Genomic DNA, 60,809 nt, shown 5'->3' with positions numbered 1-60,809 from the left:
TAAACAACTAAACGAATGCAAAAGTTTATTTAACTGATTGTATTTGAATGACATTACAACATCGATGCTGTCAAAGGAACCGTATGAAATGGAAAAAACTCACAATAACAGCTCACCGGATGTTTATCAGTATGGGAAGAACACTAGCTTGTCATATACTCTATTGAAAGGCATTTTTATTCTTGCATTGTTTTGATGCATGCTTTGTTGTTCTGTGAGTTGATAAACTTTATCTACAAAGTGCATTATTATTAGAAATCAAATCAATTGAAATCATCAAATCTAATTATTTGCATATATTGCAGATTTTATTTCTCTCATTTAAATCTATACACTGGTAAAATATACTGTAAAATGCACAGTGACTTACTGACTGTTCTAGATATATACAGTAGGGTCTATAAATATTTGGACATAGACACAATTCTAACATCTGTGGCTCTATACAGCAACACAATGAACCAAAAATTGTATAATTATGTCCCTAACTGTATACACTCACTGGCCACTTTATTAGGTACACCTTACTAGTACTGGGTCGAACCCCTTTTGCCTTCAGAACTGCCTTAATCCTTGATGGCAGAGATTCAACAAGCTACTGGAAATATTCCTCAGAGATTTTGCTCCATATTGTCATGATGGCATCACACAGTTGCTGCAAACTCTTGATATTTAGCTCATATATTTAATTTTGCTTGCGAATTTCCACTTTTACCATTTGAAGTTTACTTCACAATGACAGTGCAATGATTAAACATCCTTCTCTGCTACAATATTCTACTCCATTATATTCTATTCTGTTGTATTTTATTCTGTTCTATTCTACTTCATTTACACTCCAGCTGTTCTCAGATCTGAGCATCTTCTTTACTGAGAGTCCATTAGCAGAACACGGTTCCTCACACGACTCTCCAACATGTTATTTATAGAAAGGTTTTAGAGAACAAATGATTCTTTCCCTCGCCTGCGACGCAGTAATTCCTGTTCATCTCCATGCGTTTGTGTCTAATGGAAGGGGGAACTGACCCCCGCTGTGAGCGCAAACATTTAATTGTTTGATAGCCGTGGTTTCAGATTGGAATAAAAAGCAAGCTGGAGTAAATTAAGATCTGCTTTACTTCATCAGTTTTTAATTAGATGCATCATGTTCGCTCGCGTTCCCTGCATAATTATCATTGCTGCTTTTCCTACCAGTCAAAACAAGTGCATTAATGTTTATTACAGAGCTGAGGACAACACAAAGAAAGCATCTATGCATATACTACATTCTGTTCCATTTCTATTCCATTCCATTCTATTCGCTCTACACCATTTCTATTCTGTTCTGTTTTACTCCTTTCCGTTCTACATCATTCCATTCTATTCCAATCTATTATATTCCATCCTATTCTGTTCTATTCTAATCTACTCTGTTCTGTTCTATTCCACTGTATTCTACTTTACTCCAATTTATTCTTTTCCATTTTACCCTATTCTATTCTGTTCTATTCTATTCTATTCTATTTTATTCTATTCTATTCTATTCTATTCTATTCTATTCTACTTCCATTCTGTTGTACTGCATTCTATTGTATCCTATTACAATATATTCTATTCTATTCAACTCCATTCTATTATACTCTATTCTGTTCTGTTATACTAAATTCCATTGTATTGTACTCAATTCTATTATTTTCTGTTATATTCTGCTCTATAATCTATATTCCCATTATATTCCATTACATTTTGTCCTTTTCTATTCTGTTCTACTCTATTCATTTCTATTATATTAAATTCTACTTCATTTCATTCTACTCCGTTCAATTGCATTCTACTCTATTCTTTCTGTTCTGTTCTAATATGTTACTCTACTAATTCTATTCTAATTCATTCTATTCTACTCCATTCTATTCTGGTCTGCTCTAATCTATTCTACTACATTCCGTTCTACATTTACATTACATTTTACATTTAGTCATTTAGCAGACGCTTTTATCCAAAGCGACTTACAAATGATGACAAGGAAGCAATTTACACAACTAAGAGCAACAATGAATAAGTGCTGTAGGCAAGTTTCAGGTCTGTAAAGTCTAAGAAGGAAAGTATTAGTAGTATTAGTATTTACTTTATTTATTTTATTTTATTTTATTTTATTGGGTACAGTTAGTGTGATATTCAGAGAGGCCATTGCAGATTAGGAAGTGAAGTAGAGACTAAATAGTTAGGTTTTTAGTTTCTGTCCTATTCTATTCTGTTCTACTCTATTCAATTCTATTATATTACGTTCTTTTCCATTTTATTTTACTCCATTCCATTCTACTACATTATATTATGTTGCATTTTTATTCTTTTCTGTTTTATTCTATTCTACCTCATTCTATTCTATTGTACTGCATTCTATTGTATCCAACTACAATCTATTCAACTCCATTATATTCTATTTTATTCCATTCATTCTTCTCCATTTCATTTTATGCTAGTGCATTCTATTAGACTACAATCTATTCAATTCCATTCTATTCTGTTCTGTTTTACTCCATTCTATTCTACACCAATCCATTCTATTCTATATCAATTCATGATATTCTACTGCAATATATTCTGTTGTACTCCAATCTATGCTACTCTGTTCTATTATGTTCTATCCTACACCATCATTTCTATTGCATTTATTCTATTTTCTTTTTCCCCATTCCATTCTATTCTGTTGAATTCTATTCTATTCTACTACAATTTATTCTACCCCATTCTATTATACTCCATTCCATTCTATAGCTTTCTGTTGTGTTCTAATACTTTTTTCACCTAAATTATATTATATTCTACTTCATTCCATTCTATTCTATTCTGCTCAAGTCTATTCTATTCTGCTCTGTTCTACTCCATTTAATTCTATTTTATTATATTCTACACCATTCTACTAACCATTCTATTCTACTCCATTACATTCTCGTGTACTATTGCATCCTACTACAATTTATTTTACTCCATTCTATTGTATTTTATTCAACTCCATTCTAATATATTCTGCTCTAATCTATTGTATTATATTACATTCTGTCCAATTATATTCTGTTATACTCCATTCAATTCTATTACATTATATTCTATTATATTCCATTCTGTTATCCTCCATTTAATTCTATTATATTATATTCCATTCTGTTATACTCCATTCAATTCTTTTATATTATGTTCTACTATATTCCATTTCGTTATACTCCGATAAATTCTATTATATTATATTATACTCCTTTCAATTCTATTACATTATATTCTATTATATGCCATTCTGTTATACTCCATTCAATTCTTTTATATTATGTTCTACTATTCCATTTTGTTATACTCCTTTCAATTCTATTATATTATATTCTATTATATTCCATTCCGTTATACTCCATTCAATTCTATTATATTCTACTCCATTCTATTTTATTTTATTCCATTCTATTCTACATTTTATTAATGTTGCTTTCTGTTGTATTCTATTCTATTCTATTAAATTCTATTCTATTCTATTCTATTCTGTTATACTCCATTCAATTCTATTCAACTCCATTTAGTTCTAATCCATTCTATTTTACTCTAATCCATTCTATTCTGGTCCATTCTATTCCATTACATTTTACTTTATTATTTTCTACTCTATTCTATTCTACTCTATAAAACAGAATGCAGACATGTTCTTGCAAACTATTGGAGAAGAGTAGTCGACGTCTCCAGCTGCTTCAGCGTGTCCACACTTTACAGCTAACAAGCTTTCATTTCCTTCTTCTGCTGGTTCATTTTAACAAGCACAGCGTCACAGACAGCTTGTTAAATCTGACGCTCAAATCTCACATAATTACTACAAACCACGCAGAGTCAGAAATTACATCTAATAAATTCAATTCAGCTCAATAAATAATGAGGAGAAATGCATTAGTGTTTCAGTCACATGCAGATAACTGTAAATTAGAGAAATGAGGGAGAGCTCACGGCTGGATGCACTAAAGTTTATTTCTAAAAAAAGTCACGGGGAATGTGTTAAAATAGGCACTCAACAAAATGCTGGGTTGTTTTACACCAACGTTGGGTCAAATATGGATAAACCCATTTTTTTATTAAATCTAAAGAACACTTTTTAACCCAATACATTGGTTTTGTCCATATTCGACCCAAGTTGATTAAAACAACTCAACATTCTTGTATTGTGAAAAGCAAAATATGAAAAATTTGCAATAAAGATTATTAAATGCACTCAAAAACGGTATTTTAAGCTAATGTGTGGAATTCAAAATTCAATTGAATTTAAACTACACTTTTTAACCCAACACCAATTTTTCTTTTTTCATTTAAATCAATTAAACACAATGTTTTTCTCCATATCTGACTCAATGTTGGATTAAAACAACCCAGCATGTTTTTAGAGTAAAATGTAAATAAACCCTTTTTTTTAGTTAAATCTAAACTACACTTTAAGATGCAACACATTGCTTTTCTCCGTATTTGACCCAACGTTGAATTAAAACAACTGAACATTTTTAGAGTAAAAACCAAAATATAGAAAATATGTATTAAAATTTGTAAAAAAATAAAATAAAATAAAAAAAAATAATAATAAATAAATACATGTATTAATTGCACTCATAAAGTGCTGAGTTATTGTAAACCATCATTGGGTCAAATATGGACAAACTCAATTTTTTGTTGGGTTTTTTTTTTTTCCAATTAAACCTTTACTACTCTTTTAAACCCAACACATTGTTTTTCTCCATATTTGACTCAATGTTGAATTAAAACAACCCATTATGTTTTTAGAGTAAAAGTAAAATATAAAAAATTAGGAAATAAAAGGTTGCTTAAAAAAATAATTGTGCTAAAAAATGCTGGGTAATTTTAAACCAACACTGGGCCAAAATGTGAATAAACCCATTTATTTCAATTAAATCTAAACTACACTTTAAGATGCAACACATTGCTTTTCTCCGTATTTGACCCAACGTTGAATTAAAACAGCTGAACATTTTTAGAGTAAAAAGCAAAATATAGAAAATTTGTATTAAAATTTGTATTAAAAAAACAAATAAATAAAATCAATATAAAAATATTAATATTAATAATAAATAAATACATGTATTAATTGCAATCAAAAAGTGCTGAGTTATTTTAAACCATCATTGGGTCAAATATGGACGAACTGAATTTTATTTTTTATTTTTTTTTCCAATTAAACCTTAACTACACTTTTAAACCCAACACAATGTTTTTCTCCATCTTTGGAGCGGGGTCTGGATGCAGACCTGATGCAGTGCAATCTGAGCTGCTTTTTAATGCGCTCACCTAACCCCACCCCTAACCCTACCCGTCACAGTGACGTCACTCACTCCATTGTGTGCATTGTGTCTGACATTGCATCGCTGAGTGATGCAATCTCAGCTTGTATCATAAAGGCTGCATCCAGATACTTGTGCATCTTTGACCCAACGTTGGATTAAAACAACCCAACATGTTTTAGAGAGAAAAGCAAAATACAGAAAATATGTATCATTCATTCATTTTCTTCGCCACAGTGCAATGAACCGACAACTTATCCAGCACATTTTTACGCAGCGGATGCCCTTTCAGCCGCAACCCATCTCTGAGAAACACCCACACATACATATACACCCACACACACACACACACACACATACACTACAGGCAATTTAGCCTACCCAATTCACCTGTACTGCATGTTTACTGAGCCAAGGTTCGAACCAGCGACCCAGTGACCTTCTTGCTGTGAAGCGACAGCACTAAAATATGTATCAACATTTGTAAAAAAAATTATAATTATTATTAATTGCACTCAAACATTACTAGCTTATTTTAAACCAACGTTGGGTCAAATGTGGATAAACCCTTTTTATAATAAAACCTAAATTAAACTTTTCAACCCAACACACTGGTATATATTAAAATTAATAAATACAGTTTCACAGGAGGACTGCAAATTATATTTTCTTTAACTTAAATGAAAATGGACTTGATGGTTAGACTAAATAATCATAAGCAGATATTTACATTAATAATACATTATATTAACATCAATGAGAGTGGCACGGTGGCTCAGTGGTTAGCACTGTGGCCTCACAGCAAGAAGGTCACTAGTTCGAGTCCCAGCTGGGTCAGTTGGTGTTTCTGTGTGGAGTTTGCATGTTCTCCCCATGTTGGCGTGGGTTTCCTCCGGGTGCTCCGGTTTCCCCCACAGTCCAAACACATGCGCTATAGGGGAACTGATCAACTAAACTGGCCGTAGTGTATGAGTGTGTGTGAATGAGTGTGCATGGGTGTTTCCAAGTACTGGGTTGCAGCTGGAAGGGTATCCACTGTGTAAAACATATGCTAAAATAGTTGGCGGTTCATTCCACTGTGGCAACTATTTTTGAATAAGGCACTAAGCTGAAGGAAAGTAAATGAATGAATGAATTAACATTAATAATGTAATGTACATTAAATATTCAGAGCTGCCAGTTTCCATGACTTGTTTAAGCAGTAACGGAGTCAGAATGGCATTTCAGAAAGCACACACAAGCTTTTAGGTGATTTTTTAATATGGGATTGTAAAAGAAAGTAGACTATTATATGCATTTCATTTTGTAAAGAACTAAAGTGCCAGGATCATCTTTGATATCTGAATGACAGTGTCCCGTAAAAGCGCGGTCACTGCTGTTGTTTTTAGAGTCACTGCGCTAAAAAAGAGCATTACATAACAGGAAGTCCTGCGTCCTCACTGTGACCGAACTTATGTAAAGGTCCGACTATACTGTGACTGACAGAAAACAGCATCTGAACCCACCAGGAAAAATGCCAGGGGAAACACAGTGATCCCGTATTTGAAGGTGTCCTTTCTTACAACTATTTATTTAACTACGAGTAATATTACTTACGACATAAGTTACCTATTAATTAATCATTCATTCAATTATTTTCCTTCCCTTTATTAATCAGGGGTCAACGACACATGCTATTTCAGCATATGTTTTACGCAGCGATGCCCTTTCAGCTGCAACCCAATACTGGGAAACACTCATACACTACGGCCAGTTTAGTTGATCAGTTCCCCTATAGCGCATGTGTTTGGACTGTGGGGGAAACCGGAGCACCCGGAGGAAACCAACACCAACATGGGGAGAACATGCAAACTCCACACAGAAACACCAACTGACCCAGCCTGTTAAATCACATATTGATATTAAGACTCTGGTTTTAACTTGCAAAGCAGTGCATGGGCTAGCACCTGACTACATTCGTGTATGGGTGGTCGTACAGTGCGCCTAAGCTATCAAATGGCCTACACACCAGCATCAGTAATGCTGTTTCTCTGGATTGTTTTGAGAAACTTCTTAAGACTCACCTTTTTACCGTTGCTTTTAACTTAGATTGGTTACTTTCGTCATTTTATCATCCTATTGTATTGAATCATTCATATTTTATTGCGGTCTTTTTATTATATTTTATTTTCTGACTGTTTTTATTGTTCTGCTTTGTTTGCCTGTTAGCGCTTTGGGACTGAGAAAAGCGCATTATAAATAAAATGTGTTATTATTATTATTATTATTATTAGTCAAATCTCACGGCACAGACAATAGAAATTAACTATTTTAAAATGTATTTCTAAGAAAAGACATTAACTTGTTACATGACAAAAATAATGTCTAACACATGAACACAATATTTTAAATTGCAATTCTTCACTTAAGCCACCTTTCCACTGCGTACGACATTTGGACACGACTGTCGGAATACGCCCCCTTGTGGCAGTCGCACAGAATTTTCAGTTTTGTCGTTCACTTTGGGAGAGAAGCTGATCTCGTGGTGTTAGAAATAAAGGAGTGCAAAAGCAAGAGCCATTATTCTCTGTGCGTTCACTACGGTTGAATGAATGAATACTAGAAACTCATAGACGGCTAAAAATATCAGGGAATATTAATGAATATTAGGGAATGTGGAAAACTAACTGGACTCAAAAACTAACCAAAAAACTACTGTTTTTCATCTCGCGCGCACTCACTTGGACAACACAGAAATACATCACATCCGGTCGCATACGGTCTGGTCGCAGAAGTTCAAATATTTCAACGGATTCGCAGCTCAATTCGGATCCGAATTTTCCACATACGGAGATGATCAGAACTCCACGCAGCCCCCGGACTACTCTCCATTGGAAATGAACGACTTCCAGTCTGTGGCTTGTCGTTTGTCGTGTTGTGCAGTGGAAAGGAGGCTTTAGCCTACGTTTTAAAGACTTATTTGAATGTGGCGATGTATTTATTTCTAATCTTTTATTTGAATATTGGAGCATAATATTGCACTCTAACATTTCCATCGATGTTGATTTTTTTTAATGTCAATTTTAACTATTAAGCACAATCGAAGTCAATACAAATAACAAAAAAGCCATAGATATTAAAGCTAAAACAGACAATTCTCAGTGATGAAAACGTCAAATCACAAAAGTTAACCTTCATCTTAGATTTAAAAACAGATAGGGATGAATAAATATCTGATAGACTCCTCCCTCTATTCATCAGCCAATCACTGTGTGCATAGTTAATGAGCACGATGATATCCCAATAGCAACTAGGTAAACCCCGCCCACACTCGCTGCCCCTCAGTAAAGTTGCTCTCAGCAGTTTTGTGAACAGAGGAAACTTCTACTTTTGTTTAGTGGAACTCTTAATGCTAAGATTAAATGTTTTGTGAATGTGGGCCCTGGAGAAAACGAGCACTGGACATTTCACACTGTCCTCAATGTGTATTCAGTGTCCTGTTTTGTGATGAAGCACAGGAATAGAGTCCTCTAGAGATGAAGTCAGCAACATCCTGCTGCAACAAAACACTCTTTATTTAGCTAAGCAAACAAACACACTGCCAGCTATTGAAATTATTTTTTATGCAGCAAGGATGCATTCCATTATAAAAAGTGGCAGCAAAAACATGTATAATGTTACCAAAGTGTTTTAGTGAATCCTGATTGCAAATATAATGAAGCAGCACAATCTGAAATTTGTTACTTAGGGTACATTTGGTTGCAAGTTTCAGATGACAAATCCACTAGAGGGCGCTGTCTGTATTTGTGTGAATATGAAATACATTACTTAGAGTACGCTCTGTTGTACGTATCAGATAATAAATCCACTAGAGGGCGCTGTCAACATTTTTGGGAATTTGTACATTTCAGATGACAAATCCACTAGAGGGCGCTGTCAACATTTTTGCGAATTTTAAATATAGGTTGTGTTTTCTTGTACGTTTCAGATGACAAATCCACTAGAGGGCGCTGTCTACATTTTTGCAAATCTCAAATACATTACTTAAGTTACTTTTCGTCATAAACTTCTGATGACAAATCCACTAGAGGGCGCTGTCTACATTATACAGAATCTGAAATGAGTAACTTGGGTTATGTTTTGTTGTACGTTTCTGAAATGCATGGAATCTAATAGGCTCATCTAAAGAATGAACAGCACGAAAACTACCTGATATTTATAATTAAAAGTTTTAATCGGTGCATGCGCATTATTCAAATTACTGGCACAACAGACCTGAAAAATTAAGCTATTTTCATTGATGAAATTACCACTTTTACTTATGGTACTTTTCATTATGTTTCAGATGACAAATCCACTAGAGGGCGCTGTCTACATTTTTGCGAATTTGAAATACATTACTTAAGTTACTTTTCGTCATAAACTTCTAATGACAAATCCACTAGAGGGCGCTGTCTACATTATACAGAATCTGAAATGAGTAACGGGGTATGTTTTGTGGTACGTTTCTGAAATGCATCACTGAGGGTACATTTTGTTGTACATTTCAGATGTCAAATTCACTAGTGGGCGCTGTCTATTATTTTTATGAGCCTGAAATACTCTAGTTAGGGTGTATTTTGTTGTACGCTTCAGATGGAAAATCCACTAGAGGGCGCTGTCTACATTTTAGCACATATTAAATTCGCTAAGTTACATTTTGTTACACGTTTCAGATGACAAAACCACTAGAGGGTGCTGTCTACATTTAAGTAAATCTAAAATACTTTACAGGGTATGTTTTGTTGTACGTTTCTGAAATACGTTACTTAATGTACATTTAGTTGTACGTTTTAGATGATGAACCCACTAGAAGACGCTGTCTACATTTTCTGTGAATCTGAAATACGTTACTAAGGGTACGTTTTGTTGTACGTTTCAGATGACAAATCTACCAGAAGGCTACTTTCATGCTTTATTTTAAATGCATGCTCAAACCTGAGCACAACACCATACAAAATGAGCTACAAGCAAACTGACCACACCAGTAAAGTAGTCCAAACAAAAATAGATGACACAAATATGTTCAATTACAATTTGTGGTGTTTATTTGGGTGTTGTGCAAAGAACTGCACTAAATAATCCTTGAATCATCAATAAAATGTCTCTGTAAATATCATTAGAGTGAAAAGAAACACGCTGCAGTCCTCATACCGCCCCCTAGTGTTCATTACTCCCACAAACAGCAGTCAAAAGTATTTTTTTGCGGTTTTCCAAAAGCACGAGCTGAAGCACGTATTTCCAATGAGCTAAAAACTTTGATAAAAACCAGCGCGCCACACTCCCAGAGGTTATTTAGCAAGCCAATTAGACAAAAGCGGCCTCATTTTTCGCAGCTCCTGCTATTTTAGTGTACACTATGCATCAGTGCTGTGCCTCTGGGGCCCGGACGCCTCTTCTGCTTTCTGCTTATGACCGTCATGCATCCTATTCTTTCCAATATTGAAAGTAACTCAGCAACTCTGCTGTGAGGTCGAGGGACTCCTGTAATCCTGCATCTGTTCATCACTTCTTACTGTGGATCTACTGCTGGATCTGGAGCCCATGCGGATATCCTTTCAGCTGCAACCCATAACTGGAAAACACCCATGCACTCTCATTCACACTCATACACTACGGACAATTTAGTTCATCAATTCCCCTATAGCGCATGTGTTTGGACAAACCAGAGCACCCTGAGGAAAACCCACACCAACACAGAGAGAACATGCAATCTCCACACAGAAATGCCAATTGACCCAGCCGGGACTCGAACCAGCGACCTTCATGCTGAGAGGTGAAAGTGCTGCCGAACGCACCACCGTGCCGCCCAATTTCACAGTATATAATCATAACGTTTCCCCCTCAACTGAAGATGACAGTAATGTAGATGTCCACTGAACAAACGTGTGTGTGTTTTCCTCCATCTGTGTGAACACTACAGCCCGGCCGGTGTGTGTTGTGTGTGTCTCAGTCATTATCAGTATGAGAGCAGAATCCACTAATCGCTCTCTCTGTGCTCTCTGGCACACCTGGCTCATTAAGGAGCCCAGATTATCTCTAACGAGTGTGTAATTGTGTGTGTGGTCAGAGCTCCGCCCTCTGCAGGTGCTGATACTGCGCACACACACAGACAAACTCATTAATACTGGAGGTGCAGCGCGGATCAAACACTGCCTTTAATTGAGCCGCGCTTCACTTTATAAAGCAGGAGAATCACTCACTATTACCAAAGACCCTTCCAGTAAGATATTAAGTAACGGTACAAATCTTCACTTATTTCATAAGCATATATAATCTTGAGAAAGCCAACATCCTGTTATACTACAAAAACATATTGGCTGCGTCTGAAACCGCCTACTGCTCAGTATGTGCGGCATTTGACTTTAATCGTACTACTCGGCCGTTGGAAAAGTGCGTTCTATACAGTATGAATGTGAAAAGTATGAATGGATTTCTGACGTACTACATCCGTCGTTTTGTCATGGTCCGGGTACTTCTCGCACACTGCTTTTCGAATTCTATGAATTCTATGAATTCGAATACACTACTCGGCTCGCATAGTTTTCAAGTGTAATTCTAGTGTACTATATAGTATGGAAGTTTGCAGTTTCGAAAGCAGCTATTATTCTTCTTCCTAGACTATTTTAAGAATGCATATACTTCTAAACTGTTCATACTACAACCACCAAACAAACTCCATACTATACTGAATAAGTTGCTATATCTTTTTCAATTGATCCGACTTACGGTTTTCCAAAAACTGACCCGGACATTTCGAAAAACAAAACCTCATAACTTTGTGCCAGACTGTCATACAGACTTAAGTTTGGGCTCATTTAACTCAGACTACCAATATGCCAATAACTGATGACCTTTCAACTTACTAGCCACACCCTAGCAACCACTTACGGCAACCTAGCAACTGTCCCATACACTTCTATTGTAAAAAAAACTGCCATTGACTTTACATTGGACATACTGACAACATACTAATCCATACCAGAAACATACTAACAAACATACAAACATACTAATCATACTTGCCATATGTTAATTTATACTATAAACATACTAGCAACATGCTAATTCATACTAAATTCATGCTAACAACATGCTAGTTTATACTAGAAACATGCTTGCAACATGCTATTTCATACAAGAGCCATGCTAATGTATATTAGCAACTGCCTAGCAACCACTAAGAACACCTAAGCAACTGCCTAGCAATGCCTTTGCAAACACTCACAACACAAATGAGTGGTTCACTCAAAAAACCTTAGCAAACACTCAGAACACCTTAACAACCAACTAGCAACACCTTAGTACCCACCTATAACACCCTAGTAACCGTCTAACTGCGCCTTAGCAACCACCTAAAACACTCTAGCAACTGCTGAGAACAACAGCTAACAGCTACTTAGCAACACCTTAGCAACCAACTTAAACACCCTAGCAACCACCCAGGAATGCCTTAGTAACCACTCAGAACACCTTAGCAACCGCCTAGCAACTACTCAGAACATCTTAGCAACTGCCTAGCAATGCCTTAGCAACCACTGAGAACACCCTAGCAACCACAGAGCAACACCTTAGCAACAACTTAGAAAACCCTAGCAACCATCTAGCAACACCTTAGTAACCACTCGAAACAACGTAGCAACTGCCTAGCAACGCCTTAACAACTGTCTAGCAACCCCCTAGATCACATTAGCAACTGCCTTGCAACACCTAAGCAACCCCGCAAAGCACCCTAACAACCACCTAGCAAAATCTTAGCATCCACATAAAACTGCCTATATGCCTTAGCAACTACTAAGAACACCCTAGCACCTGCCTAGCAACATCTTAGCAACTGCCTTGCAACCCCCTAGAACACATTAGCAACTGCCTAGCAAAGCCTAAACAAACACGCAAAATACCCTAACAACTACCTAGCAACACCTTAGCTTCTACATACAACACCCTAAAAATGCCTTAGCAAATACTGAGAACACCCTAGCAGCTGCCTAGCAACACCTTAGCAACTGCCTTGCAACCTCCTAGAACACATTAGCAACTGCCTAGCAAAGCCTAAACAACCACGCAAAACACCCTAACAACCACCTAGCAACACCTTAGCTTCCACATACAACACCCTAACAACGCCTTAGCAACTACTCAGAACACCCTAGAAACCACATAGCAACGCCTTAGCAACTGCCTTGCAACCACTCAGAATACCCTATCAACCATCTGGCAACCCCTTAAAAACTACCTGGAACACCCTAACAACCTCCTAGCAACGCCTTAGGAAACACCTAGCAAACAACTCAAAACACCTTAGCAACTGTCTAGCAATGCCTCAACAACCAATCAATTCACCCTAGCAACTGCCTAGCAACCACTCAGCACACCCCAGCAACCACAAGGCAACACCTTATCAACCACTCAGAACACCCTAGCAACGGCTTAGCAACTACTCAGAACACCCTAGCAAGCACATAGCAACCGCCTAGCAACCACTCAAAATACCCTAGTAACCACTTAACAATGCCTCAACAACCAATCAAAACACCCTAGCAACCACTCAGCACACCCTAGCAACCACAAGGCAACACCTTATCAACCGTTCAGAACACCCTATCAACCGCCTAGCAGGAATCATGCCGATCCATAGTAGAAACATGCAAACATAAATGTAGTTAACTATCTATGCCAACTGCTTCAAACTTAAAAACTACTTCAGACTAGGGATTCTCAAGTCACCATTAAGTTTGTCTACGAACTTTACTTTTCTAAGTGCACTCACTTTTGTAGTTGCATATAAAAGCAATTTACACAAGCAAAGGTCAAGACTGCAGTGTTCACTTCAGCTGCAGTCACCTTACAGAACTCATAATCTGGAAATTACCATGCTATAACCACACTGGTGGATGGAGTAAACGAGAAACACAACCTTGAAATCGTCCAGGCTCCATTACAGCGTCAGGTCAGAGGGAAAAGAGCAGCGTGACCCGTAATCTCCACAACACACATCAGATAATGCCTTTCTGTGTCTGCATTTCAGCACCACTGACCCACTGACCTAACCGCCGGATGGAAAACACAGATATAGCCCTGAGAACATGAAGGAGACGGAGGAACACAGATCGCGAAAACTCCTGCACTATACAGAATCTGCGCTGTGATATATGGACTGTCTAAAATAAAGCAACAGGAGAAAGAGCAGCAGGTCCATCAGGTCTCGTGACTCAAAATATTTAAGAGAAAATATGTATTTGGACTGTGCAGTTTCTCTTTTATTATTACATAAAATAAAATAAAATGAAACAATTTTATTAAATTAAAATTTTTAAAAAGTTAAATAAAATAATAAATTAAAATTAAATTAAAATAACAAAATAAAAGAAAATATAAAAAAAGAAAAATATATATAATAAAATAATAAATAAAATAAAATAAAAATAAATTAATAAATTAAACTATTTTAATAAATTAAAATAAATAAATAAAATACATTTTAATAAAATACAATAAATAACAAAATAACAAAATAAAATAAAATAAAATAATAATTTAATTAAATTAAATTAATAAAATAATAACAAAATAAAAAATGTAATTAAATAAAAACATCAATGAAATAATTATAATAATAATAATAATAAAATAGAATGAATAATAAAATAACAAAAAATAATAAATCAAATTAATAGAAAATTATTTTTTTAAATTACAAATTTTATATACAGTAAATAAAAATTAGTGCTGCCAAGGAAAAATATATTTGGACAGTTTCTCCTTCTTTTAATAAATTTTAAAAAATAAATAAATAAATATTATTATATATATATATAATTAAAACAACATATAAAATATTATAATAAATAACATATTTTATTATTTTATATATATATATAATATATAATATATATAACCAATATGTAATTTGAGAAACTATGGTCCAGTTTTACACAGATTTATTTTTGTCAGCAGTAACAATACTAAAAAGGAAACTTATTTTATTTCATTTATAGTAGGCTATTATAGTAAACTCAAACCAAAATATTAAATGTTTTGTGATTTGACATTAAGTAATCAATAACTGAAAGGAAAAATACTAGGAGTTATTATTTCAAGACTTCAGATTTTTTATGATTTAAAGTCAAAGAAATGACACCATATATAAAGGTTAAAACTATTAAAAGTTACTAAATACTAAAAAAAATAACCCTGATTTCCTAATTTGTAGAGGAAATTAAGGTTTGCAATAACATTATTGTGAGAATAATGACATCATTTTCATGCATTGTGAGTGTTTCTGAAGCCTCCGCTCCTCTATCCACCTCCATGTGCTGAATCAATCTCCATCTCTGTGTCCTCCTGCCGATCGATCAGTGAAGAGTGAAGCTAAAATTGAATAACGCCTCTGTTCTGAGATCAATGCATAAATGCAGGAAGGTGACGGCGGATTCATTCATAAACGCATTGATCGCTTAAGAGCGACACCGCCACAGCATCAGGAAGATCTGCCTTTTCTCTTCAATAATCAGGTTTAAGACGTCCTGCGCTGGTCAGTTTAGTTTTGTTATATGTATGAGTGTGTATTACATATGCACATATTACATTAGATATTTATTACATCCAATTAATTGTGATTAATGTCTGAACAGCATTAGTTTATTTATTTAAAATATGTATTCTGAAAAATTCTGATTGTTTATCGGAAATACACCTCATATCACTCATCAGCCAATCAGAATCGCTGAGTAGACATAATTTCCCAGTTTTACTGTCACAGTAAATACTTTGCTTACATTTAAAGTGCTTCTACTTTTCTGAATTTAGGTGAACTCTCTCATCTTTGACCCTGATATTTTACATTACTTGTCTGCTTTTACACTAAAATGCAGATTTCTTTAGTCCTCTGTTCTGTTAATTAATTTCATATTTAATAACATGATGCAATATTCAAGCAGATATGCAGAAATACTCTCTCAAATATAAAATGCAGCTGTAAAATAACTCAAATCATTCAGTGTAGTGATACATGTTCAAAACCTGCCGGAACTACTTCAACTGTGCGTTTATCAGAATTTTAAAAATACTGATCAGCCAATCAGAATCCAGCATTCAGCATAACAGGTATTTCTGAAAGGCAGAAGCTCTTTGTGAGACTGAAGAGAACGTTCTGTGCTCAAATAAAGCGCAGCAGGAGAAAAGTTGGCATGATTTAAATCAGAAACATCCAGGAGACACGGTGTCAAGATGAGTATATTTCACTGCGTCTCAGACTGACATGTCCTCAGCAGAGATCGGGAAACAGTGCAATCATCATTTTACTCAGAAAACTGAAGCGCTATTAAAAAAACTAGACAAAAAATAAAAAGTCTGAACATTTTATTATGCTAAATGACAACGTATGTATGAGTTAACTTAAACTTTATTATCCTTTACAAGAAATTTGTCTTTGATTTATATAAAACATGTAAGATTTACCAACAACAGACACATTTAAAGGGCCATGAAACCCTCTTGTTTCAGCAGGGTGTTTTCACTCCTCTACTTTGGAAACAGTCAGGAAAGTGGGCGTGTCCAGCTCTGTTTAGGGGGGAGTGTTGGAGGAGCAAAAGAGGGAGGGTCTGTAAAAAATTTGCATAAAAATGGGAGTGTTAGTTTGGGCACACGGTGATTTTCACAGAGGCAAAACACACACACACACACACAGGGGAGAAAGACAGTAGCTGCGTCCCAAATGGCACACTATACACTATGCACTCATGCACTATGTACTTATGCACTTACACAGTGCAACAGGATAGTATATGTATGTAGTGTTGTCCCAAATGGCACACTAATGTTTTTTTACTAAGCGGAAATTCAAACCGTTTCCCTGATGACGTTTGACGGTCAAAATAATTTGAATTATCAAATAATACCTGCCGTGAGTATTGCCGCATTCACCATCGGGAGGCGCTATAATCACTCTCATAGAAGAATTTTGCTTTCACAATCTAAAATAAATAAAGTTATTCAACATGTGCGTCCAATAGCTCCGCCCCTTCCGCTATGTAAGCAAACCTGCAGTCGTTGAGTGCGTGAAGTGTCCATCATTACACACTTCATTTTAGTGCATGAGTGCATCATCCGGGTAATCAAAATGCACTTATCATTTTTTGAGTTTTCAGTGTGAACACACTACTTGCACTATTTATACTACAAAATGGCGTAGAATAGTGCATAAGTATGCGATTTGGGACGCAGCTAGTGACTTTGTTTACTTGGACATCAGTAATCAAATTATTTGACAAATTATTTTTTTACTGATGTAAAAACCTGCCATGAGAAAAACCGCACCGATCTTAGTTCGGACCGCGCTGATCTTTTGGTTTGAACACGAGCAGAGGTGAGCAGCTGTAGCAATGAAAATGAAAGTAGCCGCCCCCAGGACGTCATAGTTGAAAACCAGACAGATCAGGCAGCATAATACAGAGAGTGGAGCAAAACGCATCAAATGATCGATATTTAAAAGGGGGAAAACGAAAAATAGATTAAATATATTATTTTATATGAGACACACATCAGGGGCCTCATGTACGAAGACTTGCGTGGAAATCATACTAAAACATTGCGTACGCACAAAGCTGTAAATGTGCGTTCGCAGAAAAAAATTCAGATGTATGAAACACTGCGTACGCCGAATCTCACGCATATTCTTTTGTACATCTGAATGAACATGAAACTGAGCGCAACATGCACGAGCACAAAACCCCTCCCTGCCTCCTCCCCCGTATGAATATGCTAATGACTATGCTAATGGCAAAACCCAACGAAAAATCAAGCAAAAAGAGAAACTTTGAACAGAATGTGAATTGGAGGTGCTGCTTTCGGAGGTAGACCGGAGAAAAGCGGTGTTATTTGCAAATTTGTTCTCCGGAATAAACAACAAAAGAAAAAAGTAGAGTGGGAGAGTTTAGCTGATACGGTTAACACAGTTGTGTCTGAACATCGCACTGAGTGAATTAAAAAAGAAATAGTGTGATTTATAGGTGTAAAATGTTGCAGTATCCTCAACAGTCTCAGTGGCGCAGCTCGTAAGACGCAACTCAACATGTTTTCACACGTTCGAGCATGAACTCGATTCGAATCCAGCGTCTGATGAACTCTTTCTTCTTTTTTCCTCCGCTACATATCAGATTTTGCCCACTATTCATCACGAGAAAGACAAGTAGGAATCATCAATAAGTCTGTGCATCATATTTTATTTGCACATTTATTGAATGTAAATGTTTCTGATTCACGAATGCAAATTCATCTTCAGATAGTGTCTTTATAGCAATGTGTGTGCAGTAGATCGCTCAGATTACATTGGGAAAACAGGCGACTGCTGCAAATTGTGCTTTAATGTTTGGCTGGTCAACTGTATGGCATGGAAACCTTACATACCTGCTAGATGAACCCGTCTCATACAGCTGCCATTGCAAGGCTCAGACACTTTGTAGAGAAGAATTTAACACAACTGCCTCTAGGAGTCGCCAATGGAAATAAAACAGACACGCACAAAAAATGTGCGTACGCCTGCCAGAAAGCTGCCGTGGAGCTGCGCACATTCCCACGTTCAGTTCATCGTTAGTAAATCCAAACGTGAGCGATTCTGAGCGTGAAACCTGGCGTACGCAAAGTCCCGGGAGAGAGCCTTGAGCTCATAAGATCCCCAAGCCCGGGGCTCCCTCCCGTTTGCAGGGCGAGAGGGGAGTTTGAGCTCAGGTAGATGTGGGGAACTCCCCTGCTGTAGTAGCTGATGAACAGATAGTGATCGCTCTTAAGAGATAACCACTGACTAGCAGCATGTCTATGTGCTGATTTAGATTAATTAATTAACTAAACCTGCATGTTTTTGGGTGGTGGGAGGAACCCGAGGGGAACCCACGTTAGCATGGGAAGAACGTGTAAGCTCCGCACAGAAATTTCCAGCCTGATCTCACGAGAAAACGTAAGTATTTTACGTTTTGGCAGTTTAGTGGCTAATTCGTACGAGTTCAGTCGTAAGAAAATGTACGATTTTAAAAAGGAGGCGTGGCACCTAACCCCACCCCTAAACCCAACCGTCATTGGGGGATACGCAAATCATACTAAATTGTACGAATTAGATCGTACGAATTTGTACGAATTAGCCACTAAATGAAAAAGTTATGAATTGTCGTGAGATTGTGTTGGAAATTTCGGCTGGCTTGATGAGGACTAGAACCAGTGATGTTCTTGCTGTGAGGTAACAGTGCTAACCACTGGGCCACCGTGCCACCCATCTAGGAAAGGAGGAGGAGTAGGGGTGGAAGGGGGGATTCTTCTAGATCAGTGGTTCTCAAACTTTTTTCACCAAGTACCACCTCAGGAAAAAATAGTCTCTCCAAGTACCACCATAATCACCAGTACTGAAATGAAGTAGTGTAGTTGGCCAAATTAAGCAGCTACAGCACTGCACAGTTTGTATAAATTTTTCAAAATAAAAGTTTTTCAAAATAAATGATCGTTCAGATTCAGATCATAAATAAAACGGAAATAATTAATGATTTTTAGTTCAACCCGGTACCAATTGATCTATAGACTGGTGCCGGTCTGTGGCCCGAGGGTTTGAGAACACTGCTCTAGCAAGTATCTGCTCTGCAAGAACCACGCACCTAGTTTTGCGCCAATTGAATTGATTTTTAGCAGCTGATGACACGATGCACTAAAGTAAACATGTTACGCACATCGCTGTGATCGTAGGCTTTAGAGAACAGCCAAAAGCTGAACACATTGGTGTTATTGTACGCATCAAATTCATTACTCAGTGATTCCTCCGCGTACCACTAGAAGTAAGCCCACGTACCACTAGTGGTACACGTACCACAGTTTGAGAACCACTGATCTAGATGAAGATGGCTGTGATATGGAGCTGAGGGTATTTATAGTGGCTTAGGAACGGTCTGATTGGTGAATCATACATTGCATAATGTAGGACCAGCTGTGATCAATCATAAGCAGGTGATCCTCTCAACATTAGTTTATAAATAAACTCCACATAATCTGACAATGGGGTCAACAAAGTAACATTGTAACACACACACACACACACACACACACACACACACAGTCCAGAGTCTCCAATCTCTCTCTCTCTCTGTACGTGTGCAGGGATATTTGAGTCATCTGTGAGATAACAGGACAGTCGGATTTGATTGATTTCTGAAATAAATAAATAAATAAACAAAATGAATCTCTAATCCAGGATTAATTTCAAAGCATGTCTTCCACGTCAGTCCCACGGCCAGCTCCTCCTGGGAATACCATTACAGCTTCGTCTGACGTGTTTATGTGTCTGTGTGTGTGTGTGTGTGTGTGTGTGTGTGTGTGTGTGTGTGTGTGTGTGTGTGTGTGTGTGTGTGTGTGTGTGTGTGTGTGTGTGAAGCTCAAACATAGAGAACAGCTGAAGAGATGGATCCAAACAGACGAGACGTGAAATCAGACACAAATGACAGAGTAGGAACAGAGAAAAGAGGGAATGAAACACTTCCTCCAGGATCATACAAAGAAATCCAAGTGTACACACACACACACTCAATCCCAAACACACACTCCCACACTAACACATGTCCACACACTGACACACACACATGCATTGCAGACACACACACATTCATTCCCAAACACACACTCCTACACTAACACACATATGCCCACACACTGACACACACACACACACACCTGTAATGTCATCATGTCTCCCGCAGTGCATGCAGGTCCGTCAGATTCAGTTTAAAGAGGAAACGTTCGGTTCTCCAGGGTTTTGACCCAGCAGGAGTCCAGCACACACACTCCAGCAGGTCATCTCTCAGCCAATCAGACGCATCTTCATTTGGGGTTTGAAAGCAGGCGTCCGATTGGCCGGTTTATCAGGACGGAGGCACAGTTGGAGGAATTTTAATAAACATTGCCAATGGACGCTCTCTGCTCACCGTGGGGAGCGTTTGTTTGGACATAATTATCTGTTACAGCTGGCAAATTGAGCCACAGGGCCGTGTGTGTGTGTGTGTGTGTGTGTGTGTGTGTGTGTGTGTGTGTGTGTGTGTGTGTGTGTCGGCATTAACACATGCTAATAAAACCAGCACTGAAGGAGTCTGCAGCACTCATTTAACTGAGCTACTTCACCCTGATCTGATTAGAAGATGTGTGAGCCCATCACCAACACACACACACACACACACACACACACACACAGACAGACACACACACACACACACACACACACACACACACTTGCCTACATCATTGCACAGATAAAGAGACTGAAATATTAGGCACATTACACACACACGAGCCAGAAAACTGTGTTTTTGGTGGGGGGGTTATTTTCCAGATATCTTTACAGATTATAATCCGACATTTTAATTTTCTTAGTTAATTAAATTTAATAAAATATTTCTTATTTTTTAGATATTTATTCAACATTAATTATGCATTATATTTTATGCATACATACAAAAACAATGCTCTTATATCATATTGAAAAATACTTGGTTTTATTGTGGGCATTAATAAAAATGGATATATATATATGCAGTGGCACAGTAGGTAGCACAGATCACTGGTTCGAGCCTTGGCTGGGTCAGTTGGCGTTTCTGTGTGGAGTTTGCATGTTCTCCCCGTGTTGGCTATCCAACCTAAAGTGACATTTAAAGGCTTAACTAGGGTAATTAGGGTAACTAGGCAGGTTAGGGTAATTAGGCAAGTTATTGTATAACGATGGTTTGCGCTGTAGACTATCAGAAAAAAAAAATAATAATTATATATATATATATATATATAAAACTTAAAGGGGCTAATACTGACCTTAAAATGGTGTTTAAAAAATTTAAAACTGCTTTTATTCTAGCCAAAAGAAAACATATAAGACTTTCTCCAGAAGAAAAAATGTTATCAGACATACTGTAAACATTTCCTGAATCTGTTCAACATCATTTGGTAAATATTAAAAAAAATACAAATAAAATTTAAAGGGGGCAAATAATTCTGACTTCAACTGTATCTACAGTACATTATACACTTTGTGATTATTATTATTATTATTATTATTATTATTATTATTATTATCATTACAAAAAATAAATGTCAGTAAAAAAAAATTGTTGATTTAAAGTGCAAACAGTTTGAAATTAAAGTACATTAAATGTAATAAAAATCTCATATAAACATTAAAATCACAAACAAATTAATGTAATAAAAATCTCAAATAAACTTTACAAAATCGCATACAATTTATAAACTATTCTGTATATTTGTATTAAATTAACTTTATTGAAAAAATGTAAATAATAACTGATTATTTGCCAATGTTACTTTAAAATGATATGCATGTATATTCACATTTAGCTTTTATGCATATTTACAATTTACATTACATCTTTATTTTTAATTTTCATAATTTTTGTTCCTTTTTCTTTAAAAAAAAGGCAAGTTTATTTACAGTTTAAGGCACATTTCATACACAGTGGCAATTTAAAGTGCTTCACATAAACAGGAATAAAAGAGACAAGTATAGGAAAATATAACAAGTCATAATAGTGATTAAAAACATAAAAAACTCAAATATTTGTAAAAAAATTATAGTTATTAAATATAAAATATATGAAATATTTATTTAGTTTATTTTTTTTTATTTAATTTTTTTGCTGAAAACACTCAATATTGCTGCTTATTGAAACTATTTTTTAAATAGTAAAACAACACCTCTGTTTTTTGGGGGACAACTTAATTGTTTTATGTTCAATCCACTTAAATTTGTAAAACTGATTACATTAACTTTGTGTTGGGATAACCTAAAGAAATTGTGTGGAACCGAGCATTTTTCAGTGCAAACGGCAATGTTTAAATATTTATCATGCACTAAAAAAAAAACCCTCCATAAAAAACCTGACAAACATACAAAATCTGCGGTCACTATGAGCTGTCAAACCCAAACAAGCAGCCTGAACTTTTCGTTTTGTGTTCAAATGACACGAACATGAATAAATGATTAGAGAGAACTGTGGTTTTAGGGTGAAGCTCCTCTGTAAAGCCTCAGCCTGTGATTTCTGACGCAACGCAGCACCAATAACAGCCCCGGCGCTGATGTCTGCGTCTGCTGAAATGAGTGTGAGGAAAACACGGGGTCGATGCGGAGGTAATTTATGACATGATCACTTCATTGCTGAAAGCACCACATAAATCTGCCTCATCACAATTAAACCAAGGGTACGGCAAGGACAAGCTTTAGTGCAGAGAAGAAGCACATTCACTGACTACCCACAACACAGTTTAACAGGCCGCTCAATCAGAAGTCCATTCAAGTCTATTTGCATAGAGCTTTTCACAATAATTATCATTCCAAAGCAGCTGTACACGAAGTATGCACCTTATTACTACATTATTCAAAATAGAAAAGGAGTATGGACAGTGTATACTCACTGGCCACTTTATTAGGTACAAATGCTCGTTAGCGCAGATGTCTAATCAGCCAATCACATGGCAGCAGCTCACTGCATTTAGGCATGTAGATAAGGTCAAGACGATCTGCTGCAGTTCAAAGCGAGCATCAGAATGGGGAAGAAAGGGGATTTAACAGACTCTGAACGTGGCATGGTTGTTGCTGCCAGACGGGCTGCTCTGAGTATTTCAGAAACTGCTGATATACTGGGATTTTCAAGCACAACCATCTCTAGGGTTTACAGAGAATGCTCAGACAAAGAGGAAATATCCAGTGAGCGGCAGTTCTGTGGGCGCAAATGCCTTGTTGATGAGGCCAGAGGTCAGAGGAGAATGGCCAGACTGGTTCCAGCTGATAGAAAGGCAACAGTAACTCAAATAAGCACTCGTTACAACCGAGCTCTGCAGAAGAGCATCTCTGAACACACAACACGTCCAACCTTGAGGCGGATGGGCTACAGCAGCAGAAGAGCACACCGGGTGCCGCTCCTGTCAGCTAAGAACAGGAAACTGAGGCTACAATTCACACAGACTCACCAAAACTGGACAATAGAAGATTGGAGAAACGTTGCTGCTCTGATGAGTCTCCATTTCTGCTGACACATTCAGATGCTCGGCTCACAATTTGGCCTTAACAACATGAAAGCATGGATCATCCTGCCTTGTATCAGCGGTTCAGGCTGGTGGTGGTGGTGTAATGGTGTGGGGGAGATTTTCTTTGGGTCCATTAGTACCAATTGAGCATCAACGCCACAGCCTACCTGAGTATTGCTGCTGACCATGTCCATCCCTTTATGAGCACAGTGTCTCCATCTTCTGATGGCTACTTCCAGCAGGATAACGCAGCATGTCATAAAGCTCAATCATCTCAGACTGGTGAACATGACGATGAGTTCACTGTACTCAAACGGCCTCCACAGTCACCAGAGCTCAATCCAATAGAGCAGCTTTGGGATGTGGTGGAACGGGAGATTGGCATCATGGATGTGCAGCCGACAAATCTGCAGGAGCTGTGTGCAATAGAAGATTGGAAAAATGCACAAAAGCATCCCTTTAAAAAGTGCAAAAATATTTATTTTTTAAAAAGGCGGCAACACCAAAGCTCTAAAAATACCAACTTATTCAAATTAAAAAGGCTGATACAAGGCGTGCAACGCTTTGAGCACACCGGCTCTTCATCAGACAGTGAAGAACTGAATGAATCTCCTCAATCTACTGAACCGCTTCCCATGAGACACAACTCACTACATCACATGTAAAGTCATTTCTCGGTTGTTTACGCCATATAAAGCTGCACTAATTAATTTAGAGTGGTGTGAAAATTAAATCAGACAAACACACACACATGCTCACATGATCAGATGAACTACACAGTGCATATTTCAGGACACACTACAGACGCTAGAGGCCATGGTCTTTAGCCTCCTTGGTAGAGCACCCGACTCCCATGCGGAAGATCGCCGGCTCGATACCAGCTCTGAGCGGGTTGGGTGGCGTAGGACCGGTGGGGTTACATTGGTGCCGTGACCCGGATGGGAGTGAGGTTTAAGGGAGTGAGTGTAGCGGAGGCCAGCTAGTGTGTGCTGTGCAGGTAAACCTCACTCCTCTGACCTCTAAAGGTGCTCTAGCGACAGTTGCTAGAGGCCATGGTCTTTAGCCTCCTTGGTAGAGCAACAAACTCCCATGCGGAAGATCGCCGGTTCGATACCAGCTCTGAGCAGGTTGGGTGGCGTAGGACCGGTGGGGTTACAAATGATTAAACTGACATAAACGATGTGATGTCTCAGTCTAAACTCCACAACTGGGACTCAGCAAGAGCTCATGTTCATGTGTACAGCACTTTCTTTCTGTATATGTAATTAAAGGCAACTTTGATCCACTGCAATACAGTATTTTAGGTTTCGTCTTGTCTTGTTTCTAGTCTGAATAACTAAACAATTATTAAAGCAAGAAGCATTTTCTAAACAATTAATAAAAACATTATTCATTCATTTTCTTCAGCTTAGTCAGTTTATTTATCAGTGGCAGCCACAGTGGAATGAACCACCAACTATTCCAGTATATGTTTTACACAGCGGATGCCCTTCCAGCTGCAACCTAGTACTGGGAAACACCCATACACACTCATTCACACACACACTCATACACTACGGCCAATTTAGATGTTCAATTCCCCTATAGCGCATGTGTTTGGACTGGAGAATCCAGAGAGCCTAGAGGAAACCCATGCCAACATGTGGAGAACATGCAAACTCCACACAGAAGCACCAACTGACCCAGAAGGGACTCGAACCAGCAACCTTTATGCTTCATGCTTTTTGAAAACCAGCAGCAATCAAGAATGCTTGATTATATGCCGTTAAGGCTTTGCAATCAGGTGATTATAATGGAAGTCAATAGAGCAAAAACAGCACCAACATCACCAAAGACGAGTCAATCTGAACAATACACAAGGGCTAACCCCTGCTGCCTAACGGATGGAGCTGATCTGGAGTCAGTCAGTGATGAATGTCTACATGATGCTGTCGGAAAACAATTAGCAAGAAACCAGCACCGTCCGTCTCCTTATCGCCATTAGTGACGAGACGCAGAGCAGAACAACATGATGGAAACGCGGAAGAGTCTGGCCTGAAAACACCATCATCATCATCAGTTTTACACAAGAGAGAGTGATGAATAAATGAGCGCATGTGTGATGAGCAGACGAGGGTCAGATGATGAATGCCGGAGTCTCACCGGAGGACGCTTCTCTTTGTCTCGTTCACTGCAGACACGATTTGGGGGTTTGTCCGATAATTCAGTGTGTGTGTGTGTGTGTCTGTGTGTGTGTGGACAGGTGCTATTGTTCATGCTGGAGGATCCGCAGGTGATGATTAAAACATTTTTATCAGTCTGCCTTTGTCTGATTCTGTAGACCAGGGGTGTCAAACTCAATCCCTGGAGGGCCGAAGCCCTGCACAGTTTAGTTCCAACCCTGCTCCAACACACTCACCTGTAGGTTTCAAACAAGCCTGAAGGACTCAATTAGTTTGATCAGGTGTGTTTAATCAGGGTTGGAACTAAACTGTGCAGAGCTGCGGCCCTCCAGGAACTGAGTTTGACACCTGTGCTGTAGACCAAAATCCCTAGGTGGATAATCTACAATCAGGGGTTTATAAACTGGGGTGGACCCCTGGTGGACCGGAAGGGAGCGCTAGAGTGTCTGCGAAAAACTTGGCAGAAACAAAAAAATATTTACGGGATATTTTTTTTCCAATCCTAAAATAATTAATGACTATAAATTATTCATCTAAATCTACTTTTATGATTTAGTACAGCCATTCACTTCATCAACACAGCCGCGTGTCTCTCTCATTGTCTCTGTGTGTGTGTCTGCGTGTCTACGCTATGTATGTGCGTGTGTGTCTGCGCTACGTGTCTGTGCTTTGTGTGTATGTGTGTCTGCGTGTCTACGCTATGTATGTGCGTGTGTCTGTGCTATGTGTGTGTGTGTGTGTGTGTGTGTGTGTCAGCGCTATGTGTGTGTGAACACATTGTTGCAACTCCACAAAAAATGCATCAAATACTGCTTGGTAAAGTTCTTACTGTAGTATTTCTCACAAACGTTACTATGGGTGTCACGATTTCGATTTTTAATTCGATTATCGAATCAAAAAACAGAATCGTGGATGCTGCCATGCCCCCATGTCACGTCAGCTTGTCTTGCCAGGCGGGAAAAAAAACAGGCTTGTTGAACTGCAGACGCAGGAGACCCGTCGACAGAGCTTAAACCCTCTCCTCTTTCAATGAAGTCGCCGGTGTGGAAGCATTTTGGATTTCCAGTGAGTTATGTTCAACGTTCGTGTTGTCGACAAAAAAAACACAGTTTTGCAAGCTCTGCTATGTACGTATTAGGGTTCGTCCGATAGACAACACCGGCATCGCGATCCTCCGCCCTCCCCCGTTGCAAATCCGCTGGTGAAAAGTACACACTCAGGCCCTGTTTACACTGTCTTTGTTTTTAAATGGCATTTTAGAACCACAACGATTTGACATCCACAGTGGCGTGTAGCATTTCTGAGCAGCCCTCCTTCCTCTCTACCTCTGAAAATGCACATCACGTGACCACACAGACGCACACACAGCCATGCGCTCGAGACAGCAGGTCCAGGCAGTCAGAGGACTGCTTCAATCTTTCACTCACTTGTACTTGGTCATTTTAGCGAACACCTCAGATACTGTTGGCTGGTTCCTGTTGGTTGTGCGTCTTTTTTACCGACGCCATTATAACAACACAGATCACTGCCTATTCCCGAGTCCCGCAGAAAAAGTGATTGACAGGTGGTAATTATGTGTGTATCTTGCCTTTATTCATTTACTGTATGATTTGTTTACGGGTAAAACAAAGACCATGCAGGTCAGGTAGTTTAAACGGTAGACTACAAATAATTAATTGGTCATTAATTAATTAATTATTCATAATCGAAAATCGAATTTTAGAATCGAAAATGTAATCGAATCGAGGATTTGGAGGATCGTGACACCCTTAAACGTTACGTGAGATCTGCTTCCTGAGGCAGTCGAGGGCGTGTTGAGGCATGTTGCTGACAGGCATGTGGGATCTGTGGGCGGGGATGACTCGCCTTGAAGGCCCAGTGCAAAAAAACAGCAACAACCTTTTCCCAGCTCTAATAAATACTCTGATGGGTGTTTTGAGCTGAAACTTTACAGACACATTCTGGGGACACTTATAAGACTTATATTAAATATTAAAAAAGGCGTAACCTATGTGCCCTTTCATGTAAATATAGCATTGTTGTGGTTTTTTTATAAAACAAAAATGTTGAGAATCACTTTTGGCTATAGTGAGTTGACAACTAATAAAATGAATAGTTTTAAAAACAAAACCATTTAGCATGCCTGTGAAATATGAACTATAATGTCTTTACGTTATACAGAACTTTAGTTTACATATTTATACTTAAAATACATACGCGCCTTTAAACTTTAGGCACTAAGGCAAGGAATCCTCATATTTGGGGGTCCCTGAGATGATAAAGTTTGAAAACCCCTGATCTAGAGAATGCTGGACTGATGCAGACTAATGCTGGGTCAAACATGAACAAGCCCAACACTGGCCTTCATACCTTTTATGATACGTTTTAACCCAAGGTGGAGTTTTTGTTTTAGATTTGATCCAGCATTGGAGGCGAGGCAGTGGCGCAGTAGGTAGTGCTGTCGCCTCACAGCAAGAAGGTTGCTGGTTGGAGCCTCGGCTCAGTTGGTGTTTCTGTGTGGAGTTTGCATGTTCTCCCTGCCTTCGCGTGGGTTTCCTCCGGGTGCTCCGGTTTCCCCCACAGTCCAAAGACAAGCGGTACAGGTCAATTGGGTAGGCTAAATTGTCCGTAGTGTATGAGTGTGTGTGTGTGAATGTGTGTGTGAATGTTTCCCAGAGATGGGTTGTGGCTGGAAGGGCATCCGCTGCATAAAAACTTGCTGTATAAGTTGGCGGTTCATTCCGCTGTGGCGACCCCGGATTAATAAAGGGACTAAGCTGACAAGAAAACGAATGAATGAATGAATGAATGAATGAATGAATGAATGAATGAATGAATGAATGAATGATCCAGCATTGGGTCACAGTTTACGTCCAGAAAAGGGGAGGCAATTAACGAAATTAAAGAAATTACACTTTGACCCAATGGTTGGGTTTACACACACATTCACGCTTTTATCTTTAATTTCCACATGTGTTTCTCATACACACACACACACACACAGAGAGAGAAAGAGAGTCTATCGACGCATGGTTGAATTGTACACAACCTCATTCTTCAAGCCCCTCGAGGAGAAACAAAGACAAAACTAGTGGCACTTCTAGAGCTGGACTTTCAAAGTCAAACACACAACATCAACACACACTCCTGTAAAGAGTGTGTATGTGCGTGTGTGTGTGTGTGTGTGTGTCCTGAGGGATGTTTAATCACCTTGATGACGAGCGGCAGAAAGCAGAGCTCATTAAGACATTAAGAGATCAAATCCTCCATCAAGAGCGAACAAAACTCAACTCATTCAGCCGCTGAAGTCATCAAATCTGAACCATTGAACAGAATGGCAGAGATCACAACAAAACACCGTTATTTTTCACATGTTACTGTCCTAATAACAATAATAAAACATACACGCGACCAAAACTATCACAGAAGTGCTAATACTAATGTGGTCTTTGCACCTAAGCAGACACACAGACACTAAACAGAGTCCATTAGTTAAGAGTGAATGGTCTTATTAGCGCTCGTCTGTGATCCTCTGATTTATTCTCTCTCCGCCGCTCCCACATGCATTGATTTACACCCTTTACAGATTACAGCATGTATCTATTAGTGCGATGGCATGCAGCCGCTATAAACAAGGCCTAAAACAAGATATAAAAGTACAGCTCACTGACCCGCTGCGCAAGATTTACACACACACACACACACACACACACACTGTATTAATCTTCAAATGACGGGGAATGTTTACTGGTGTAACTGGCCTCATTTGATCGTCGTTGAAGCTCTATTTTTAGCTGCTGCGTGACATTTAGGAGTGTTAACATCAGACTTTAAAGAGCAGCGCAAACTTGATTTTTCTGTCAGGTTCATTAAAATCGTGGAGAGTTTAATCAGGAGGAATTAATGTTGAAGAGAGATTCATATGCAGGGATTTAAGCGAGATTGGAGGACAGACTGACCAGCTTCAGGATTGTGCACAACAGTGAGGGCCGCGCATTTAGTGGGGGGGTTTAACAGTTGATAAAGTGTTGAAGTTGCATATTAGTGATGTTAAGTTTTTAAAAATAAAATATCTAAAAAAAGAAAAAAAAAATTATTATTTTAATTTATTAAAAATTTTTATTAAATTAAATTAAAATAAAAATTCAATTAAATAAATAATAGGGATAAGTTTTTTTAAATACATAAATAAAATATCTTCAAAAAGAAAAAATAATTAACAAAATGTAGAATATAAAGTAAAATTAAATTAAATTAAAAAATTAATTAAAAATGTAATTAATAATTTTATTAAATTATAAGGATATTAAGTTTTTTATATGTAAATACAATATCCAAAAATAATAAAATAAAAATATATTAAAAAATGTTCAATTAAAAAAATATTATACTAAATAAAGTAAAATTAAATAAAATAATAAAATAAATAATTAATCTAAGAAATAATGAATAAAATAACAAACAAACAAAACAAAAAGCACATTAAAAGTACCTGTTAATATATTGAACATTTCAACTAAATAAAATAAAACACCTATAAAAAATTTAATAAAAATACATAAAATAAAAGTTAAATGAAACAAAAAAATTTAAATTAAAATAAGTAATTAATCAAATAATAAATTAATTAAATAAAAAATATATATAAAATTCACCTTAAGATTACCTTTAAATGTATTTACTTGAACAGACTATCTGGAAAAACCCCTCATAAAGTTGTCAAATTGAGGTGTTTATGACTAAAGTTTATTTATTTATGATATGCATTGCACATGTTTTTTTTGTCCCGCCTTCTTGTGTTGTTGTCTGTTATTCTATAGGCTCCCATTCTAATGAGGTCCAGGCTCTGATTAACTGCTGGTTCGAGCTTGGCAGAGTTCGGGGAGCTCACTTTTGGTGCAACAGTTGCTAGGAGTGAAGAGCTCCTGAATTTTTCCTACCCCTCCCGCCAACAACTAACCTTTATTCTTGTACAAATGTCCAAGCATGCTCACAACTTTTTGAGAGTTTGAGCTTGTAGGGGTGGCCTGCTTTATTTATTTAAATTTTTTTTTTTACTTTGTTTATGTTCAGGGAGGAAAGGTAAAAATATTTACAGGTAATTTACTTCATTTGCAGATTCTTTTGCTTGTTGTTTTGGTCTGTGCATGGCTATTCTGATAATGTACGCACATATAATAAACCTATTCAATTACTCTCAGCTGAGTGTCTGAGTTCGGTTGTTGACCGAAGGGTGATCTTTTGCATACATTTTGTTTAGTTTGTTAGGGAAATCCACCACCCACAACCCTTTACGTTTATTATACGCATGTTGTTTTCGCATAGACTTGGAGTGTAATACAATGTATATTATTAATCACAATTTAATTTAATTGCATTTGCTATTTACATCTTCAAGGGTTGTTTTAGGACTAAAAAATATCACCAATGACAAACTGCATTTGATATATTTACAGCAGGACATTTACTAAATATCTTTATAAAACATCACTCTTGCTTCATGTTCTAATGATTTTGAGTAGCCAAAAAATACCTGTGCAAATAGGAAGTTTTAGTGGTCACATATTAATAACCGTGATTAATTTGGTCGCTATAATCATGCTATGAAATGTTTCTCTCTAAATCCCTGGCCTGTGCTTCCCTGTTCTCCTATGTTTGTGTCCATGAATGAACTGAATGACAGGTCAGAAGGACATCTCCAGATGAATGTGCAGATACAGAGCGCCCTCTATAGGTGAGTGAGTGCACTGATCTACAGTCTGACCAGGGCAACAACAACACAAAACTTTAATTTATCCAACTCAAAATAAATAAATAAATATCACCCTGACTCACTTCATCACTGAATCACAAGCCCGAGACCAAAATAACCACGTCCCAAAGAGGAAAGCGCACTCAAACACATCCCACGAGAAAACACGCCACAACATTACACGCCGCACTCACGCAAACACATTTAAATTCAGACTGCGATCTACTTTTGCATTCCAGGTGCATTTATTATGATATAAGCAGAGCTATCTTCAGGCAAAAACAACTCGACTGAAGCCATCCTGTAATCTGATCACCCAAAACACATGTGTGGTGTTAATTCTCGAACTATTAACAGTGAAAACAAACAATTAAACTCAGATTAAAATGAACTTTAAATATGTTTGTGTCACTTTTTGCTTATTTCCATTTGCATTTAGATTTTCCATAGCGAGTTTAAAAATGACGGTAACCCAGCGTTGGGTCAATCAACCTAATTGTTGGGTTAAAAAGTGTAATTATATTGAATTTTAAAGATTAAACCAAGTTACGGAGCATTTCTGAGATGAATAAAAGGTAAAATCCTTTAATTTATTGTTGATTGAGTGTCAGAAACAGGCTTTTGTATAAACGCCTGCCTCTGCCTCCAGCTGCGGCGGATATACACATGATGGAGGAGTTTAGGAGAACAAACAAGCAAGAAGATCTGTGTGTGTGTGTGTGTGTGTGTGTGTGTGTGTGTGTGTGTGTGTGTTCGTCCATTAACAATTCTGTACCATCCACATGTACACTGCTGGACTGCTTCACACACTCACTTTACAGCAAACTCTGCAGTTAACACACACATTTTATATTGTGTGTGTGTGTGTGTGTGTGTGTTTGTGTGTGTCATGTAATGTTGTGTGTGTGTGTGTCTGTGTGTGTGTGTGTGTGTGTCATGTAATGTGTTTTTCAGTGTCTTGAAGACAGTTGTGTGTGTGTGTGTGTGTGTGTGTGTGTGTGTGTGTGTGTGTGTATGTGTGTGTGTCATGTAATGTGTTTTTCAGTGTCTTGAAGACAGTTGTGTGTGTGTGTGTGTGTGTGTGTGTGTGTGTGTATGTGTGTGTGTGTGTGTGTGTGTGTGAGTGTGTGTGTGTGTCATGTAATGTGTTTTTCAGTGTCTTGAAGACAGTTGTGTGTGTGTGTATGTGTGTATGTGTGTATGTGTGTGTGTGTGTCATGTAATGTGTTTTTCAGTGTCTTGAAGACAGTTGTGTGTGTGTGTGTGTGTGTGTGTGTGTCATGTAATGTGTTTTTCAGTGACTTGAAGACAGTTGTGTGTGTGTGTGTGTGTGTGTGTGTATGTGTCATGTGATGTGTTTTTCAGTTTCTTGAAGAAAGTTGTGTGTGTGTGTGTGTGTGTGTCATGTAATGTTGTGTTTTTCAGTGTCTTGAAGACAGTTGTGTGTGTGTGTGTGTGTGTGTATGTGTGTGTGTGTGTGTGTGTGTGTGTGTGTCATGTAATGTGTTTTTCAGTGTCTTGAAGACAGTTGTGTGTGTGTGTGTGTGTGTCATGTAATGTTGTGTTTTTCAGTGTCTTGAAGACAGTTGTGTGTGTGTGTGTGTATGTGTGTGTGTGTGTGTGTGTGTGTGTGTGTGTGTGTGTGTGTGTCATGTAATGTGTTTTTCAGTGTCTTGAAGACAGTTGTGTGTGTGTGTGTGTGTGTGTGTGTGTCTAGCTGACTTTGCTGATCTTCTCTCAACACTGTGTTTCACATTCAGCACACACTCGCCGTTGCCGTCTCTATTTCACACACAGCAAGAGCTCGACATGCGTGTGCTCGACACACTACATCACTGACACACACACACACACACAATCCACACTGGCATGTGCCCAGAGTCTCAATTGCTTGAGAAGGTGAACTATTTTCATTGCAGAAACAGAACAAAACATACAATATTGTGTCTAGAACATACCTACAACTTCTGAAAGGTCACAAGGAACAGTAGCAGTCTAGTATGTAAATAATAAAGTGATATTAAATGCATAACAGTGCATGAATAGATATTAATCAGAAGGATGCATGTGAAGAAAATAATTCCCATGTCTGTTTAGAAACTCTTTGTGATTTGGGCACAAATTGAATCACTTGGTATTGTGGCTAGTTTGGAAGAAATACTTATACTTTTGATTTTCAGCTGATTAATGATGTTGAAACCTTAAAGAGTTAATGTAAGTTAAATGGATTCCTCCTATTAAATAATATATAATTTATATATTTTATGTCTGTCAGTTTTTTCTGATATATTATATGGGGTTTAAATTATATATATATATATATATATATATATATATATATATATATATATATATATATATATATATATATATATATATATATATATATATATTAGGGATGTAACGGTATCAGAATTTCACGGTTCGGTAATACCTCGGTATGAATGTCACGGTACGGTATTTATTGACTCATTTACAGGAAAAAACAAAACTTATGAAAATACTCCAAAAAAGTGCCAAAAGTGTCAATGACATACAAATTAGCCATCTATCTGTAAGCTTTGAAACAGGAACTTCAATTTTAATAACAAAAAATTATTAAACCATGTAAAAAAAAATTTAAGTTTTTAATTTAGTATTGTTGAAAACTCATCACATTCAACATTTAATCACTCACTCACTTAGATAGAGATGGGTTTAAAGGAAAATTATCATATAAATATAATCTGGTAAAAGCTGGTATCTCTGGGTATTTACAATGTCCCCTGCAACAGAAAAAACCCTCTCATTTGGGACTGAGCTTTCTGGGACAAGAGAGATATGACTTGGCCCATATGACAGCAGTGGGTAACGTTGTGCATTGTCTTTCCCCCACTTGAGAGGACAAACCATGAGTGAGATAGAGATCTTATGTCTGCATCAATCTGAACAGTGTGCTGTGTCACACCCTCCGTCCCGCCCTTCAGTAGGCGCGCGACAACACCGCTCTTGAGTATGCGCGCTCAACCCCCCCCCCCCCTCCCCGCTTTACAGTACGCGCGCGCGACAACACAGCGGATCATAACGCGCGCGACAACACCGCTATTCAGTACGCGTGCGGCGACAACACCCGCTTCAGGTTCGATCATTTCCAGCTCTTTTTGATGCCCGCTTCTAGCAGCACAATCCATTTCCGCATTACTGGATCTGTAGCGACAACAGACCGCAAGGGATGATGGCCACCCCTGGGCTGATGGCAATTGTAGTTTTCGCTACCTCCCGTTCGCTTCATTCGCCTGAGCAAATTTTCTCAGACCTATAGTTTTACCGAGTCATGCGACTACGGTAATATCGAAAAAAAATTAATATTGCGGTATGACGGTATTTACAATACCGTTACATCCCTAATATATATATACATACATTTTGACTTTTTAGTTTTGTACTTTTGCATGATGAAGGATTTTTATTTTAGCGTTTGGGCTATAACCTCGAGTATATGAAGTCACGCTGAAGCCAAACATGACTTTATTTCCTTACAGCACAATGAAACATTACAATACACCAGACCTCACAGTATAATCCTACACAGGCTATTAGAGGCTTTTAATATTCCTTTCTAGTGACAGTAAAGAAGAAACTGGACAGCGAATCTGTCGGCGCTCTCTTGTTCTCTACATCTATTCTCCGCTTTTCTATTAAGTTACAGCCGCGGCTCTGATTCCATTCACGAGTGAGGCCATTAAAAAAGATAATGAAGGATAATAGGCCAACTGGCATCCAAAGATCCCGGATTTGCTCATTTTCCTCTTTATTAACGCAGGCCATGAATATGAATGGTTATGGATATTAGTGCTCTGAGAGAAATCAGAAACTCCCATTAAAACCACACACGTCTGCTCAGGCACAGCGGAGGAGCGGAGAACTCAGAGGAAAGAGGGAAAACTGACAGATACTGTATGTCAGACAAGCAAAACACACACAAACATCACTCGATTCTGCTGCGAAATATGTCGAGAGTTAACCAACAGAGGCTTGTTGGAAATACATGCTTCAGAAGCTGCAAAAAACAGTTAAACATTGGTTCTATGTGGGTTGAGCACTAGGGGGCAGTATGTCGACAACAACTTTAGTTTCTTTTCACACTAATGACATGTACATTGACATATTATTGATGAATGAAGGATTATTTTTGTGCAGTTCTTTGTACAACACCAAACCAATACCGCAAAACAACCTAACAACGTCTGTGATATGTAAACAAACACATTAGTGTCACGTATCTATCTCTATTTGGAGAACTTTTCTAGTTAGCTCACTTTGTAGGGTGTTGTGTTGTGCTGTAAATCACTCTGTTTATGTTAGGTAAAGCATGTTTTCACAAAATAAAGCAATGTAAAGTTGAGGTAAAACTATATGTGGTCGCAGTGCACTTTTCTCTTACACGAAAAATGCACTCGAAATAATTTAGTTCTAAATTAACCGTTAATTTCTAATTAAACAAATCACTAAAAGAATTTCAGATTTGCCAAAAACGTAGACAGCGCCCTCTAATGGATTTGTGTTTAGAAACGTGAAACACAATGTACCCTAAGTAACGCATTTCAGATTCGCAAAAAATGTAGACAGTGCCCTCTAGTGGATTTGTCATCTGAAACGTGCAACAAAATGTATCCCAAGTAACGTTTTTCATATTTGCAAAATGTAGACAGCGCCCTCTAGTGGTTTTGTTATCGGAAAAATACAACAAAACTTAAACTAAGTCGCATATTTTAGATTTGCAGTAATTGTACACAGCACCCTTTACTTGATTTGTCATCTAAAAATGTACAACAAAACACACTCTTAGTAGCATATTTCAGATTCACAAAAAAATGTAGACAGCGCCCTCTAGTGGATTTGTTATCGGAAACGTACAACAAAATGTATCTTAAGCAACGCATTTCATATTTGCAAAATGTAGACAGCGCCCTCTCTAGAGGATTTGTCATCTGAAAGGTGAAGCAAAATGTACCATAAATAACATGTTTCAGATTAGCTACAAATGTAGACAGCGCCCTCTAGTGGATTTGTTATCGGAAACGTACAACAAAACTTAAACTAAGTCGCATATTTTAGATTTTCAGTAATTGTACACAGCGCCCTCTACTTGATTTGTCATCTGAAACAAGCTATTTACATACCATAAGTAACGTATTTTATATTTGCAAAATGTAGACAGCGCCCTCTAGTGGATTTGTCATCTGAAAGGTGAAGCAAAATGTACCATAAATAACATGTTTCAGATTAGCTAAAAATGTAGACAGCGCCCTCTAGTGGATTTGTTATCTGAAACGTACCACAAAATGTATCCTAAGCAACGCATTTCATATTTGCAAAATGTAGACAGCGCCCTCTAGAGGATTTGTCTGAAATTTACAACAAAACACAGTCTCAGTAACGTATTTCAGATTTGCAGGAAATGTAGACTGCATCTTCTAATGGATTTGTCATCTGAAACATGCATAAAAACGTACCCGAAGTAACGTTTACATACCATAAGTAACGCATTACATATTTCCAGAATGTGTACGGGGCACTCTAATGGATTTGTCAACTGAAATGTACAACTAAACGTACCCTAAGTAACGTATTTCAGATTCACAAAAACGCCCTCTAATGGATTTGTCATCTGAAACGTGCAACAAAACATGCCCTAAATTACTCATTTTAGATTTGCACAAAGTTTTGACAGCACCCTCTAGATGATTTGCCATCTTAATCATGCATGCAGTGTACATATTTGACAAACATTTGGGCTAAGAAGTGTATTTTATTGAGAAATAAGAGAGGGAAAAAAGAGAAAGCAGTGAAGTTCGGTCATAAGTAAACCAGGTCTGTCAAATCAATCAGCATTTCAGAGGCCAAAGACTGACAGGTTTGTTTGTTCTGGGAGTTTCCTTAAGTAATTCAGCACACTCTAAAAGAAAAACAAACGCAGGTCTGAGATGAAAAATAAAAGCGTTTTCAGAGATTTAAAACAAGATCTCCAATTCCCTTGCTTCATTTTCACTGTCAAGACTACATTTGCTGACATGATCCACTTCAGCCTGCAGATGCAGAACGTGACGGTTGGAGTTCAGCACAGATGAGACGTAAACACACTCCCGCTGAGTTACTGACTGATTCCTGCAGCGTCAGGATGGAAAACACACACTCTGAGGTAAAACTAACCTCTCGTATTGACTGACAGACGAGCTGCTTTCTAAAGGATGCTTTTATTTGCTGACCGCTGCATTTTATTGAAATATTTTATAATTACATAAAAGACTTAGAAATATAGAAATAAATATCCACATTAAAATACTGTAGGCATTTATTGCAAGTACTCATCATTTTTTAAAACATGGTATATTCAGTATATATACTGTGTATATATATACGACCTGTCTTGTCGCCTCTCCAAGTTTTAGGATCAGCAGATAATATCTTGACTTCTAGTAGATGATTTGGTGTCAGAAGTGTCTCTATGAAAGGTGAAGGCCTCTAGATTTTGCTTATTTGACCACAATTAAATCTGATCATGTGTTGATGTTGACTGATTTGATGAGGACAGTGCGGTCTGACTCTGCTCAGACTTAAGTCTCATCACTGAACAGAAATAATGTCCAGTATAGAATATAAAGTCCTGCTGCAGTGGAGACAGAATGAAGATTGTGTCTGACTCCATCATGAGCTTGGAGGACTGCATCCATACATCTCTGACATGACTCAAATCCCTGATTAATAAAGTCATCTGGAATGGTAAAGAAAGCCTTCTGTAAGCAGGTCAGCAAAAAAAATACAGTCACAAAATCAGAATTAACCATCAAGATCTGCGGTGTAAATGCAGCCTAAGAGCTTTTTCTATCCTGAAAAGGACAATTAGCTATAACCATAACACATGTTTTAATCTGCTGTAATGGGAAATCAGGGTTATTCCAGCAAATATTGATTCAGCAATTCTCTGTTTATTCCTCTGATGGTCTCTGTATATGAAGTGTGCATACGAGCTGCTTCTGTGATTAAAGTGAACTAGCTAATTAATTTTTACAAGGGGTTTTCTAGCACTTGTTACTGAGATCACGTCTGTATTTACTCAAAAGGCCACGGTGTGATCTGTTAAAAGGATTACATCCAATCTCTCTCTCAAACTCAGTCACTAGAGATGGAGAGAGGTTTTCTGATCCCTCAATCAGTGCAGTAATTGCAGCATTGTGGGAACGGGAGAGGTTTCATCTTCATCTCACTCCTCGTCTTCTGTTCATTTGCACAAAGTCAAACCATCAGCTCTCGCTCCTCCTCCTCCTCCTCCACACGTGTGCTCGGCAAATTACAATTCCAAAAGGTGCTTATTGTAGTCTGTGCACTGCAGAAATGCCGCCTTACTCAGAGTTTTAGTCTTGTTTCTAGTCCAAATGTCTAGAAATGTTTAAATCATGAAGCTTTTTCTAGACGAGCAAAGCAAAACATGTTGGGTAATGAGTCAAAATGAAGAGAGTTTTATTAAAGCAAGCCAAATAATCTGACGATAATCTGAAGTCAATACATTAAACTCAGTTATTTTGCTGATCGCATTGGCTGATTATTTTGTTTGTTTAAAGAGCCCATATTATACATGAAATAGGGTCATATCTTAGTTGTCAGGGTCTACAACAACAGTCTAATATGCATGCAAGGTCAAAAAACACTTTCATGGTCTTATAATCTGCATTTATTTTTACCTATTTATCCCAGCGACTCCTGTATGAATCGTCCAGTGATTCATTTGTTCCCAAACCCCTCCTTAGCGCGAAGCTAATCTGCGCTGATTGGACCGATGACAGTCTGTTGCGATTGGTCGACTGCCTTCAGTCAGAGTGAAATGCCAAACAGCTAATCAGCAATTTAAAAGTAATCACAGTTCATACACGCTCGATAGTGTAGGCGTGGATTTTAGCTGCCAGTGGGTCAATGTAAATACAGACTATGGACTTGAAAATTCAGACGACTAACTATTTTATTGAGCAAAAACTCCAAAAACTGTCGAGGAGATCTTCTAGCTTGTCTCACTCTGCTCTTTTCACAGACACACACACACACACACATATTGCCCTCGCCCTTGCGCACACACACACGCAAAAACACACACACACCTCCGGACAACAACGCACGCGCACGCGCACACACAAACACACACACATACCTCCGGACGACAGCGCACGCACACACACACTACCCTCCTCCACGGAGCTCCGTAAACAAAGCAGCACGCGTCGCGTTTTTAACGTGACTTTGCACACGATAAGAGAATATAGCCAGTTAACCTGATACAGTACACGTGGTTACAAGTAACAAATCACAACTAAATACATTTGCAAGCTCGAGTAAACGAGGCAACAACTTTAATCGCACGTACTTACCCTTGAGAAATGGAGGAAGAAAAATCCATCCTGACGTCCATCAGTAAGTTACTCTTTACTGATCCTTCCTTTAACAAACGCAGATGAAGTATTCTTTGTAGCATGTAGCTTCCAGAAGTTTCCAGAAGTTTCCAACTGCTTGGTTATAATGCTGATGTTTCATCTTTGGGTAGAGGCTCGATAATATCCATCTGCAGTGTGACTTCAATCGACCGGCATGTTTGTGTGTGCGTGTGTGTTTGTGGGTGTGTGTGTGTGTCTGGGTTTCTGTGTTAGAGGGCGGGGCCTCAGGTTGGAAATCTCCCGGGTTTGCGTGTGCACGTGAATAACTTGGTTTCGTTCGTACGTCATGGCGAAACACCTAATGAGTCGGTATCAAGGCGACTCGTTTGAAGCACTATGAGTCGACTCTTTTATAGATGAATCAACAGTTTTAAACACTGTACACTTACAGATTTAAGCCTGAGCTGGATACTTCACTTCACTTAGAGCTGTGTTACACACTACATGGAGGGGAATTTTCAAAAACCCATAATATGGGCTCTTTAAATGCACAACAAGACTATGTATTAATACTTCTTATAATCGAACAATAATCTTAAGCCAGAATGATTAACTAGATTATTTCATCTAATTTCACACATTTTACACACACAAAGGAACATACACATACCCAAATACACACACATACACGCACACAGATACAAACACACTGTGAAATGTGTGTGCTGACTGAAGGGTTTGCTGTAATGTGAGTGTGTGAACTCCAGCAGTGTAAGTGTGGATGGTACAGAACTGTTAACACACACGCCACACGAACCTGTCTCAGTTGCCCAGTTAATGTGGTTTGTTTGGCATATATGACTCCAGCAATCATGCTAGGATCCACGGAAAATCAATTGCTCTCAGATTGCTTGAATGAGCTGGTCTCGACTCGATTGAAACGAACTCTGGAGCGAATCGATTGTAGTGAGAAAGCGATACCATCCGAGCCCGGTTATATCACAGTGTTTTATGGATATGTAATAGGCATACGGCTATATGAAGAGGGAATTATGAGTAGGGCAGGAGGTCGTTAAAGACATCCCAAGTCTACCGGAAGTTTAAGGAGTCTCCCGCAAAGCAAAGAGACTCCCGAATGCCCGCAAATGAGTGATAATCTCCCGGAAACCATGCGTCTCCCTCATGGTCCTTTAATACATCGCGCACACTTCTTGCGCTTCAGACACGTCGCGAGCACCTTGTCAAACACCACCAAGCCATCACCTCCCCTGACAGCTGAGCGGGACTCTGAAAATAAACCATGAAACTCTGACCAACGTGAGGAGAGTTAGCTCACACTTGACTTGTTTTAGCTCATTTTGTCTGTTTAGAAACTTTGCCGTGTGAAATCGAACCACTCCAAGAGCAAAGAGCAGCAGTGCAATAATTTTAATCCCTGTTTCGGAACAACTGAATCGATTCACAGGTGTGAACGCACCCTTAGGCCGTACTCACACTAGGTACAGTTGCCTCGAACCGGGCCAAAGCACGCTTGTCCCCTCTCCCGTCTCCCCCGACGGCCCGCGCTCACACCACAAACGGGCTTCGGCACGCTCACGTCATCGCTGCTGGGCTGTTCAGTGAGAAGCGCTCTCTCTCTCACTCAGCAGCACAGAGGAGATTTCTCTAGTTATATCGTTTCAGCTGTTTGATATGCAGTCAAATATTTCGCCAAACAGTCCTTAGGGATGCGGTGACACGCAGTCAGATATTTCGCCGAACAGATCCGCCACTTTTGGCGCTCATAAACAATCATTAAGCTCTCGTGCTGCAGGAATGAGGAGGTCTGATGAAGGCGCAGCTGTCGTGCAGTGAGGGGTTTGCGTCTTTAATAAACTACGGCAGTTTGCGTTCACTGAACAGTAAGAATGATTAATAAATCCATATGAAACAGTCCCTTAAAAGTCACGTCTCGCTTTTAGTTTTCGGGCTTTGGCGCGTTTTGCACACAAGCGTACCGCGCCAAAGCCCAAGTGATCTGCGCTCAGACACACCTCTTCCAACCGGGCCAGGGCCGGCCAAGTGAACCGTGCTTGAGCCCAATTCAGCGCACTCACACTTCTCAAACGATCCGGAAAATGGGCCTGGGCACGGTACGGATGGCATAGTGTGAGTAGGCCCTTAGATGCACTGATGATTTCTGTGTGTGTGTTCATCAGCCAATCAGAATCAATAATATCTCAATGACAGTAAAACAGCAACGGGAGGAAAAGGAGTTCAAGCTTTTTTCTAAGCTTCTGAGAGATGAACACAGCAACTTTTACAGTGTCTCGTTTCCCTGAAGCCCAGAAGGCAAATTCTCCAACTCTTCTCTTCTCTCTTTGCCTTTCTCTCAGTCTCTCCCTGCAGCAAACGGATCGTTTTCCTTTGCTGAATCTTTGCTCACACTTCTTCAAATGTTAACGCGCTACGGGACAGACCTCAGGACGAACACACACATCCATATTTAATGCACTTAACCATCTGCTTCATTTATCCATTAATTGAGTTGGACTGACTTCTGTTTGAACCGCAGGAGGACGCTGGGTCAAAGAGTCCAGTTTCACTTTATCAAATCTGAACTAAACATGCGCGAAGTGACTGATAACGTGAAGATGATCAATTAGTTAAGGGTGTGTGATGTTTATCGTCCACATTGTTCACTCTGAAAAATGTTGGGTTGATGTAAACTAATGTTGGGTCAAAAATTGACAAACCCAAAATGGAGTGTTATTTTTTTCAATTGCAAATGACACTTTTTGATCGTGACTTTTTGAATTTGTGGGATTTTGACCCAATGTTGAGCTAAATCAACCCATCATTTTCAATGCAGTAATGTTTAATCTACATTATTCACTCTAAAACTGTTGGATTACTGTAAACTAACGTTGGGTCAAAATACTGACAAACCCAAAATGACTGTGAAATTTAATTGGAAAAAAATGAACATGACACTTTTTAACCCAGAAGCTAGGATTTGTGGGATTTTGAGCCAACGTTAGGATAAATCCAGCCATTATTTTATTAATGCAGTAATGTTTAATCTACATTATCCACTCTAAAACTGTTGGACTGCTGTAAAACTGACGTTGGGTCAAAATTCTGATAAATCCAAAATAATGAGTTCATTCTTTCAATTAAATTTAAATGACACTTTTTAACCCAGCAGTTGGGATTTGTGGGATTTTGACCCAATGTTGAGCTAAATTAACCCATCATTTTCAATGCAGTTATGTCTTTATTTACATGATTCACTCTAAAAATGTTGGTATGTTGTAAAATAATGTTGGGTCAGAATATTGACAAACCCAAATTGATGGGTTAATGTCTTCAATAAAAATTTAAATCACAAAGATACAAGATGTGCAGCTCCTGAAACTGCGGATACTGGAAGCCTGTGCTGGCATTTCTCCTGCGGTGTTGCTATCAGTGTGTGAAGAGCAGGGGCCTCATGTATCAACGCTGCGTACGCACAAAAACTTTGCGTACGCCAGGTTTCACGCTCAAATCGCTCACGTTTGGATTTACTAACGATGAACTGAACGTGGGAATGTGCGCAGCTTCACGGCAGCTTTCTGGCAGGCGTACGCACATTTTTTGTGTGTGTCTGTTTTATTTCCATTGGCGACTCCTAGAGGCAGTTGTGTTAAATTCCTCTCTACAAAGTGTCTGAGCCTTGCGATGGCAGCTGTATGAGACGGGTTCATCTAGTAGGTATGTAAGGTTTCCATACCATACATTTGACCAGCTAAACATTAAAGCACAATTTGCAGCGACCGCCTGTTTTCCCAATGTAATCTGAGCGATCTACTGCACACACATTGCTATAAAGACACTATCTGAAGATGAATTTGCATGCGTGAATCAGAAACATTTCCATTCAATAAATGTGCAAATAAAATATGATGCTTATTGATATGAACTTATTAATGATGCCTACTTGCCTTTCTCGTGATGAATAGTGGGCAAAATCTGATATGTAGCGGAGGAAAAAACAAGAAAGAGTTCATCAGACGCTGGATTCAAGCCGAGTACATGCTCGAACGTGTCAATTCATGATCACATGCGTCTAACGAGTAGCGCCACTGAGACTGTTAAGCGTCCAGCAACATTTTACACCTATAAATCACACTATTTCTTTTTTTTAATGCACTCAGTGCGATGTTCAGACCCAACTGTGTTGACCGCATCAGCTAAACTCTCCCACTCTATTTTTTTCTTTTGTTGTTAATTCCGGAGAACAAACTTGCAAATAACACCGCTTTCCTCCGGTCTACCTCCGAAAGCAGCACCTCCAATTCACATTCTGTTCAAAGTTTCTCTTTTTGTTTGCTTTTGCCGTTGCTTTTTCGTTGGGTTTTGCCATTAGCATAGTCATTAGCATATTCATACGGGGGAGGAGGCAGGGAGGGGTTTTGTGCTCGTGCATGTTGCGCTCAGTTTCACGTTCATTCGGATGTACAAAAGAATATGCGTGAGATTCGGCGTACGCAGTGTTTTATACATCTGAAATTTTTTCTGCGTACGCACATTTACAGCTTTGTGCGTACGCAATGTTTTAGTAAGATTTCCACGCAAGTCTTCGTACATGAGGCTCCAGGAGAAGAGGCTTGCATTGACAATCCATCACAATGGGCAGCACACTGAACACATTTTATAAGTGGTCAGAAACTTGTAAATAGCTCATGAAAGAATAAAGTTACATCAAAACCAAGCATACCATTGCTTTTCTTGTGAAATCCCCAATAAGTTTGATGTGTCACATGACCCTCTTCCTATTGAAGTTGGATCCAAGATGGCCGACTTCAAAATGGCAACCATGTTCACCACCCATCTTGAAAAGTTTGCCCCTCACATATACTAATGTGCCACAAACAGGACGCTAATATCACCAACCATTCCCATTTTATTAGGTGTATCCATATAAATGGCCCACCCTGCGGAATGAGTAGGCATTTTGAACTAATCAATTGAATCGAATGAGTGAATCAAGCACTGCGCCCCCCACAGGTGGAATACAGAAGTAGCTTTCAGCTTGATTTATTAAAACTCTTGAACCGTCAGCGTGTCTAGCTTGTTCTTTCCTTCTCTTATCTTGTACATGTCCTGCCACTGCAGCAAAGTCAAGGAGAGCCTGATTTATTTCCCTGGACAGAACATTATGGCACCTCATTAACATGCACACACACACACACACACACACACAGATTTGCGCAGGTAATTCCTCCCGTCAGTAAAAGCGAGGGACCACAGAAGAAATAATGCAGAAAGAGGACAGATGACAGGCTGGAGGAGTCGAGGAGTGTCTGACAGCTGCAGTTAGACATGGAGGTGTTGAGAAGAACATAAAAACAGCAGGAGATGGAGAGAGAGAGAGAGAGAGACATCAAGGTACATTAGCTGAACTCATACTCCACGAAGCAGAACTGCAGAATGAAAGAGACGCTGTTCAGACCTGAAATACAGACTGATTTAGCACCTTCAGCTGCACTCTACTGCTGTACATTACACACCTCTCTCGCCCACTCTCTCTCTCTCTCTCTATCTGATCCATTCATTCATTTTCCTTCAGATTAGTCCCTTTATCCATCAGGGGTCACCACAGCGGAATGAACTGCTAACTATTCCAGCATGTGTTTTACACAGCGGATGCCCTTCCAGCTGCAATCCAGTACTGGGAAACACCTATACACACTCATTCACACACACACACACTCATACACTAGGGTCAGTTTAGTTGATCAATGTGTGCATGTGTTTGGACTGTGGAGGAAACCGGAGCACCCAGAGGAAACCCACGCCAACACGGGGAGAACATGCAAACTCCACACAGAAGCGCCAGCCAAGACTCAAACCAGCAACCTTCTTGCTGTGAGGCCACAGTGCTATTCATTGAGCCACCATGTTGGCCACCAACTTTCTTTTCAATATATAAAAAAAGGACAAAACACACACACACACACACACACACACACACACACACACGTAGGGTTGATGGAGGACCGACGAACTCCACATCCATCACTGATGAACAGAGCAAAGGTTAAAGGTCAGGGTCGGTGCTGTCGTCTGCCTGAAAACACATCCACAACCTCCAAGAGCAGCGGCGCACATTCATTCTCACAGCAGACAGTAATCTGATGGAATGCGAAGGGAAACGGTGTCTCCTGGCTTTACCTCATTCATTTGTGCTGTTATAAATGAGAGAGTCCTCCAGAACGGCTCCACAGGAGGAAACTGGAGGCGTATTTGTAATGAAAAGCCTTGTAGTGCAGAAGCTGGACCTTGACTCTGCAATTCAGAGGAGGAAAACACTTGACAATGATTTAAAAAAGCATCTTCAGAACGCAAAGACATCAGCAGATATGAGCATGATTATATAGAGAGAATCTGTGCGTCAGAAATTATGCATTATTCCTAAACAAATAGCAGTAATACATCAGCTAAAAAAAATAAAATTGTGCTTGATTATGATTTGCAAGTCAAATTTTACATAAGTTATAACATGATTATGTCAGAATCAGTCAATTTCATTAGGGATGCACCGATAAAACCGATAAAAATATAAATACGGACAAAGCCAGTAATCGGAATGAAAAGTCACATTCAACTTTATTGCAAAAATTAACCCAACATTAGGTTTGTTCATTTTTAATACTGAAAATTCTCCAATACAACAGTGCAACTCAAATATTTCATATAAGAATCCTATATTATACTGCAAAAAAATATTTTGAAATGAAATAATATATATTAAAAATAAATTAAATATAGAAAAACATTTTTTTAAAAAGTACAATAAAAAATATTCAGTTATTGCAACATTATTACATTGCAAACAATATATATTATTATATTATATTAAATCATTTTATATTATAGTATATTGCAATATGTTTTATATAGTATTATATTATATTATTATATTATATTATTATATTATATATTATTATTTTTATATTATTATATATTATATTATATTATCATTATTTTATATTATATTATATCATATTATCGTTATATTATATTATGTTATATTGTCATTATATTATATTATCATTATATAATATTACATTATTTTATATTATATTATAATTATATTATCAATATTTTAATCATTATAATATCATCATATCATTGTTATTTTATATTATATTCTTATTATATTCTTATTACATTATATTATATTATATTATCATTATAATATCATTATATTATCATTATTTTATTTTATATTATATTATCATTATTTTATATTATGTTACATTACATTACATTATATTATATATTATATTTTATATTATATTATATCACATCACATCACATTATATTATATTATATTATATTATATTATATTATATTATATTATATTATATTATATTATATTATATTATATTATATTATTGTTTTGTATTCAGTCTCAGAGTCTTTGAGTTTTCAGCCGACTGCTGATGTAAAAAGCCGCCGTCTGGCTGATCCGCTGGAGTGTGTGAGAGGCTAAAGACTCCCTCAGTTCATATTTCACACACTCTTTCATGGCCGCCAACTCCATTACTTTCAATTGACTGCCTCAATAATGAAGCAGCAAAATTTTCTTTTGTCAGCCATCTATCTTTCCCGTGCCATCCATGGGTTCAGCCCGAGACATATTAAAATATCCAACCAAACCGTATTAATATTAGATGGAGCGCGCAGACTGTAATATATGCGGCACCGGAGGCCATGCATCGCCCTCTCTCTCTTCCTCACGTTCATGGAGAAATGAGAATATTAATCGCTGTCATCTTATTAAAATAACTCTCTCTTATTATGCACCTCTACAGCGGAGGCGAGCCGACAGATATTAAACATACAGCAGCCATTAATAGGGTAATAACAGCAGGGCTTTTGTTTGAAGTGGTCATTACTGAATCACAAAGAAGGACAGAACAGAGGATAAACACCTGGGAACACACACACACACACACACACGTAAACACATCATATTGACGCAGAGACACTTTGCCCACAACTCTCATTAAAAACGCATTAAGATCCGTCTCAGGAGCCGGAAAAGATCCTCTCATAAGCCAATGCTGGGAAAAGTTACTTTTAAAAGTAATGCATTACACGACTGGATTACTTCTTTAAAAATATCTGATGTGTTACTTTGGGAGATTTTTAAGGACATAATGCAGTACAATATAGAGGTCTTATCATCCAGGTTAAAATAGTTTGGGATTTTTCACTATTTTTAGTTTCTATTTCGTTGTGACTTTTTGTTTTCAAATTCAGTCAGTTTTAATTAGTTTCTAGAGGCAGATTTACTAGAGTTTATTAGTTTATATATTTTTAGTTTAATTATTTAGTGCAGTGGGTAGTGCTGTCGCCTCACAGCAAGAAGGTCGCTGGTTCGAACCTCGGCTCAGTTGACGTTTCTGTGTGGTGTTTGCATGTTCTCCCTGCCTTCGCATGGGTTTCCTCCGGGTGCTTTGGTTTCCCCCACAGACCAGAGACATGCGGTACAGGTGAATTGGGTAGGCTAAATTGTTCGTAGTGTATGAGTGTGTGTGTGAATGTGTGTGTGAATGTTTCCCAGAGATGGGTTGTGGCTGTAAGGGCATCCACTGTGTAAAAAATTGCTGGATAAGTTGGCGGTTCATTCCACTGTAGCGACCCCGGATCAATAAAGGGACTAAGCCGACAAGAAAATAAATGAATGAGTTTTAGTTTAGCAGGTTTAACGCTAAGGATTTTTTCCACTGGGCCAATCAGGATTTTGAGATTTTTATTTGCCCTGCCAAAATTTTCTCTGGCCACACCAAAAAAAAAAAAAAAAAAAAAAGAGAATAGCTATTTCTTAGCCACATATTTTAAATAATGTCTGAGAATCTAGAATTTAAACATTTTAAAAGTGTTAATAAATGTAAAATGAGCACAATTCAAGATTTTATGCAAACGAAAGAGCAGTCTGGAAAATGTGCTGCTATTTCATTGCAATTCTAAATTATTTTTATAAAAACGGCTTGCCAAACTGACGACTCTTTATTTATTTATTTATTTTTTTTTTTTTCAGTTTCTTAATCTTGTATGCATGTAATTGTCTGCTTCCAAAACTTTAGAAACAGACATTTGCTTTTAGCCTCATAGTTTGATGTTGCCAGCATATTGCCATCTTTTCGCTGTACCAGTTGTTACCAGGTCATGAAAAAAATAATGTGCTCATCGTTACTGGCCGATAGGGGCCAGTAACAATCCTGTCTACTGTCTCGAGCGTCTTTCACGCTGGCCCCGAGCCACCAGCAGTCCTTATTGTTGAGCCCGGTTTAGTTTTTGTTAGTTTCAGTATTAGATTATTTTTTTTTTTACATAAGGACAGATAAACAACATCAGAGGAAACACAGAGGAGAAAAGTGGTCAGTCGCCACATTTTCCTCCCACCAGACCTGAGATCTCTCTCGTACCCACACATTCCTCTGAATGCTGGAGGACATCATACAGCATATAAACCATAAGCGCAAGCTGCGATGACGGCCCTTTCCCTCCTCAATATAATTTTAAAGTTGGGGGAACTTCGTGTTGTAACTTTTGCTTTTTGTCGCTATTAACACACGCCCTGCGGGCGACACATAGAATAACGTTATTCTCTCCAACACCAGTGCGCACACAGGCAAAGGCTACAACTTCTAATACACACACACACATCAGGGCCATACCATTACATAAACTACGTGGGGCTAAATCCGGACTAAACCATTCACTGCTTATAATACACTTCGCATATTTCACAGAGCTAAAAACAAGACAGTTTCTTGCATCGTGGCTAGTGTGGTACAGATGCTAGAAGCCGCCTTTATGTATGCGCGACATCGTAAATAGTATGGCAAGTGTAAATGCATAAATTGGATAGGGGTCACAATTAAAACAACGTGTAAACAAACAGGCAAACAAATCAGATATAGGCAATAAATCAGAAGTGGACATCAAGACCTGACAGCCCAGCTGAAAAAAATAAATAATTAAATGCAATTAAAATACACTTAAATACCCGCAAATACATTTTAAATACATTGTTATTTTTTTGTGTTAAATAAAAGTTTGATGGTTTTACACTATAAATATACTAATTAAAAGCATGTTTATACTTCAGTGGGGCTTTATTACACTTGACAAAAGTATACTGAATACCAGTAATATTTCAATAAATTTTTAGTGTACAATAAAGTACACTACAGAAAAACATCCAAAAGTGTGCTTTAAATGCTTTAAACATTAGCTGATTTTTAGTACACTGTTTACCAGGCCCGGATTGGCTAATCGGGAGGACCGGGAGAATTCCCGGTGGGCCGGTCCGTTTTTTGGCCGCGAGGGCCGGTGTCCCTAGTTCCAGAATCGGTTGCTCTCAGCAGTCACACTTTTTAAAAATAATTAAATTATTTACTTGACCACAGCCTTCCTATTCATTATTTTACCGCAGCTCTGCTCTTTTTATCTATTTTCTCGTAGCCTCGTGAGCAGGTTGCAGGTTAATGATGATATAACTAGATAAGTCACCATTCAACGTACAGCTGTTGTGGTACAGTGGTTAGAACGTTAGATTATGACGCGGCCAACCTGGGTTCGGTCCTTGTCTGAGTAACAATTTTTTTTTTTCATTTTTATTGTTAAGACATATAATACTGTAAGGGTTGTTGAACATTTGAAGTTCTAAAAGAGCTGTTCTCTCAAAAGAAGACGTGATAGTGTCATTAGAAACTGAATTGGAAATAACCTTATTTTAATATAGTCAGTGGTGAACTGAGGTGGGCCGGTCTGAGGCTTGAAACTCCAGGGCTGAAAAAGAGTCCCACTCCGGCCCTGCTGTTTACATACTAATCCTAAGTTTAAAATAAGTTAATATATAAAAAATCTATTAGTAATGTATTGTAGTAGAAGGACAATTTCCCAAAAGTTGTACTTAAGTTCACTTAACATGAATGAAATTGAATTTGAGTGTGGTAATTTTAAGTTTACATTAAATTGACTTTATTAAAAATCTATTAGTAATGTATTGTAGCAGAAGTACATTTTCCCAAAATACTTTTAATACAGTATTTAGCACACTTTTTTTTTACAATTTGTATGTTCTTTTAATATATTACTATTGTACTTTAAATTAGTCATAAATATATTTAAATGTGTAAAAGTAGTGTTCAAGTGTATTTCGAGTTGTAACTAAACATATATTTTTAAAATACAGATTTAGTATGTTAAAAGCACATTTTAGTTCAATTTCAGGGTGTCTCAAAATAGCACAGTTGAGTACACTTAAATCAGGGGTGCTCAACCCTGTTCCTGGAGATCGACCTTCCTGCAGATTTCAGTTGCAACCCATATCAAACACACCTGCCTGTAATTAACAAGTGGAGTTCAGGTCCTAATTAACAGGTTCAGGTGTGTTTGATATGGGTAGCACCTAAAATCTGCAGGAAGGTCGATCTCCAGGAACAGGGTTGAGCACCCCTGATTTAAGTGTACTCAACTGTGCTATTTTGAGACACCCTGAAATTGAACTAAAATGTGCTTTTAACATACTAAATCTGACTTAGATGGTGTTGAGTTCATCTTAACAAATACTTAATACTATCTTTTAGTACATTAAGTACAAAATTAGTGTGTGAAAATAGAGCACTTTTAGTACATTACTGAAAAGTGTACCAAGTATACTTAAATAAAGTGCATTTTAGTGCACTTTTTTTACCTGACAGTGTAAACGGGGCCTAAAACCTTGCATTGTTATATTAAATAAAAAATACAAAACTGCAAATATGTTTTCCTTTATTGTGTTTTGCATCTAATCACGACGCTACATATTTCATAAAGCAAAAGCAAGGAGCGATCTTCAATGCAAACAGCGCATTAGGAACAGTCTCCTGCCATTTATTAGCAGATTCAATCTTAAATGTCGATTCATTTGAAAAATGTGAATATATAATATTGATTCGGCAGCGAGTGCTCTCCGGGTATTAGACCTGGCCGCTCTCTCCAGCCTTCCTGATGAGTTTTTGCATGAGCTGTTGGTCTTTTTACCGAGCGTTTGTCATCTCCACACCGGGGTTATTTAGATTTCTCCGAGAGTCCCACCGGCTCCTGTTCGTCCTCATATCGGCTTTTCTCTTCTTCTCCGCGGTCTAATGATGCAGAGTAAATGCTTACTCTTCTGTTTCTCTCGGTGTCTCTCCTCTCGGACCCCCCAAGGTTAAACGAGCTGCTTTAATTGCCTGTCATCAATTAGCTGTAGACTCATGAGCTCCGGGGGGTTCAGGGCAGATCTGGATATTCGGCTGAAGATTGAAGACCCTCCTCGGACCCCATTTTAGTGCGTCAAATGAAGCCGTTTGGTTTGAGGATTTGTAACACATATGCTGTGAAACTGAAGAGGATCTTGTCTTAATTTGCTGATGTTTACTGTAATTGTGTGTGTTTTCTTAAATTGCAGCACGTTCAGCTCTCTCGGCCAGTGTCAGTGTCAGTATTAATATCAGTACAGTCCCTGAGTGAATGAGTGAAACAGAGCTGACAGACACTCAAGTAGAGGCAGAGCGAGGCCTTATAACTCTCTCAGCAGTTGTTCAGTGTGTGTGTGTGTGTGTGTGTGTGTGTGTGTGTGTGTGTGTGTGTGTGTGTGTGTTTGTGTGTGTGTTTATCTAATTTGAAGCCTCTGGAGCCCCAGAACCTCCACTTCAGCACTAATGAAAACCTAGATCAGCCCTACACACACACACACACACACACAGGGAGAAAACACACACATCATCCAGAGAAAACATACACCATCAGTGACCATCAGCACATACACACACACACACTCCATCAGCAAAACACACACGCCCCATAATAAAAGACACACATACACACACGCCATCAGCAAACACACACAATCGCACACAGCATCGCGCACACACACTACATCAGCAAACAGGCACTCGTCAGCACACACACACAATAATCCACACACACACCATCATCAGCACACACAGAATCAGCAAACACACACACACACCATCAGCAAACAAACACATAACATCACACACCACACACACACACACACACACCATCAGCAAACAAACACATAACATCATACACCACACACACACACACACCATCAGCAAACAAACACATAACATCACACACCACACACACACACACACCATCAGCAAACACACAGAATAAGCAAACACACACTCACCATCACACACACACACACACCATCAGCAAACACACACACACACACACACACTCGTACACACTTTATCAGCAAACATTCGGACAATCAGCAAAACACACCATCAGCAAACAAACATACATACCATCACACACACACACACACACACACACACACCATCAGCAAACACACCATAAGCAAACACACACACCATCAGCAAACAAACACATACTATCACATACACACACACCATCAGCAAACACACCATCAGCAAACACACACATACCATCACACGTTACCCACTGCTGTCATATAGGCCAAGTCATATCTCTCTGTCCCAGAATCCTCAGTCCCAAATGAGAGGGTTTATTTCTGTTGCAGGGGACATTGTAAATGCCCAGAGATACCAGCTTTTACCAGATTATATTTATATGATAATTTTCCTTTAAACCCATCTCTATCTAAGTGAGTGAGTGATTAAATGTTGAATGTGATGAGTTTTCAAAAATACTAAATTGAAACTTTATTTTTTTACATGGTTTAATAATTTTGGTTATTAAAATTGAAGTTCCTGTTTCAAAGCTTACAGATAGATGGCTAATTTGTATGTCATTGACACTTTTGGCACTTTTTTGGAGTATTTTCATAAGTTTTGTTTTTTCCTGTAAATGATTCAATAAATACCGTACCGTGACATTCATACCGAGGTATTACCGAACCGTGAAATTCTGATACCGTTACATCCCTAGTAATCAGCAATCAATACCTTTTTATTTTGAAGAAACTTGCCTAAACTTGCCTACACCACAGATGTGTGTTTACGCCGCTGACAGAAATGTATACAGTAGCATCACTGATACCGCAAACACACACACACACACACACACACACACACACACACACACACACACACACACACACACACACACACACACACACACTACTCTAAGCATATTCAGCTCTCCATGCAGGCAAATATTAGCCTGGGTTAAATGATAAATACATACACAAACACTGGGAACACTGTCTCCTAATGAGGCTGAACTGCTGAGTAGGCAAATGTGTTTATGTCCCAAAGAAATGCAGAAACAATAAAGCTCAATGGTTCGTGTTACGATACACACTGCACTGTATGATGAACACTCACAGTGTGAAAATATGAAGCAATATTATCAGCGCTGCCTCAGCCAAAACCTGCTTTGGTTAAGTATATAATGGAAGCGTGTTCATAACATTTGAAGTTGACTTTTTAAATATGTATCGGTCAGTTCTGAATTCTGAGATGTCGCTGTCTAGACCCTTCCAGCTGGATTTGCAAACTCACAATTAGAAATGTATACGCGATCCTAAAGGGTTACAGAAAACCCTATGAACAATTTCACAACATGAACTCCAAAATTAAGAGGAAAAATATGAATTGCGGGCGACACTGTGGCACAGTGGTTAGCACTCACAGCAAGAAGGTCGCTGGTTCGAGTACCTGCTTGGTCCGTTTGCATTTCTGTGTGGAGTTTGCATGTTCTCCCCCTGTTGGTGTGGGTTTCCTCCTGGTGCTGCGGTTTCCCCCACAGTCCAAACACATGCGCTATAGGGGAATGGATTATCTAAATTGGCCGTAGTGTATGAGTGTGAATGAGTGTGTTTCCCAGTACTAGGTTGCAGCTGAAATGGCCTCCGCTGTGTAAAACATATACTAGAATAGTTGGTGGTTCATTCCACTGTGGTGACACTTGATGAATAAAGCCGAAGGAAAGTTAATAAATACATATAAGAACCTTGTTCACATTTAAACTTAGTTACTACAATTCTGTGTGGAGTTTGCATGTTCTCCCCGTGTTGGCAAGGGTTTCCTCCGGGTGCTCCGGTTTCCCCCACAGTCCAAACACATGCGCTATAGGGGAACTGATCAACTATATTGGCCGTAGTGTATAAGTGTGAATGAGTGTGAATGAGTGTCTATGGATGTTTCCCAGTACTGGGTTGCAGCTTGAAGGGCCTCCGCTGTGTAAAACATATGCTGGAATAGTTGGCGGTTCATACCGCTGTGGTAACCCTTGATGAATAAAGGGACTAAGCCGAAGGAAAGTTAATGAATACATATATGAACCTTGTTCACATTTAAACTCAGTCAGTACAGTTCTGTGTGGAGTTTGCATGTTCTCCCCGTGTTGGCGTGGGTTTCCCCCACAGTCCAAACAAATGCGCTTTAGGGGAACTGTTCAACTAAACTGGTCGTAGTGTATGAGTGTGTGAATGGGTGAGCATGGGTGTTTCCCAGTACTGGGTTGCAGCTGGAAGAACATATGCTGGAGTAGTTGGCGGTTCATTCTACTTTAATATATAATTTCATCTTAAATTTGGTGAAATATGGATAAACCTAAATGATGGGTTAAATTTGGAACCATTTCATTTACTAAATAAACAAACCCAGTTGGTTTTACCCAAAATGTAAGGTCAAATAACCCAGCAATTTGTAGTGTGTGTGTGTGTGTAAACAGATTTTTGACTTTTTGATTCTCTGGATTGTGACTTTGTATCTCCGCTTATGTAAATTATTACCATATCATAGTAAAAATGTAGTATTGTTATTGTCTTAATGGTGGTGGTTGGTACCAATCATACTTTAAAAGGACGTTGTGCTGTTTTAACGCAACCTTGGGTCAAATATGGATAGACAAAGCCAAAATTAAGCTAGATTTTTCAATATAATATAGATTATTCCTTTTATTGCATCAGTTTGGTTTGTCTATATTTAGCCCAACATTGGACTACACAACCCAGCTTTTAGAGGTCATTTGTATACTTCCTTTTCACACTTTTACTACAAACAACATTGGTAGTGTCTAAACCGTGTCTAATTTATTAATGGGCGCATTTCTAATTAGTTAATCGTGATTCGTGAGTTTATTTAGGCTAATTAGCTTATCGCAATTATAAAGACAACGTTAAAACCTAAATATATAAACTCAAGTTTAACATGAAACAAGCAACTACTGTGAGATATAACGGACAATATCCATATCTCTGTATTTTGCTTCCGAAACAGGATTCATAATGTTTTGAATCTCTTATGTGTTTAGGCCTTACCTGTAAATAACACAGTCCTTCAGCTTCACGTGTCGGTCAGTAAAGTCCTTCTTCGTCGCTGGAAACTGCAGGACGCGTTTTAAGGTTTTATTTTTCATTTTTCTGAAGGTAAATCCACTTTAGCCGATGATCTGGATGTGATTTGGCAGAGTGAGAACGCCCTCCGTCCGAACGAATCAACTGTTCATTTGAATCAACTGAATCGCGATTTGGTTCGTTTGAGCGAAAACAGGTCATTCCGATTCAAAACAGTCAACATAAAGACAGAAAAGACTTGATTTCAGCAAGATTTTTTTAATTTTCTTTTTTACTTGTTTTATTTTCATTTTGTTCTGCTTTTAATATTGTTTTTGATATTTATTTATTATTTTGTTGGTTTGTTTTGCATTTACTTTTGCTATTGTTATTAACATTGTCACATTATTTATTTATCATTATTCTGTTATTTATTCTTTTTGACTATTTAGCCTTTCCTTGTTTTTGTTACAACTTTTAAATTTAAAGAAAAAGTGAAAAGTCTTTCACTGTGTCTGTCATTTCAAGCATCTATACTTTTCAATCAACCTATATATATAATTCTTCAAAATTTTAGACAGTATTAAAATTTACACTAATTTACAGTAAGATTTGGTGAATATATTGAACTTTCAGGTGAATAGAAATTTCGCTCATCAAAAAAAAGTCATTTATTGTAATAAATACTATAGTAAAGTACTTGAATGATCTGTTGTAATGATTCTACAGTTGCTATGGTAACACAACAACCATAGTAATTAATCTGTTGCGGTGATTCTACAGTTGCTATGGTAACACAACAACTATAGTAATTAATCTTTTGCAGTGATTCTACAGTTGCTATAGTAGCTCAACACTATAGTAATTAATCTGTTGTGGTGATTCTACAGTTGCTATGGTAACACAACTACAGATGTTGATCTGTCTCTGTGATTCTAGAGTTTCTATAGTAATACAACAACGATACCAATTAATTTGTTGCAGTGATTCTACAGTAGCTATGGTAACAACAACTACAGTAATTGATCTGTTGTGGTGATTCTACAGTTGCTATGGTAACACGACAACTAAGAATTAATCGGTTGTGGTGATTTTACAGTTGCTATGGTAACACAACAACTATACTAATTAATCCGTTGTGGTGATTCTACAGTTGCTATAGTAACAACAACTACAGTAATTAATCTGTTGAGGTAATTCTACAGTTGCTATGGTAACACGACAACTAAGAAATTAATCGGTTGTGGTGATTTTACAGTTGCTATGGTAACACAACAACTATAGTAACTGATCTGTTGTGGTGATTCTTTTTACAACCAATATAAACGAATGACTCAATGCTGTAGTTTTCCGCAACTGTAGGGTATATTAGATTACTGCACTAAAAATTGAAGTATACTACAGTATTTATTGCAGTTTTTCAGTTTACTATAGTATGCTGCAGCATTCATTAACAAAGAGTTATAAATATTATAATATAATACACTTTACTATCGTATTTAAAGTACACATTGATGTGGGTTAAAAGGTTTTTTGTTTTGTTTTGTATGAATATTTAAAATAACTCCACAATGAATGCCTGCACACATTTTACATTTCAAAGACTTAAAAATCAGCCAAAACATCTTGTTCTCCGCAGGCGAAGCCACACAACAGGACACAAGTCTGCATAATTTCTCTTCATCATGTGCTCTGACAGAAGTGTTTTCAGTTTCACACCTCAGACCGAGCGCAGCGTTGACCTTTCTCATCCTCAAATGTCTGCGTTTCTTCATTTGCTGGTTGTATTTCAGGTGCACAAACAGCATCTCCGCATCCATCAGCATCCCAGAGAACACGTGCTGAGGCGAGAATCCAGATCCAGCTCCATTTATTTATCTGCCGCAGCTCTGCCAAAACAAACAAAGTCACCTCACATCACCCCAATTTGCCAACATTTCCAATTCCAAATCTCCACACGCATGTCAGAACGGCGAGCGCAGAGCATCTCTCACCGCAAGCTTTAATATTCGTAACGAGCAGGATGCTTGGGTCGTTTTCAGGTCTCTTAATTTTGAGATGCCCGGCCTATCTATAAAACCAGCCAGCCCTATTATTAAAACCCCAGCAGAAAACGGCAACATTACCTCGGCATCCTGACTGATTTAAATGGGCCATTCTAGAAAATAGACCTGCGTGTGCTCACACACACACAGCTGAGGGCAGAGCTGTCAGATACTATTCCTCAGTCATTTTCCTTCGGCTTAGTCCCTTATTTATTAGGGGTCGCCACAGCGGAATGAACCGCCAACAATTCCAGCATGTGTTTTACACAGCGGATGCTTTTTCAGCTGCAACCCAGTACTGGGAAACACCCATAGACACTCATTCACACTTACACACAACAGCCAGTTTAGTTCATCAATTATAGCACATGTGTTTGGACTGTGGGTGAAACTGGAGCACCCAAAGGAAACCCAAGCCAACACGGGGAGAACATGCAAACTCCACACAGAAACGTTAAGTGACCCAAGCCGGGACTCAAACTAGGAACCTTCTTGCTGTGAGGCCGCAGTATTTTTAAACATAGTAGTTGTACTAACTATAGTAGATAACTAATAGGAACTGATTTCTTTTGTCTTCGCCATGATGAGAGTATCATATTCAGTGGTGGATTTAGGCATGAGCAATACTGGCGATCGCCCATCTTTACTGCATGGGGGGACAGTGCAAAATAAATATGCAAACGTATAAATTTAGAGTGGTAATCCCAGATAAGAGACGTTTAGGGCTAGTCACATTTGGCGTCTTTTGCTCGCGCAATTTTGTTTATCTCTGTGTGCAACCGAAACAACGCTGGTGAAAGCAAACCGATGCATGCTCTTGTTTGCACGCCAATATAATCTGTGCCGTTTATGCGCTGTGAAATCAGAAAAGGATTTTTCTGTTACTTTTTGTGACAGGAGGTGTCGACACGCTGCGAGTTTTGCAAGTTGACATAACTGAAGCTCATAATATGACGATGATCTTATTTTGACTGAGCATGGCTATGAAGCGGAGACGCAGTGGCGCAGTAGGTAGTGCTGTCGCCTCACAGCAAGAAGATCACTGGGTCGCTGGTTCGATCCCCTCAGTTGGTGTTTCTGTGTGGAGTTTGCATGTTTTCCCTGCGTACGTGTGGGTTTTCTTCCAGGTGCTCCGGTTTTCCCCACAGTCCAAAGACATGCGGTACAGGTGAATTGGGTAGGCTAAATTGTCCGTAGTGTATGAGTGTGTGTGGATGTTTCCCAGAAATGGGTTGTGGCTGGAAGGGCATCCGCTGCGTAAAAATGTGCTGGATTGGCGGTTCATTCTGCTGTGGCAACCCCGGATTAATAAAGGTACTACGCTGACAAATGAATGAATGAATGGCTATGAAGGCTATGAGGGAGTCAGGGAGGTAAGACTTAATAAGATTAATTCTCGGCCTTGAGTCAGGTGTAAGATGAACAAATAATTCTATAAAACATATATTTTTGTATTTTAGAGAATTGCCAAAATTAATATTCATGCAAAATCTTTCTTAAGTCAGCATATCACTCCAGTTTTGTCTTTACATTGTTAAAATATTTGTTATAAATAAATAATAATTTTATTTATAATAAATATACATTTCCCAGAGATGGGTTGCGGCTGGACGGGCATCCGCTGTGTAAAAACGTGCTGGATAAGTTGGCGGTTCATTCCACTGTGGCGACCCCAGATTAATAAAGGGACTAAGCCGACAAGAAAATGAATGAATGAATATACATTGAATATACTATATACATTAGGCAGCATGGTGGCACAGTGGGTAGCACA

At 38.3% G+C, this 60,809-nt stretch overlaps 1 long non-coding RNA gene across 2 annotated transcripts; it reads right to left on the bottom strand.

The window, feature by feature from the left end:
- Positions 1 to 16,659: 16,659 nt before the first annotated feature.
- LOC147832690 (uncharacterized) lies at positions 16,660 to 57,181 on the bottom strand. Of its 2 annotated transcripts, none has more exons than XR_015517273.1 (3): positions 56,976 to 57,181; positions 46,883 to 46,996; positions 16,660 to 16,918 (listed from the first exon to the last, which is right to left on the bottom strand). It is a non-coding gene; the product is annotated as an uncharacterized LOC147832690 (long non-coding RNA). The 2 variants fall into 2 exon arrangements; XR_015945516.1 differs by lacking the exon at positions 16,660 to 16,918 and adding an exon at positions 38,060 to 39,039 and having other exon boundaries at positions 56,976 to 57,174.
- Positions 57,182 to 60,809: the final 3,628 nt, after the last annotated feature.

The sequence above is a fragment of the Danio rerio genome, chromosome 19 (assembly GCF_052040795.2).
Source record: "Danio rerio strain M-AB ecotype USA chromosome 19, GRCz13ab, whole genome shotgun sequence".
Lineage (NCBI taxonomy): Eukaryota > Metazoa > Chordata > Actinopteri > Cypriniformes > Danionidae > Danio > Danio rerio.
This window is presented reverse-complemented; position numbering and strand designations above follow the sequence as displayed.